This window comes from Anopheles bellator, chromosome 1 (assembly GCF_943735745.2).
Source record: "Anopheles bellator chromosome 1, idAnoBellAS_SP24_06.2, whole genome shotgun sequence".
NCBI classification, from domain to species: domain Eukaryota; kingdom Metazoa; phylum Arthropoda; class Insecta; order Diptera; family Culicidae; genus Anopheles; species Anopheles bellator.
In genome coordinates, this window is record NC_071285.1 from 46,496,124 (window position 1) to 46,562,581 (window position 66,458).

Below are 66,458 nucleotides of genomic sequence, written 5' to 3' on the forward strand. Positions count from 1 at the left end.
AAATGCACCTGCGTCCTCATTAGCATCGTACTTAAAAGGTGCTTAATCTTGCGGTGCGTGTCACAACGGCGGAAGCACTCGATCTCCGCGGGCGAAATGGGACATTTCTTCTGGTCCCCGTGAACACGAGCGGACCAGAGTCGGAATGATCAATCAGTATCGCCTTTCGGTCGGCCCGTGACACTAAATAGGCGGGCAGCACCTGTTTCTAAAACCTGTTTCGGCTTGCGGCCCTCTGACCGACCTTGGAGCACCGGCTCACAATTAGCATGCCGAGCGGCTCGTCAGTCAGATTTGCAGCCTTTGGCTGGAGTTTGAGATTCGTAGTCGTTCGTGGAAAGAAACTGACTGACAAGCGCATGGTATCGATACAATGTATGGGCGATCCACGAGCGAGCATATTGCATGCCGGGCAGATATTACACTTTTCCCCCATCATACGCCTGGAAGGGTACGCGTGCACCGTGACGTACCGTGAGCAACGTTCTGATCAGTCGGCTTCCGGTTCCATGGAGCATGGACCCGTCAAGAGAAGCAAAGTCCGCACGCGCCCAGCCATAGATCACTAATTGATTGTAGCTCACTCGATCGTAGCCTGCCGGGTGAGAAACCACACTCGACGCTAATGGGAAGTGCCTGGAAGGTTACTGGCATGAAGCTCCAGCAGCACCGTGGTTTGTACTATAATTTGCTGCAGAACCACTCAACCAAACACACACCGGAGAACCCTGTCCCTGTGCTGCAGGTGCCTCCAGCACTCCAAGGAACCGCCAATCGCCAATGAGTTATGAACTCTTGCGCTGTCGCCTTCGGGGGTTTGTGAAAAACGCACAAACACCGACCACATTCCTCACACAAGCCCACATGACCATGATTGATGATGATATCTGATCGTTGATCCACCGCGAGATCTGCGGTGAGACACCCGGCCCGGCCGCCGGCCGCCTCGACCTACTCCGTTATGTGAGGATCGGGTTCAGGTTGGTGAACTATCGCACCGGGCGCCGGTAATGTAATCTCCACAACCGCGTAGACCTTCAAACCTAAACCGGACCGATTAGGTGAATCTTCCCGAATACCCGCCCGGGCGGACTTACCTTCAGAATCGCCACCACCAGCTGAAGTGGGCCACCCTGCAGAACGATGGTGCTGATGGTGGTCGCCGTTAATCCTGACGCTTGGGATGGCCCTGCCGACCCGGCCGCCCCGGCCGCCCCGGCCGCCCCGGCCGCCGTTGGTCCGATGGATTGAGCGAAATCTTCGTTCAGCTGGCGCTGCAGCTCGTCCAGCGACGAGAACGTACCACACGAACTTCCCGTCGGTCCCGTCGGCTCCATAGTTCACCTATTCACCTGTGGTTATCTCCAGTAAGTTCTTCGAAGTGGCCCCCAAACGCCACCAAAGCAGCCAGACTTCACTTTCGAGGAGTTCGTTACACAATCTGGACACTCCGCAGGTGCGCGGCCAGCAACACCAGCATCTCTAAGGACCCCTCGCTCTGGTGAAGGTGTTGGGCTACCGAGAACTACGATCTTCACGGAAAAGGAAAATAATTGCGATTATCAACTGTGGAAAGGGGGACACTGGAAGGCCACCTCCCCCCCAGCTAGGTGTGCCCCAACACGCAGGCGCGTCAACGCCTTTTCGGATCACCGGCCGACGACGACGATCGCGCACCACGCACACCGATCCCCGATGACAGGGTGTTGAGTTGAGAAGAACGGAAAAAAGAAAGAGCTAAACCCAGGCTGTAGGCTAATGTATCAACCGCTCAGCAAGCACGCACGCACGTACGCACGCGGTCTCGGGATGAAAAATTAGCTCCTGTTACCGTCGCGCTCCACACGATCCGCACTAACACCAACACACACCGCTTTCGGGGCACGATCGATTATGAAGCACTAAAGGGAACGCTTTGAAGTTGGGCCAACCAAACAGCGAAGCACAGCGACCGACTTTCTGGAGGGGGGAAGATAACACCGATTTTATCACAAATCACCGATCGTCGACGAGATGAATGATCGCTTGCAACTGATCGACTTCGGGCTACAAGAAAACGCCGGCGGAGCAGAGGATGTTCTAAAAATATCGGAACGCGGATTGCGCAAGCCGCTGGAGCGCGCGCATCCAGCTTCACTTCACACCGGCGGGCGCTGCATTGTTGTTGTGGCTGCTTTGTCACTTTCACTCGCACCTATCCCGTATGACTATCTCCTTCGCGTGTGCGTACCTGCTGCTGCGGCTGAGTTTTGGATTGCGTTTTCGATCGTGTGGAGCCGAGAAGATCACTGAACACACTGAAACGAACTCAAGCGAACCACGGGGAACCACGCTGCTGCGACTGAGAGTAACTGACTTTTCGAATCTCTGACTCTCTTGATCGTATACTCTCGCTCTCCTCTTTTCCTTGAGCGGGCGCAAGATGTCGAATCGCGCGATCGCTTCGCACTGCGTGAGAAAGGTTTTGGAGTGAGAAACCGCGATCGTACCGTTTTGTCTATTAACCGATTGAAACGGTTCATTTTTATAATTCTGTAGGAGACCGAAAGTTCTCTTAAAGCGATTCAAAATTTGCACTGTAGACGGTTTTACTTTAAAAGGTTTTAAATTAAATGAAAAATAATGAGCAGACATGGTGAGAAGGGGTGAGATGGTGAGATGAGCCATTTCAAATCCGCTTCGAACCGCTTGAAACGAACAGACTTTTTGAATATCTCCCTCTCTGAATCTGACTTTGGTATTGGTTGAACAAACTCTCTCTCTCTCTCTCTCTTTCTCCCTATCACTCTTCCTCTACCTCTCTCTCTTCTTTGAAGGGGCGCAAGATGTTGCATCGATCGCTACCCGTTGCGTGAGAAAGGGTTTAGAGTGAGCCGGTGCGTCTATTCACCGTTTCAAACGATTGGTTTTTATTTTAACATTTTTTATAGGAACCTGAAAGATTCGTTCAAAAGATTCAAGATTCGCATTGTGGAAGGTTTTACTTTAAAAGGTTTCAAATTACATAAAAATAATGAGGTGAGAAAGGGTTCGATGGTGAGATGAGCAATTGAGCAATGAGTGCTAAGCGTATTGCATACCGCCAGGGGCTTTACGGTGCTGAGGAATTTTACCGACCGTTGGGATTTAAAAACATTTTAAGCAGCGAACAAGGAGTTTAAAAACAGAAAAGCATGCGACATGCGGCAAACTTTTTTTCAAACAACACATTTATTTTCACATTTCAGTCCACACTTCCTTACCTTAACGCCGTCCTTCGGGGTTTCGATTCCCGTGGGGCTCTAAGCATGGCCTTATCTAACTCTAGTAACATAGATCGCGTAATGCGTCAACCTAACAACCTAACAAATCTTTGTGCAATGTGTCGCGGGCGACACATTACGGCAGGCAAGAATGTAACCGAATGGCCTAAACTACCCCCCCGGCGCTGCTTCACAAACAACTCTTCACCGTGTGCTTGGTGATGATGTTCTGGTAGTAATACGTGAGCCCAGAAATGTCCGTCGGACCCTTGACTGGCTCGAACCCGGCGGTAGCGTCGGTTAACCGGGCTTCCGGACCCACCGATTGCCCACCGAGCGCGTCCTCCGCATCCAGCTCCAGCTTAACACTACTTGTACTCACGTTGCCACTATCTTCGCTGGTCGGCGTAACCTGCGTGCTCTTGATCTGCTGGCCCAACTCGATCCCGACCACCGCCGCCGCGGTGAGGTTGTTGTTGCGTATGTCGTTCTCGATCTGCTCCAGCTCCTCCGGTGTCAACGAGAGCGTCAAGTTTTCGCGCCGATTGATCGAGTTGAGCGCCGAACTGGAGGCTGAGCTCGTCTCGAGGGGGCTCGGTTGGCGATGCGAATCCGTCGTCGCCGTTGTCACCGTCGTCGGGACGGTATCGTCCGAGTCGGGGTGCGAATCGACACTGGCCGTCCCGTGGGTTGGCGTGAGGAAGCTGTGTTCCGACTCGTCGAACGACAGGTTGGCGTTCGAAGTCATCACCACACCGGACAGCAGTTTGATCGATGGAAACGCCTCCGGATCGTGATCCTCGGAGGAGTCGTTCTCGAGCGAGCTCTGCTGCTCGATGGACTCCACTCCCCACCAGGGCGACGCTCGGCACTCCGAGGCCGTCTGGTAGGACGAAGACCGTGACTGGGGAGTGCCGATGCACTCGGACGCCGTCACAAACGATCCCTCGTCCGTAGACTTCACACTAGAGCTCCAATCCTGAAAGCAGAAGCGCGGCCGCGAGTTAAGTTCCGTCGGACGAAAACGTGAACATTTGTGAGACACTTACATCGCTCTGGTTGCCACTATCGTTGCGCTTGGCCAGCGTCGGAGTCGGTGGCACCTCGTTGCTCGTCAGCTCTTCCACCTCGTCGTCGAAGCTACCCTGAACATCACTCAGCACACTATCGAGCGACTCGGCGGCTCGGGCCACTTCCGTCAAGCGCGTCGTAATCGCCTCACACGCCATAATATTATCACTTTCTGTAATGATGTTCTCCGGACTAGCCAGCCTGCAACGTGAACAGAAATCACAAGCGGTCAGACGATTAAAACGAAGCAACAGACCGAAAACTAACGAATAATGCTTGTGACCCAGCCGGCACCGAAACGACAACTAAATAACGGCGTCTAAAACATGCCGGCCAAGTCTCTCTCGGCTCTGTTGGCCACTCTGTCGTCGAATTACATAAATTAGCACCATGGAAAAAGGAACACTCGGGGGAAATGGTCAAAATACTAGCCCTGCAATGCTTTGTCCAACAAGACTAAGGCCCCCTCAGTAAGTTGCCAATCTATTTTCTAGTGTTTCAGACGACAAATCGGGAACTATGCGAGGCTCATTAGCTCATCTCCGTGTCCGCGCCGTGGCGGAATGCCCGTCTCGAACTCGAGGTTTATTAATAAATCACGCGCCCGAACAGCCGGGTACTTACGCGTCCACCCGGTCGTCCAACAGGAAGGGTTCCTTCAGTCTTGTCTTCAGCAGCCGGCCCAACCGCACCATCCGGCCCACCTCCACAAGCAGCCGCTCCCGGGTGGCCAGATACTTGCGCAGCCGAACCTTCCGCTTGGCCAACTCCTCGATCTCACCGATCCGCATCACGCAGTCCTTCAGCTCGAACAGCTTCGTGCAGTGCTCCTCGACGCTCCGGTGAAACACGGCCGACACGCGCAGCCGCGTCATCTGCTCCTGGCTGACCGCCTGGAAGCTCTTCCACGTGCCCTGTAGCCCCTGGGTCATGGTAATGTTTTGTTCCGTCTCGAGCTTGCACGATTGGCGCAGGGCGAGCGAAGCGTTCAGCAGCTGGCACCCGTAGTTGTACGTGCCCTTGGCCGTCTCCTGGAAGCACTGGTGTTCGTCCTTCTGCGCCTGGATCTCGTACACGTTCGCGCCGACATGCGTGTGCGACCGGAGCATCACCTTGTACAGATCGTCCATCCACTGGACCGCGGTCCGAGCGTCCGTTTCGTACTTGAAGATGTGCGTAATCTGATCGAGCGTCAGTTTCTGCAGCTCGACGCTCTCGGCGAAGATGCGTGATCGCGACTTGGTCGCATCCAGTATATCCCGCACGTTGCTGATGTCGTCACTATAATCCACGTCGATATCCCGCCCGACTGCATCCTTCACCGGCATCAGCAGCACATCGCTCAGCTTCTCACCCTCCTTAATGATCTCCCTTTCGATCAGTTCTGTAAAGAGGAAAGCCAAACGTCGGATTGTCGAGATTTTCCTTTCCACCGCCGCACAGGGCGCGATCGTACCTAACATAATTTGGTTGTCTTTGAGCTTCTGAAGGTTCGAGCTCGCCAGTGCGTAGTCCTCGACCCGTTCACCCATGATGAGCGACTGGAACACGTCGCTCGTCTTGTCGAAGTACTCCGCCACCAGGCGGAAGAAGCGTACCGAGGTGATCAGCACGTTCCGGCGCCGCTCGAGCCGCTGCGCAAAGCTGCGGCACACAAAGTCCATCCACTCCCGCTGCGACAGCAGGTCCTGGTGGGCCGCTGCCGTGTCCTGCTGGTGGCGCGGCAAATTGTCGATCTTGTAGAGCAGCTCCGCGTAGAACCCGTACGTTTTCCAGCACTGCAGCTCGAGGATCTCGTGCTCGAGCCGCAGTTTGTCCGCCGTGCCCACGTCGTAGCCCACCTTCAGCTGGGCGTTCAGCATCGACTCGGCCGTCGTCAGGATCCAGTTGGTGACGTGTGAGACACCCTCCTCGAGCGTAGCCAACTCCTGCAGCACTTCGACCGTCCGTTCGAGCTCACCTCGGGCTCCGTTCACCGTCGTTTGCTTGCGATCGAGCGCGTTCAGCATGGTTTCGATCTGGCCCTTGGCGTCGGTCAGATCCTGTGATACGGCCGACCGTGCACTGTGCAGGTCCCCCAAATGGGACAACAGCTTCTTGCCTGGGCGGGCGGGGAGAAATGAGATGTATTACTGGCTTTTCCGACTACGGTGCGTGTAAAATTATAACCGGATCAAACGCGTAATCGGTTTAATGACCGGTTTTACCGGCACTCCGACCCCCGGGGCCGGCTTTAATTAATTTATAACCCACAGCCGCCGTTCGGAGCTTGAGGTGTGCAATTATCTAATTTATATATTTATCGGCCACTCTCTAACCTAATCTGGTTGCCGCACATTCAATTACTATACTCCGGGGCGGGCACTTCATCTACATAAAACAGGGTCCATTTGGCGGGGCCGGAGCGGAGTAGCGGATCAGCGTGTGGCGAGTAGGATTTACTGCACCCATTGTTTTAATTGCAGAGATCCGACCGACCAACCGGTGGTCCGGTGGCTCCGGGTTCTTTCCCACCAACGCCTTTCCCGCCATGTGTACGAGTTCCGAGCATAGATGCGATTTAAGCGGTAGCCGTAGCTACATGCTGACTACATTAGCGCACCGCCTTTCTATTCCACCGTGTAAGGTCGGGGCCCCCGCGGGGGGTGGTGTTGGCCACCACTCATAAGCTCCCCGCTCGAACCTAACCCCGTGCCCGTGCTGACCCACATCGCATCGCACGGTTGTGTAAATAAAACTAAATAAAACACTCGCGCGAGAACCCGCCAAAGCCCCAGACTGGACTGTGGCTTTGCTGGAGCTAGAGGCGAAAGCACTAGAAACTGGGTCTCACATTTTGGGGTGTTTCAACCAGGGGGTCGTTATGCAGCCCCACGCGACCGTGCAGGTGACAGCGTTTTAAGTGCTCCGGTGCTCGTTTTAAAACACCCCACCTAGACGTGGCATTAACGCGTGTTGCTCTCGACACCGGTAGTTACCTCATCAGCAGCGAGCGCTTCCAGCGGAAGCGCACCACTCACTCGCGACATCTTCGCGCGTAACGAGCATGGGACATCCCACTCGCGGCGGAAATGATAGATCATCAACGGAAGGGGGCTTTCGCACCGCCACCCGGCCTGAAGTGAGAGGAGAAATTAAGCCCTCATCGACGACACAACAACCGATCGATTGTTCAATTAACCAAACATGGCCCTAGCCCGGCTTTAAGCCGGAACCCATTCTACTGCCGGGGCGGGGAAACAAAACAGGCTGTCGGCTTTCGCTCCGCACTCGATCGGAGGGAACTTAAGCCTACGCCTTCGGAGCCGATCTTCCGTCGTATTGAGAGAGAAATTTATTGAAAAAGTCCCACAGAAAGGCCCTCTGCCTGGCATCTGTCATAACCCGACCACTGGTTGCCTGGCGACTTACCACCGTCCATGACGAGGGAGAGAAATTTTTGCACATCCACGTTCAGCTGCTGGCACGACTTGAGGGCCGCCGACGACTCGCTCGCCCGCACCGTCCGGTTGTCCAGCAAGATGAGATGCAGGTTTTCTAGGTCACCGATCGCTTTATCGTAGGATTTTCGGAATTCTTCGATGCGCTACAGGATCCGTCCGTCCGTCCGTCCGGCGTTTTAACGAAGGGACAACGAAAAGAAACCGAAATGAAACAAGAAAAACACATTAATGAGCCGTCCCGACGAGATTTTGTTTTTGGATCCATCGAACCCGTCACACGCGAGGGTGTTAGAAAGTTCTACGTCCAGCCACCTAACCGGCACCAACTTAACGAGCCGAGGTCCAGTGGCTCTGGCGCGCGAAGCTGGGAAATTTAATCTCCCCAAGAATCTCTCCCAATTAGCATCCGAATGGCTACATTAGCTGATCGGTCCGCCGCCTTTCGTGGGCTTCGGACTTATTCCTTTTCGAAGACCCGAAAGACTAGGGGGGTGAAGTGATGCCAATTCGGGAGTTGCCGGTCAAGGACTTACCTCACGTGACTGGATCCACTGGTCGTGGTTGTAAGCGATGACGCCGCCCAGCTCCTCCGGCAGCTCGCTGGTGTCGAAGTACTTCATCAATCGTGACTTCGAAATGATGGTTGGCTACGAAGAAACGAAAGTAAATTTTAAGTCACGGCCGCTTAGAGAACGATCAATTAAACGAGTGTCTAGATGATCTCGATCAGGTTACTTGTCCAACAAAAAATATTCGGGTTACGCGACCCCGTCCGCACTTCTCCACCGGATCACCGTACTCCGTCCCGACGGACGGACGCGCGCCAAAATTGCACTCTATTACCGCATCTGAAATGATTACGATCGCTAGCTCAAAATGTGGGCTGGCTCACGAATGCTCACCCAATTTGCTCGTATTAGAGTCTGTGCCCGAGTTGCATTACAGATTCGAACATCCAATAATGGCCACCGCCACCGTTGCCAAAAATTACGCAAATTTGCATCGCCAGCATCCAAACGGTGGCCAACTTTCCGTTTCAGTTCCAACGGAGGGGTTAAAGCGCTGCGCCAAACATGGTTCTCTCGATTTTCGCACTCGCGCGTGTTTGCGATTCCGATGCGATTTCGATTTTCCACCGATCGATTGGTTGAAAAGCGAAACGTTTACTGCTTCTCTCGCCGGGCTGGTGATTAGGTGGCAAGTGTCCCAGCCAGTTCCAGGGACCCTGCACCGGGAAAAGCACCACTGTGGGCCCCCCTGGGGACTCGGCGCCTCGGCGGTCCATCGGTTTCTTTTCTCTCCCTATTTTTTTTTCCCCGGTTTCAAGCTGCGCTTTCGCAATTATTCGCTCACCCGGGTCCGGGCAACGGAGAAAGTGCAACAGATTACCGCGAGGTCTCCCTATTGTGTATGTGCTGTTTTGTGGTAAAGAGCACCCCATATGAGCGGTGCTGGCCCCATGTTGCCGGAAACGACTGCCGACCCAAGCGAATGCATATAATGACGGGGCTGTGATGCGAGTGACCCCCCTCTGATTGCGGGAAGCAATGGGGAACGCGGACAATAATGCGAAGGCATTCACCAGAAGACTGTGCGGGGCTTTCTACTGGTGGTTACAGTAATTTATTGGGAACGTTTTTTTACTGTTCAAATTCACGGTTAAATCGAAGCTGTGGCTTCCCGAGTTCGTTGAAATACTTTTCGATGTTGTTAATAAGTAAGTGACTGACTGTAGAATGATTGCATGATGTCTTCATTTCCCATGCCCAACTTCAAGAGGCACGCGCGGTAATAACTGCCAGTTTTTGTGGGGCTCGAAAAGCAGGTTCCATGGGCCCCTTAGCATAAAACCTTCGTAGATTATTATGCGTAAGATCAAAAAAACGCGACGCACGATCCGATCGAGGCAGTGGCCCTGTGACACATACCGCTCGCTTTACCGAGCAATCCCTCGCATGAATAAAAGGGTAATAAAAAATATGGAGCACATGGAGCTTGCACGGGTGCACGCATTAGTTAGCATATCTCCGAGAGACCGGATCATAAACCCACAGCCCCACAGCCCCATAGTCCCATAAACCCGATCCCCGGCGGGATCCAATACGAGACGGGGCGCCGGTTAGTTCCGGAGACGAAACTTTCTTGGGAAACGGTGGCGGGAAGTAGCGAGCGTCACGTACACACGCGGCGGCGGCGACTCCTGACCCCAAACAACCGTGACCGTGGCGAAGGTGATGCGAATTGTCTTCATCCCCGTCCAGCGCCGTCCGTAGGTCCGTAGGTGAGGTCGCGCGCCTCTACGTCGCCCCCTTGCCATAATGAAGGCTAATTAGAGACCCTTACAATCACAGAGCACCACCCCGTTCGTGGGCCGCCCATCGGCCGCCCATTGTACTCCGGTGAGGGAGGTGATTTGAGGGTGGAACTGGAGGGCATCGAAAAGAGTTAGACCGTCATCGCCAGAAATGAGAAGCACACGTCCGTGGCCCCCGGTTTTCCCTCCTCCGTCGGTCCGTGAAGATGTGAAAGGCTCTCGGGACCCTTCAGCAGGTGCAGCCGGGTGCGTTGGGGCTTATCTTCATGCATGACGCACGTGACTCCGGGGGGGGGTGCCCTCTTGTTTACAGCCTGTTCAATCCAGTAGCTAATTAGGTGGTAGCGCTCCCACCGAGCGATAAGCGCGGCCTTCCCTCCCCCTGCCTAACTGTGCACCGATAAACCCCATTTAGCGTCACCTATCGAACGATCTGTCAAAATCTGTAGCCCATTACAGATTACCGGCTCTACGTGTGCAGTGTCCTAGAGTGCAATTACGGACCCAATTGGCATTTGTTGTCAAGACAAACCGAACCGAAGGTTCCAGAAATCGACCGTCCCCATGAATGGACTGCGTGTTCCATAACCTCCACCGCTCGTGTTAGGTCACGAGGGACCAGTTTGGGTACAGGACAACTCATGTTTGTCCCCGGGGGCCCGTGCACCATCCTTCTTATCTGCTCGACAGATCGACAACAACATCGTCTCCCCATTCCCCGGGAAGACAGTTTCCTCTCGGAGTCCCATTATGTCACTGTCCCAGCAAGTTTGCGAACCGGCCGAGACCTTGACCAGCGCACCGGACCAAGCGACCGATAGAAGGGACACACCCCACACCAGAAAGCGGTCCCGTTGCACACAGAGGGTGACAAGCGCAGCGATAACGTATCGCACCGGTTCCTGTGGTGCGATCGATCACCGAAATCACTTTATAATTGCTCGTTCACTTCAAGTGCCAGCCCTACGAAGATAAACGAAGTAACGCGCGCCATCAATCACGCACGTTTCGATTTCGGAACTTGATCTCCCCCGAGTTCGGCCGATCTCGTTCGATCTGGCCTCTCGCAGGGATACGTACCTCGCCTTTGCGGTGTTGCCGGGCACAGTTCTCGACCCGGTTCTTGTCCCAAAACGCGTCCGGCCGTATTACGAGAAACTCGTTCGTATGTTCACCCAGCAGCTGCTGGACGTGCCTGATGTACTGGCGTGCCACACGCCACGAGCACTTCTGGGCGTCGAGAATAACGGCCAGTCCACTGCTGACCGTGTCGGGGCTGAAAACAAGAGCGGACAGCGGATTAGTAGCCTGTCGAGCGATGCAACCGAAACAACGGCAACCTACCTCAAGCTGGCCAGCAGATACTGTACCGTCGTCTCCAGGAAGCCCTTCATCCAGGGCAAACTGTCGTAGAACGGGACCGGTATCACGACCAGCGGATGTCCGTCACGATCCCGGCCACCGGGCAGGTACGCCGTCTGCGTAGTCAACGCATTCAGCACGTCGGCTTCCATCGCGGTGCCACCCCCGGATACTGCAGCACCCCCTTCAATACTAGGACCCTTGGCCCTTCTTGGCCACTTTCACCACACCCAGCACAGCCCTCTGCACAGATGCAAAACAAACGAAACACTGTCACTTTCACGGCACTCACGACGCACTTTCCTCCAACCGATTCCCGAGGCACTTCTTGGGCTGGCTAGCTAGATCCGGCCATCTCCGGCCACGCACACGAAACATGATCGTTCACTCTCTCGACGCCGCATATCTTTGCCGGCATACCGTACAAACATTCCGAACGAGACCCACCTACGCGGCCAGCAATCACAACGCGCAAACTCTCAGCGCTCCACAGACGTTTCCAAGCGATCGCTACGATCGCTGGAGTCCGCGAGCCACACAGCAGAACAGGCAAAAAATGAACTCCGGTATGCCGTTATGTTGAAATCGAGGCCCCGTCGGTTGATGGCGCCTGTAGAGAGCTTGTGACACGGTTGTATATCCCCCTCCCGGACCGTGTTAACTGTTTTCTTATGCCAGTAACTCCAGTCGTGTGCTGTACGGTTCCGCCATCTCTGTTGTGCAGTTGACAATAACACTATTGTTCGTGACTAAAACGAGTGCAAACAAACATGGAGATTGGCAATTGCTTGACACCTTGTATCCTTTTGTCCCACAACACCGGGCACACAACACACGAGCAGGTATTAATTATGTTGACCCTTTTTTTGGGCAAAACCGATTCCAAGCTTCCGGTCTCTCTCTCCGTCCAGTAGAGTCCGCGTGTTCTCCACAAGTTCTCCAACTTGATCGCCACGCGATTTCTTTTCCTTCGCTCAGGATGGCGTCGCGATGCTTTCTTCCTGCTTTTTAGGTCACACAAGACGGGACATTCTGCTGCCGGTCCGTGGAACGTGGTTAACTCTACACTCGAATCAACTGTAAATGAAAACAACAAAAATAAGGTGGGATAAATAGTGAGGTTAACCACACCAAGTATGGCGAGGCTACAGTGGACTTTAATTATACAGGTCGAATGGTAGAATGGTTTTGGGGACGATCCGAAGAGGAAACTTTCACTTTTTGCCAACCCGCTTTGTGGCTGCCGTTCGGCGGCGACGTACCTGTCAAACTTTGTTTTATGAACCTTGGTCGGGATGTCCCGAACGGCTAAGCAAGCCGTGATCAATCTTCACCTTTCGCTGTCTTTTATCATCCAACAGTGCGCGAGTTTATGTCCAAAAGTTAATTCATCTAATAAAAATAGCCCTCGAATCAAGCCAAGACATGCGCCGTTGTACACAGCAAACGGTATGCAAAACACTTGGAAGCAGCGCCCTCCGCAGATCTTCGTTGCCAAAGAAAGTATTTTTAATTTATTCATCAATAAAATACTCGCGTCCGTTCCGCTCGCAAAACGTGTTTCGCCGGATGGGTCACGCCGATGACGTGCCGCTTCCCCGGCCGTCGACGACCAACATAATATTTCCTTCTTATTTCCTACCATTTACTATCCTCCCGCTTATCTGCTTCCCGTACCGCGGAGAGTCTGAACTGCCCGAAGCCACGGACACAGAACCCCGTTCACCGGACATGGCGAGTTCTTTCCCGTACGCGACCGGTTGCCTTTCCCGGGTGCGGGGTCCCGAATGGAAAGGAAAATAAGCTGTTGTGGCCTGCCACGCTCAGCAAATGCACCGGGGCAACGGTCCGCCTCAATCAGCTGCACCTTGCACCGGGCTAAAAGTGTGTCAACGAACACACGGCGTGCATAAATCGGCAGAAAAGCTCCCCCCCCGGAGATCGAAACGCAAACACCCCGACGATGATGACGGACAGCTCCCGTCGTCATCATCATCATCGCCTCTCGGTTCGCGACCGGATGATGAAAATTAATAAATCAATCGAGCCCAAGAGGGCCCAAGCCGGATGGCGAAACCTGGCCCCGACACAGAGCTGGACACAAGGAATGGAATGTCCTGCGCGTGTCCTCAATTCGGACGGGGCTGGGCAACTTTTCCTTGTCACAGCAGGAGTTGTTCTCCGTATATGATTTGTCCGCGCGACAACCCAAAATACCGAGCGCACCCTTCCTCACAACCTCGAGACACCATGACTAGCCCCTTTTTTGGCACACAAAAGCCCCTACATCTTGAAAGTTCATCTGTAGAGGTTCGCGGCCTCGATCTGTGTGCTGCTGCTGCTGCGGCATCCCTTTCCAGCGGTGCCCACTTCAGTATTTCCATAACAAAAAATTCCAATAATGATGCACCCACAAAGCAGACGACGACGAAGAGGGGCCTCCGAATCCTCGGAAGCCACGCTGACATTCCACAACGCTGGGATGGTGTTTGCGCCACCTTCCGAGGCACGGTTCCGAATGTGTGTATGTTCCCACTTTGGATCGCGAGATCCCGCACAAATCACACGACACGAACCTCGGCTGGGAGTGTGGCCTATTGCAATTACCGCGCTGAGTGGCTTCGAAAGGTGGCAAAAGGTCAGTCCTACGGCCGCATCCTACGCGATCGTCGCGGAGCCCCGCTAGACCCGTTAGATTTCTCACACTCGCGCCGATCCCCGGAGCTAGATTCCATCCATTCCGTCATTTACTAAAACATAGCCGCAGCATCGCGGCCGTATGCAAATTAGTGAACTTGAAACGCCCATCGCCCGTAGGACATTGGCCGTGGCTTTCTCGTCAGATCCCCGTAACCTGTCCTCCTGTCCGTGTGCTGGCCGGTCAATCCATTATGAAGCAGGCAGCGGCAGCGTAGGGAGGAGAAATTGTTTGCGTTCAAAATTGACACTATCATAATACGTGATGGCCACACTCTTGGGGTGCTCTGACGCGTCTTGACCGGCGTCTTGGATTGATTGAAGAGTGCTTATGCTTTAACCGTTTAGCATGGAATTCTTTGGGCTTTTATGGGACTCCCAGAGGTAGACTTGGAGTAATGCCCGGAAATAGGCCCTTCCCAGAGCAGTTGAACGTATGAAGTGGATGTATGGAGCAGACCTAGTTCCATTCTACAATTCTCCATGTGGTTCCCTTGGACAAGGATCACGCAGAATATCCAGAGCCGTATCTTGCATATGGCTGCCGTTCTCCAGTGGCTAATGGAAGCTATTTATCCGATCCAAATGAACCGAAGCAGCAACCAAAGTCAAATATTTAACGTTCGTCTCCCCAAACAAAACGGTTCTAATTTGTCGCTCCAACTTTTATCAGCCCCGGAACGGAACAAGATTATACTCTGCCACTCTCTCTCTTTGTTGCTTCGCGCTGGGATGTGAAATGTTTAGCATGTGGACCTCACGGCTCAGCGTCCATCTTCCCAGTCCTCGTTGTTACACAACCGCTTAACTAAACAGAACACAGAGCCCGACTGTTGTCTGGGCTTTCTTTCGGTGGGATTCTCTCGTAGGCCGGGCGTCTTGTTCGGAAAACGATGGCCACAAATAATGGCGGGTTGATTCCCCGACACCAGACGACACGGTTCGGGCGGATGTTTTACCCATCACCGTGGTGGTGGTGATGAAGCATAAAATTTCTCCAACAACCCCACCACAGTTCGATTGTTGACTTATGTCCGCCGTCCGAAGGGGTCTCAGGGAAATCCATTTTATTGGGGATTTCGGGATCGGGAAGTTCCCTTTCAGTTCGGTCATATCAAATGACACCGAATTTGTCACTCGACAGCATCCCTCGGAACCCTCTCTCTCTTCGCCACGGCCCCATGAAGACCCCTTGTAGGGGGTAGTGTACCTCGCGGGAGTCCACGGGGATCGGCCATTATCGAATGAAGCCATCCAACGGAGCACGGACCGCAGCGGGCAATCTAAACCGCTACTCGCTCTCCCCCTCCCCGGGTGTGGTTGCGCTTCCGCTGTCCCAGGTAGGCAGGTCAGGTAGGTGGTCAGTAGAACCGGTAGGAGAGGACTTGTTTTAGGTCTTTTTCGCCGACCACTCCCCATGCGCGGTGGCGGGGCACGATCGCACGTTCGATTCCTGTTTTTGGGCCAAAACGATCACATCATCCAGCGCGGCCGAAGAATGGAGCGCTAAGGAGCGCCGTGGAGAGAACAGGTTAACCGTGCCGCGATGATGTGTTATCGTCATCCACCGTGTACGTAACTGTAAAAACCAGTGTGTGCACAATGCGCGCCCTCTGGCGCAGGCGTACGCCGACGTATTCCGGACGACAGAACCGAACCGAGGCAACTCGAAGATCTGGGGTTGACACTAATTAAAACTTCATTCATTTGGTTCCATGAGAGATAACGCCTTAAGGATAAGGCTAGACCTTGGTCAGCGATCGCTGGGGAGTGGGTTCGCAAAAACGGAAGTCACGCTAACCGCTTGGCTCGCCAAATTAGAGTGCCGGTTCTCAGACACTGAATTATTGGACTGAATTGTTGACGAGCTTAACGCAATACGACCAAAACGGCAGGCAGACGGACCCGGACATGGAGAGGCCAGATAATCGGTGAGAAAATTGAGTGCGATGTCTACCCCGAACAACCTCGGGCCCTTCATAATGCGCGGTGTCTGCCGTCCCCCAAATCAGGAACATCTCCCGTTTTTTGTTGTTTATTTTTCGTCCAGAATGACCCCCTTTAATATGATCACTTCCCATTCCCAGCAGAGCTAGGTAGATTATCATGCGATCACGATCATCACACGTCAGACGGCCAGTTCTTATCGTTCTCTTCCTATCCACTCGGTTTCTCACTCACTCTGACTATCTCTCTCTCTCTTTCTCTGTCTCTGGAGGGCCAGCGATCGGGTTAGAAAGTTGGCGTAGGCTCCTCTGCGGCGAGTCTCTCAGCGTGCGGATCGCTCTCGAGCTTTGATTTGCATGCGCACCAGCGTTGTGAGCTGTCCAGCTGGACTGCGTCCGCGAAAGTCCCCTCGACTCTAACGGTCAATGATCGCGCACGGTCCACGTTAAATTCCCGGCCGATAAGAGTCGCAACCGGTTTATCACATTAGCCACGCCTGCACGTCGACCGGGACACGGTACCTACCTACGGAGCACTCGCACGCGACTTCTATTCCGCGGGACCAAATGTGCAAACTCCTATGGAACTGCCCGTTAACTGGAGCAAGCAAACGTCAGCGATTCTGCGAGCAACCCAACAGGGCCACGCACACGGCATGTCGATCACATGGCTCTGTTTCAGATACGCCACGCGGGCACTCCCTAATTCTTGCACAGACACAGGAATTTGTGTCGGCAAAAAAGGCGATCGCGATCGCAATCCTTCACCGCACAATGACACCTCTCACTGAAGGGAACGCGCCGTGGCACACGCGAAAACACTTAACGAAGGTTGTTTACCACCACGCAAACCGTTCTCCGCCGAGTCGCGTACACTATGGGGCCGTTCCACTTTGACCCACCACCATTCACCCTCACCCGGGACCGATCGATCGCTCGACGACTCGAAAAACGCATCCGCCGTGACGTCTGGCCGTGATCGCGGACTCGACACTTCTGCGGCACGGAGGTTCTCCGGCTCCAGCGCGCGCAATCCTCGTGCCGATCGCAAGCTAACGATCGTGGTGTCTTTGTTTCCCTCACGCGATCGGCACCACAGCTTTCTCTCGTGAGTGCCCAGGTGCGCCAGGTGAGTGCCGGGTCCGTTGCGATCGCCACAAAACGGATGGCGGCGACGGGAACTAGCGATCGGGCCTCCCCGCCCCGACGGCTGCTGCACATGGAGACGTCCCATTTCTCCCGGGCGGCCCGGGGACCTGTTCTGCTTTGCGCGTTCTTCTTCCGCTTGGTCTGCGGCGATCGCCGCGGCACGAACTCGATTCGATGACCCGGTACGGGACACGCCTGGTACTGCTGCTGGGCCCGTGGAAAGCCGCGAGTCGACCTTGGTGGCCTCAAGCAGATGATCGATAAAACCACCACCGGTCACCGGTCGTCACGCTCCTTTTCCATCCGGCGGATATACACCTGCTCAAGGACGTTCCGCTGGCGCTGAGGGGTTGAAATGGACCGGTGCATCCTCAAGACCCCTCGGGTGAGCAGGTGACCACGAATGTTTCAGTACTTCCAATTTAGTGTCCTTAAGCGAATGAGTTGAACAGGGGGTCACAACTCCCAAATCGAGGTAGATCAAAAAGTGTCCTGTTTTGGTGAGCAGATCAAACAGCGAAGGAGAATCCAACGGCAGCAGACCAACGGCCTAAGGATTAACGCCTGCTTCGATCGCAGGGGTTCAAATGTCAAAGATGGCGACCACGACAAAAGATCCTAGTAAGCAGGCTTGTTGTGACAGCCTATTGAACGATGTTTGGAATAGGAGTATCTGGGTAATCCCAAATTCCGAAACTGCGCTTGGCTCCTTGTTCTAGAAATCGACGGATCGCCCAGACATAGGAAAAAGGCGCTGGTTTAAGGTAAGGCACCAGTCAGTCACTTCGGTGGCGTGGGTTCGAATCCCACCGCTGCGACGCGAACTGACGCAGTTTTGCAAATTTTTCCATTATTTGCTCATTATTTGGAAGGCCCACGCGCTGATGTCGTCTTGTCGTCTGTAGCAACCTCAAACTGATTGTACCTCAACGACGTGTTTATCAACAACCCCACTCACCGGTTCTGCACTCCTCTGATAAGCGTACAAGTCGAGGGTGTCCACCGAAACGAGGATACATGCCGCGGCTGATTGTGTGTAATCGGTATCGCGGGATCACCTGCCAGATCGCCCGATACGGCGACCGTGGTGTGGCCAGCACGGGTATATAAGCCCAGCCCGGGGCCCTAGTTCGTCCCAGATTCAGTTGACACCCTGACAGCCAATCACGCGCAGCAATGAAGTTCCTCATCCTTCTGGCCCTGTTCGGCGCTGCCTTCGGGCAGAACCTGCGCACCGAGGTCGACCAGCTACTTCCGTTCCTCAACATGGACCAAGTACGCTCGATCTACCAGCGGTACGTGCAGACCGACGCCCAGGTCGGCGAGATCTGGAGCTTCTTGCAGTCGGCCGAAACCGACGCGGCCTGGCGGGTCCTCATCACCACCCCCGAGCTGCAGGAGATCAGCGCCTGGACGGAGGTGCGGGGCGTCAGCATCCGCGACTACCTGAACAGTATCGCGGCCATGCTGGGCCTCACCCCGATCACCCGCTCGGTCAACGCCAAGTCGCCGGCCTCGCGCTCCTGGAACGCCATGATGGACGAGATCCGCGCCGCCACGGACCTGGACGGTGCCGCGGCACTCGCCGCCACCTTCATCGCCAACCCGTCCAGCGAGTTCGGTGAGCTGTACCGCATGGTGCAGGCTCGCCAGGCCGGCTTCACCCGCCTGATCGCCCACCCGGATGTTACCCGTTTCTCCGCCCAGCTGCGCGCCTTCGGCGTCGACGTCGACCAGATCATCGCCCGCGTCCAGGCCTTCTTCGGCTGGAACTGAGCCGTCGTGCTGGCGCGCGCGCTCCTGCAGCGTACCTTTGCACCTCTGTTATTTGATGTGAAATAAACGTAAAACACTGAAGCACCACTACACGACAAGGGGAAATCACATTCCGGTAGCAGGCATCGGGTCGATGTAAACAAATGCGGTCCTGCGTGCGCCGACGAAGCTCTCCCGATTAGGGTCTGGCCGGGTAAATTTAGCTGCGGCCGTGCTCGGGCCACCTTCGGATCGGATGGCGGCGGCAGCCGATCGGATGGGTTTCGCCTAGAACCGGGGCCAGCCATCAGCCCGGCCCGTGTGGTGTGGCCAGATTCAGTCAGTCTGGGAGCGGCGTTGTCGTCGGAGGTCGCCCTCGATCGTTGCCACGCCCGCGCGTGTGCCTGTGTGCGTGACGGAAAGGAGCGGATAACGGCGAAGCGATGTGCGCGCTCCGCCGGATCGCCGCGATTCCGTGAAAAGTGAAAATTCTTCAACCTCTTAACGACCCGCGTGCGCCACACGGGAGCAAAGGCCACTAGGGAAAACTAGGGACGACCCCTTGTTTTGAAGCGCGCGTTTGACAGTCAGCAGCAGCAGCAGCGACCAGCGGGACATACGTCACTGAGCGAGATCAGTGACGTGCCTTAGTAGTAGTAGTAGTAGGCGCTCGAACGTAGCAACCGCAGCAGCATTCTGTCTGATTGACGTTCGGTGGTCGAGATGGGCAACCAGCCGACGAAACACTCGCCCGGAAGGCCGAAAAAGGCTGTCCATTGGAAATCGGCAGGTAAGGCAGGGTCTGTGTCGCGGTGGGGGGAACACATGTGCACCGCACCCTGACCGACCGACGACCGAAGAACGGGGTTTCAGATTTTTGCCAGTGCACGTCGACGATGGCAAGCGCGTTACGGGACTATTTTTAGTTTCCCATCTGACGACGGCGGCCCGAACCGTTCCGTCGTCTCTACCACCACCACCATCACCATCTCTCTCGGGATGAATGCCGAACATTCATTCATTTGATTTGCTCGCTCTCTCACACTTTTGCGGACAGAACCGCCAGCACCACCAGGGAAACCGACGCTCGTTCCGGGGAGCCCTTCGTCGGCACCGGACATTGTGACGATCCGCTGGACTCGCCCGCAGACTGATGGCGGCTCGGCCATCCTCGGGTACGTGGTGGAGCAGCGACGCACCGGATCACCGCACTGGGTCCGGGCCTGTCCCTCGCTCGTCCAGCAAACGGAACTCTCGCTGAGTGGCCTGGAACCTGGCTGGCGCTACCAATTCCGCGTGATGGCGGACAACATCGTGGGTCGATCGGATGCCAGTGAAGCATCGGATCCGCTCACCGTGACCCTCCAGCGAAACGCCATCTCCGCGCCCCGTTTCCTGCACGAACTGTTCGATGCGACCGCGGTCGAGAACGAGAAGGTTGAGTTCCGGGTGCAAGTCGCCGGGACGCCGGTGCCGCAGATTAGCTGGTTTAAGGATGGGTTCGAGATTTACAGTAGCCGCCGGGCACGGATCGTAACCGAGGCGGACGTCAGCGTGTTGGTCATCCACCAGACGGCACTGACGGACGAGGGGGAGATCAAGTGTGCGGCAACGAACCGGGCTGGGCACAGCGTTACCCGGTGCCAGCTCACGATCGATGCGTACCCGAAGATACGGCTGCCGCGCCAGTACGAGGACGGGTTGATCATCGAGGCGGAGGAAGTGATCCGCCTGAAGGTGGCCCTTGCCGGGCGGCCACCACCGATGGTCGAGTGGAGCCACAACGGGGAGCTGCTGGAGAACGGCCGGCGGCACGAGATCCTGACGACGGACAAGAACTCCACTCTGAAGATCGTGAACAGTGAGCGGGACGATCGGGGAGAGTACCACATCCGGGCGCTCAACAAGCTAGGTGACGACGTGGCGTCGTTCCTGGTGACGGTCACGGCACGCCCGCAGCCCCCGGGCCGGGTGACGATCGCCCTGTCGTACGGCAAAACGGTCACCCTGAGCTGGTCCGCCCCGGACGACGACGGGGGCTGCAAGATCGGGGCCTACATCGTCGAGTACTACCGGGTCGGGTGGGACGTGTGGTTGAAGGCGGCCACCTGCCGCCAGCTAACCACCACGCTGTCCGATCTGATCGAGGGCTCCCAGTACCGGTTCCGGGTGAAGGCCGAAAACCCGTACGGGGTGAGTGAACCGAGCGACGAATCGGACCTCCTGTTCGTGGCCGATCCACGCCGAGGCATTACGGATGCCACGAAAATCGCGTCACCATCCACGCTGCCCCGCAAACGCCGTGACCTATCGCCGGTGGGGGCGAGACCCAAAAAAGCTTTCACTCCGGAACCGTACGGTCGGAACGAGATTATGCTCGAGATGTCGTACGGGACACCGATCGAGCCGACAGTGATGCAGCCCACCGTACCGGAGGTAATCATCACGGAACCGCTGCAGTCCACTGCCGCGCCCCTTGCCGAACCCGAATCCGAATCGGAACTTACGGACAGTGCGGCCACCATGTCGAACCGGGCTTCGCCTCTGCTAGTGTCACCGCTGAAGGCGATGCAAAAGTTCTCCAAAGAACCGAGTCCCCTGTCGGTTCCGTCCGGGTCCGAGCGGGACCCATCACCGGTCGACAGCTCCACAAGCGCTAGCGCCAGCGATCGCGGAAAGTCAACCGGGCCTCCGAGCGAGAAGACCGAACCACGGACGATCCACAACAGCTCCGAGTTCATGTTGGTCCTGTACAACGAGCAAGAAGCGAGAAAAAACACCCGTAAGTAGTCGGTTCGGGGGATGGACCCACGTCATGCGGCCGTATCGGTGAGCCATCTGATGATGAGCACAGCTCCGGAGCTGGATTTGGGTTTGCTACTCAGATATGTATTGCCAAAGCGATCGTGGGGAGACCGATCGATTGCCCCACGAGTACTGTGGGAAAGCGCCACGGGCCAGCGCAACAACGATCGTGCAGCAATCGTGGATTTGAATCCTCATCGTCGCCGTTGATTGATTGGCAACTGTGAAGTGAAGAATCCGCAACCGCGTTTCCATCAGATTCGATCGATCGCTGATCTGACTGTGGAAACACCACTCACTCTAAAGTCGGTTTTAATTTAACAAATTGTTCACGAATTGTACATAAATAATTCATGGCGTCCGCGAATGTCCGACGGCTCGTGCCACAACCTGCCTGGCGACGTAACAAAGCCAGCCGGACCAGTTAAAAGTGTTTGCAACACTCTCGTCGGTCACCATAAATAATTATACCTCCTCTCGTCGGGGCCCCTTTGAAGCGGCCACAAAGCGGGTTGTTGGTAATTTATTAAACCGTGCGTATTGTTTCTCGCACCTGCTGGATTGGTTTCACTGCAAAACAATGCAAGACCCGATTGACGGCCAGCCGTTTCCCATGGCCCCACGAAGGCGACCTTCGGGGAATTAAAATTCCAAATCGGAAAACCGAAACTCTCCCGGCCCGGTCTCCACTCCCGGAACGCGATTGTTTTTGGGGCTTTTTAGGTTGCTGGCCCCAGTGGCCGGTTTAGTTTATTGTTTCGCAATGGTTTGGTGAAGAAAAACCGCCCTTTTTTTAATTGTTGTTGCTGTTGTTTGTGAGAGCTTTGGTTTTTGCTTTTTGCTTACATCACTCGCGCGATCACTCATTACGTACCCAGCGCAAAAAAAAGGCGTCTCGAATTCAAAACAAACTTCAAACCTTGCCACCTTGCAGCGACCGGAAGAACAGCCCCGAAGGGTCCGCCGATTCAGTCCCAGAGGATGGGCTGGAAGTTCCACAAAGATCGCTGCTTTCTGCAGAGACTCCTCACGCGACGTGGTTGCTCTCGAACGCTCGGTTCCGGTAAGGGCTTGCGGTGAATGCGATCCGTAGCACGTCCATTCCATCACAATCGCCCGATCTCGATCGCTTCTAACCCTAGACAGTTTGGCGAATGCACTAACCCCCGGTTCCGCGCACAGAGTGCTCACACGACACGTGTCACACAAGTGTCCGTTCGCTAACCTTTGGTACCCGTTCTTTCATCCTTCATCGTGCCGGTGCCCAGGTAATTCTACCTTCGACTTTGAACTGGACGAACTGGTGGCTCCACCGCCGCCACTGTCGCTGTCCGCGCCGGAACTCAACGTGGAACCACCGCCGGCACCGGCGATGCGTGCCGGCGTAAGCTCCACGGAGCTGCTGTACGAGCGGGCGATGGCCCGGTTCTATCAGGCCGTCGCCTACGAGGAGTCGGAAAATCAACGCAAGGAAGCTGAAGAAGCGGAACAGCAGGCCCTACGTCGGCGCCAAACCGAACAACCCGCGCTGGACGATAAGAACGCCGGCAACACGACGGCAACCGTGAACCGCAGCTTAGCCGACCGGAGAAGCAGCCTACGGAAGAGACTGTCCGGTGACAAGGACTCGATCGTGAAGCAGTCCAGCTTTGAACAGGATCCGGTCGTTCAGCATCAGCCCCAGCAGCAGCAGCAGCAGCTTTCACATTCCACACTCGCCGAAGAACCGATCCCGGAGGAGCTGCCCGCGGAGGATACGGTGGCCCCTGGGGAGAGGCACTCCGACGAAGAGGAGGCTGAATCCGTGTCCTCCTCGATGAGCTCGATGATCGAGGAGCTGAAGCGCCGCGAGCTGGAGCACCAGCAACAGCTGCAGCAGCAGGCCATGAAGCGGCGTGGCTTCATGGACGACGATCAAGTGGACGAGGAACCGTACCACCCGGGGGTGCAGCGGATGCGATCGCCATACCGAAACCCGGACCCGAGCCAGGCGATCGAGGTGCTCACGGTACCGATGCCCCTGCCGGATCCCAACTTTGTGCCCAAACCGATCCTTAAGCGACCCTCGACCGAGGTACTGGCGACGACCCAGAGTTTACCGGCACCGGTGCTCCAGACGCGAACCCTCACACCGGAGCGTCAGGTATCGCCGGCAAAAGCCAGTCCCGTTCGACAAAAATCCCCGACCCCCGAGCCAGTGACTGTGGCACTGCCCCCGAAGGAACCATCTCCGGCCAAGAAGACGATCCCCGTGGTGACACCGCCACTCTCCGAGAAGCAACCGCCGGCGGAAGAGGACATCAAGCGGGCGATCGTTTCCGAAGCGGCCCGCCAGCGTCGGCTCGAGACGCGCCAAAACTCGATCGAGGAGTCACGTGCCGTGGCCGACTTCTACAGCGATATGGTGCAGCAGATCGAGAGCTCCAAGAAACCGCGCAAGCTGCCCCTCTACATGAGCCCGGACGAGGTGCGCAAGCTGAACGAGCGCGAACACTCGCGCCAATCGTCCCGCGCCGGCTCCAAATCACCACTCACCCTCGAGGATGCGTACCCCGGGCGGTTCCGCTCGTCCCGATCACCCTCCCTGACAACCGCCGATGGTCCGTCGGTGATCGTGCACCGTCCGACCCGACCGGCGCGGGAAAGTAAAATCCTTCGCGGGCGCTCGGCTTCCGTCGAAAGCGATATTGTCTCCAAGGTGGCCCCCGCTGGTGCCCGGCCGCCAACGCCAAAGGACGAACCCGTACGACCCAGCCGACCGGTGGAAAAGAAACGCACTCCCGGTCCGCTCGGGAATCGCTCGCGGTCCAACTCGGCCGCTCGGAACGCGGGCCCCGCGGTGCCAGCAGCTCCCGTTCGGACGATCATCAACAAACAACCGACACCGGAACCACAACGGATCACTAGAGTATCGCCGGCCAGCTCGTCGGGCGATCCGGAGCCACCGATTACGGCCAAACCCGTGGAGGAGGGATCCCTCAAGCCAACGGTGTCGTATCTGACGGACGTGGCACTGTTTGCGATCGCCTGCTGGTTGTACCTTTTCAAGAATCCGAAGCTGGCCCTACCGGTCATCTTGCTGATCATGTACCGCCACATCCGCGAGGCGCTGAAGGACAAGATGCCGGCCTGGATGCGGCGTAAGGAGAGCGCGGCGAGCTGAGAGCCGGGCTCCCGTCCGAGAGTTCCTGATAAAGACATTGTTTATTGCGGCAGCAGGAAGAATGCCGACTTCGTGTTCCTCGCACCGTGTTCGCTGTTCCGTTTCGGTCGCAGTTGCTAGTTGTAATGAATGTGCGACTAGTCATCGCTGACGGCGGTGTGCCGGCCGCGCCAACCCGCGTCCGTAGGGCCGATAGTGTCCTGTTTTTAGACCGTTACGCACCACCGTTCGTAGTGTAAGCACCTAGTCCAGTGTGCTTGTGTTTGTGTGTTTATGTGTTGTACGTTTCTACTTTTGTACGATTTTCACCGTGAGACTGCACCAAGAGGCCAACCAGGCGGAAGTCAACGATAAGCGCGAACCCTGCAATTGCAGGAGCACAACACCGGGAGACGGCCGCAGTCTGTGACCCGCGGAGGGACGAAAAAGTGATGGCCTCTTTTTTTAAAAGCGACCACCGATCCGAAGCGAATGATTATTTTTGTTACCTCAAGTTATTGCACCCGGCGCCCGTAGCGAAGTGATGCAAGTGCGGGTTGTTTTTGGTGAGTTCGGCCCGTGTGGCCGGACGCGCGTTTACACCGATATTTGTAACAGCACACGACTCTCACATATTTGTTTAATGCGCGTTTAATGTTAGTTATTTATTTGTATATATCCGCGTTTTCCCTTTCGGAGGCACGAGCACTAACGGAGAAATAAAACGGTAGAAACGGGCACTACTTTGTGTGGTGTCAACCGTCGAGCAAGCGTTTGACACTGTCAAAACCATCTTAAAAGTGAGAGCAAAATAGAAAAAGGACTTTCCCATACCGGGAATCGAACCCGGGCCTTCTGGGTGAAAGCCAGATATCCTAGCCACTAGACCATATGGGATGCTTTGAGAGGGGGACGAATGAATTAAATAAGAGTTGCAGCTTCTCAGATTATCATTTTCGTAAGCCTCACTATCGTCCTTGTGTGCCAACAGAGATTGGTCGCCATCAGAGATGTGTTTGGCCAACAGAGATGTGTGCCAACAGAGATTGGTGAGATCAGAAGGTCGCCATCAGTCGACGGAAGCTTATATTGCGTTTTATTGGGACGAAACGTAACTCCCATATTGTCTAGTGGTTAGGATATCCGGCTCTCACCCGGAAGGCCCGGGTTCGATTCCCGGTATGGGAAAATCTTTTTACCGTTTCTTAACTTTTAACAACAGTTTGTGACAATCAATTTCAGAAAGTTTTCTACTAACAGAAGCGTCAAACTCAAACTGCGGGGACAGACGATGCGTAACGTATGTTTTTGACATTACAGATTAATGCCAAACTGCTGCGCTTCTATCAAAACGTATATGTTTTGGCCGAGGCGTAAACAGTTTGGCATTACAAATTAATTTAACGCTAGTTTTTACGCTTCGTGTGGCCTTTCAGAAGCAATTTGTTTCTTATCATCTTATGGGGGTTAGTTATAGCTGTTTCACATCACAGCCTTTCAGTAGTATCCTTGCCTGCGAAGTTTCTTCTCCATAGCGCCACAAAAGACTGTTGAAAGGTGAAAAAAGAATTTTCCTTTTCCCATACCGGGAATCGAACCCGGGCCTTCCGGGTGAGAGCCGGATATCCTAACCACTAGACAATATGGGAGTTACTTTTTATCCCGCTAAAACGCAATATGGGACCGTTGATGCCGGGGTGCTTCAAAGCAGACGGATCATTTAAGGCGGACACCAATGGAAAGCTATTTCCCAGCCTTAGAGGGCTCGTGGCGCAATAAGTCATTAGGGGATTCCAACCCTTCGACCGGCCGGAAAAAGTGTAACAAAATCGAGTCTCGCGTTTCCCGATATTCGATTCCCCGTGGCCCCTAAATGTAGGCTGCAGCATGCGCGTTGCCAAAGCGTAAGGAAAAGCTTCGCCGTACGGAAGCTTTGGTTCTGTCAAACCGATCCACCTAAAGCCCGCACGAATGTTTTGGTAAAGAAATTACGCTTACCTTTTCAAATAACGGTTTGTGGTTGTTCCCTTTGAAAACAATTCCTAAAATTCGTTTCCCTCGTTGCACTTCATGCAAAGGGCACTTTGATCCTTCATATAAGATTGTGTCATCCTACTGTCAGTGCAAAACATTACACCAATCAATGGAGCATCGTCGAAACGAGAATCTACAGGTAACGTTAATTAAATTTGGTCATTTTTATTGTCGATACAATTCACACCGTGGCTCATAATAACCCCGATCCATCCCGACACCAGCCAGTCGGCGGTCCCTCGTTGGCGTTGGCTTAACTGCTTACAAACATGCTCCTATACGTATTACGATATGTTTAGCTGGTTTAATACATTTGCTGTTCGCGCACCATTCTGTGCATTTCATTAACCTTTAGAATTAGCTTTACACGGAAGGACTTCAGACCGAACGGTTGTGGTGCCCTTTTTTACTCTCTTATCACGTAACGGATCACGGAAATCGTGCAGTGAATCGGAAGCCCCCAGAACACCTAACATTCCTATGTACAATACAGTGTAGAGCCAAAAGTAGCTTCGTATGTTGCACAAAACATAACAAAACTCTCTCCCTCTACGATGTGTCCTTAAAAGCTAGTGAAAAATTGGGTTTGGAGAAAAAAAACAATGAGTCCCTAAACTGTGCCTCTCTCTCTTGGGAGGGGCCGAAGACCGTAGGGACAGCTATCACATTTGCGTTACCCAACCGCTGCTACTCTGGGTGACTTCTGATTAGCATTATTTCACAACCAGCGCCTGCGACGTGTGTGCTTTATGCCGATCCTATCAGAAACCAGGGCAGCACAACCGTGACGGCGATGGCGGCCACACACGTTGCGCACACCACGATCATGTTCGAGAGGGCACCGGCCTGGTCCTGTTTCGCTCGGTTCAGCTCACTGTCCGTGATGAGCAGCTGGTCTTCGTACGGATCCTTGGTGAACTCGAGCACCTCCACGTCGTACCGGAACTTCACCTTCGACGACTCCCGGCGCCAGAACAGGTGGCCCGAGTCCCGTCGGTCCAGGCTCCAGACCGGCTCCGGAGGAGGGATCGCTGTTGGGGGAAGGCGAAAACCGGAAGTGTCAGTATCTTACGCACTCCGTTGGAATATCCGTGTCTGTGTCCGAACGGTTACCTGATATAGTCATGCTGTCCATACGCTGCTTACACACCGATTGCTGCCCGCTATATCCACCTTCTCCTAGGTCCGACTACAGCAGTTCCGCAGTTGTGAAATCGGTGTGTTATCGATTCCGGTGTGACGTCGGTTCCCCAGAGAACCGTTGCCGACCTTTGCACGTAACAGAGCCAATTCCTCCCCCCCAACTCCGTCCAGTAGTGGCTTCGATTCCTCGATACACCGGGTTGAATCGATGGCTCGCTTTATCAGTTCACAAAGCGGGAGGAGTCCAGCGTTGGACGCGCACACAGAGAGAGTGGCTTAAATTGCAATTTCTCGATAATGGCGAGCAAGTGATTTGGAGTGGAGTCGTCGACGACGATGGAGACCCCGCTGCTGGAAGTGCGGCCTGGTTAGGCCTCCGGTCTGTAATGAAAAATCATCAAAACAAACGAAAACACATTAAAAACTGCGCATCGCACAAAGAGCGGCCGGTCGTGTTGTGGGTCAGTTGGCGCTATCGCCAGGACACCCCCCGGGCAAGGGTGGCGATGAAAGACGAAAGACCTTGCCAAATCAACCGCGACGGCCTCTGTGACGCACCCGGCCAGGCAAGAGTTTATCCTCTGTTTTCGCGTACACACAACTTTTTAAAGAATGCCCATCATTGAGGTGATCCACTGTCCGAAACGCGCACCCGAGAATGCGCCGCCACTCGAGTTGTTGTTTTGCTGGCATTGGCCACCAGAAGAAAGATATACTACGCCTTCTACATGGCGACCGTGTGTGTTTACATTACTACCAGCTGTGTGACTGGAATGGCTCTAGTACTAGGGCTCAGACGTGGCGCTCCACGTTGCGAATAAAATGTTTGAAAGCTTACGCCACAGAAGGTACTTATCGGACGGCAGCGTAAATGTGTTTACAGCGAGAGAGGATTAAATACCTCATCCACGTTGATTTATGGCATCTTCGCAGATGCCATGACGCCAAAAGCACCATCACAAATTCCGCGGGCGAAAGTGAATCGATTACGGTTGTTTGAAACAGTTTCGGTAACGGTTCGAATAATGATTCTTAAATACACCCTGGTGCGCCGGTTTCGCGCCACTCTCTCTCTCTCTCGTTGCTTTCGTTGCAGTTGAAGCTGTATGTCGCCATTTGGTCCCGCACAAAAAAAACTGGGTCCCTTTCCATCCGTCCATCAAGATATGAAAGACAGTCGGGGCGGTGCTGATGCTTCCTGTATAACAATGTCTTAATTTAGATGCAAAAACATTACATGGCCCCATGGTCACCACCCTGTTAGCCGGGGGCACGAGAGATAGAGGTTATGGTCGTGAGACGGCGGAAGTTGTTTGCGGGAGAAGTACTGCGTAGTTTGCCTCCAAAACGCGCGGTCTGTTATCCCAAAACCCACTCTGTTCGTTTCGCTTATCAATATCACCCGGTGTAGTGCTATATTTAGTGAACCGGGTGGGGCTGCGTCTGCTTCCACGTCTTGTCTTGGGTTGCCGATCAGTTGGCGCCGCTTTTCCTCATCTTCTCTAGACCAAAACAATATTGTTCGTTTATATAACACGCAGATACTCTGAGGGGAATGCATCGAGCGGTGCAATAGGTAACCATCCCGTATTGTCTAGTGGCTAGGATATCCGGCTCTCACCCGGAAGGCCCGGGTTCGATTCCCGGTACGGGAAAACGCCCTTAGCGTCTTTTTTATGGAACGAAACTCTATGTTATTAACGGAAAAAATTTTTCAAGATATCAACATTTGACAGCATATCTGACAGCAACCACCCATTCACAACGCGGATTTAAGGAGGTGCAGCGTCAAATGCACAATCAAAGCAACCTTTACCCACAGCACTTTAACAAGGCTCAGACACCTGATGGACTGATGGATCCAACTTCCTACCCTCAAGAGGTGTAATAAAAGGAACAAATTGTTTCTCTAGTACTCATTCGGTTGAAACAATTTCCTCCACTAAGTATCGCTCCATCACAAAAGGCGAACGTCAGCAATCTTGACGGCGTTGGAATCTCGACCCGCGCCATCGCTTACTGTGCACCACCACCCCTAGTTCTAATTGTGTCCATCAGAAAGAGCTCGAGGAGCTGCTTGACAAGCTTAGCTTTTAAAGGCAGCAAAGGGGCCGGTAACCCAAATAGAACCAATCAATAAAACAATTTCGCGAACCTCTTCGCTCGCGCAATGTTTGAACTTCCCAGCGGGCCCGATCTCGATATTCGAGTGCGCGCCTTTATGTGCATCGTCACGGAAACGTCACGAACCGTTCAACTTATCAACCCCAGCGCTTTGCTAGACGGCGATAAAACCATCCTCGGGGAAAGTTTTGCTCTAATCACACGGACAGCGCACGGGGTCCTGCCAGCGTGGCAACGGTGCCGTGCCGTGCCGTGTTGTTATTAGGGCAGGTCAGGGTCATGGAAGGCCGAGGAATTTCGACACCCCAAAATTGACATGCGAACCACACCGATTGGTTCGCAAATCACTCCGGCCCCCGGTTCCTAGCTCTCTCCCTCTGGCTGGAGGTCACCGGGTAAAGTCATCGACACGCGCTACACGCGGAACCAGTTCCCGCCAAATGGTAATTGAGTTCAATTTACCAGGCCGCCCGGAACGCCCTCAGGTACCTTTTGTGTTTGCTTAAGACGGACGGACGGTCCTGGATTAAATTTTGCGTAGTGTTGCGTCTGACCCAAAATGAGCGCTCGAAGCGCGGACCGGTTCAAATTACGCCGCAGACGGTGCATCCTCTAGGCAGGGAGTGCATTAAACGTGATTTCGAACACTCGACACAGGCGGAATCCATTAAGGCGGCGCGCCAGTCACATGTCACGGTCCGGACGATCGCAGCGCGCAGCTGTCACGCGTTTTCCAACTAGTCGGGGGGTTGCGATAAGAGTGGTGGAACCCCCGGGCCAAGATGTGCGCTGGAGAAACGCTGCCGTCCGCGCCCGATGATATCAGCGCGATCCGCGTGATCCAACGGCCGGTGATGTTTATTTATGTTGCGATTAGCGAGCAATCGGTTGATAAATAATGCACACGCGTACGCCCTCGCGCGAGGCGTTGCATAAAAAAAAACTGACCACCCGACGAATCACCCAGCCCCGGGGAGGTCTTATCACTTGTAGCGAGAGCCAGAAGGTCACCCGCCACATGCCTGAGGAGGAAGTGGTCCGTAGCGATCTGGTGGGATGGGCCTCGGATCGAGAGTCCATGTTGTGTCAATGGATTCATAACCGCGACTTACTTCACAAAAGCGTGCGATCCGCTGAGTGCTGGTCGACCGGTGATCTGCTCCGCGCGATCCTCCAAATCTCTGTTGATATAACACCGGGAGGACTTTTGCGTGGTATTGGAATTGGGAGCGAGGATTTCATTAGCTGCCCACGGTACCAGCAGCTGTTCCGCCGCGCTATGATACACCGAACGGGGACGGGTTGTTGTGTCGACTTACGTCACGCACCGCGCCACGCTATCGCGCGCCCATAAATTCAATCACACATATACACACTCGGAGCCGTATTGCGTTGTGGGGGGCTCTCTATTTGTTTGGCGCTCTGTATTTTCCTGTACTGTCTGCGCTGGAATTCGTTCGTCACTTTTGTGTCACTCTCTGCGTATGTATCGGCGGACCCCGACGCGACGAAAGTAACGACAGTTTGCGTACTCTATCAAGAAGGCCACTTTCCTCCGCACAACGGGTTCGGGGGGAAAACCGGTTTTTCCGGTGCCGGCCACTTCAATTTATCACGCTGGCGACCTGCAGTTTATGGCGTACTGCAGCGGAACCCACAGGTACTATTTGCATTTGCCAAACACGCACGCACCGCGGGCGGGGCCACTTAACTGCAATTTGGTGCCCCGTTTTTTTTCTCTTCTTCAAACAACGCCCCTCCGGTTACTGCTTTTGTGTGGTGACCACACCACCGCCACTTGAAAAGCCTTGACACGCGCGCGGTTTCTAGCCCAACGCCCAACCCGCCGGTGAGCCACGGTAAAAGCTTCGCAGAAGAAGACACCCGAAACCCTTGACCGCCACTAGCTGACTGAGTTGAGGTCCGCCAAATCGAGTCGAGCGGTCCGCGGGTTGCGCGCGTATTGGCACACAACTACTAGTGCGCGCCCGTGGGGGTTTGCCAATCCTACCCCCAGAGAGGGAGAGACAGAGAGAGAGAATGAGTGGGGCCATAAAGGGGGGGCCACCACTACACACTAGCTGCCCGCGAATCACGCTCTCTCAGCACGGCCACCGGTGGACCGATTTGTACCCCGATCGTGATCGTGACTAACGATCGTGATCGATTGCTGGCTGGTGCATCGGCCCTCGAGGGCAAATAGTAACTGCACCTGCAACACCGTGTATGGCGGGCGAGAGAGGCAACAAAGGGCCTAACGTCAGGGCAAAACCAATAGCAAGAGAGATAGAGAGAGAGTGTGAGCTATACAGGGTCCCGAGAGCCCAGTTTGGGCGAAGGCCAAAGTCTACTAGACTTGTGGCAGTGTGTGACTACTAGATGCATATGGTTACTAGATGCACTCATTAGGCGCTCGCTTGCTCGCGAATATCGAATCGAAAGGTTATGGGCGGAAAGACCGCAATTGCTGCGTAATTTCGGATCTCGATCCAGATAACGCGGAGGATCTCGATCATTTTTACAGTAAATAATGTGATTAGAAAGATGCCTTCAATTTGCGCCCAATCGACGCAGACGGTCAGCTATTTGTTTGGTCGTCTGTTTGCTTTCGCACCCAACCGTTAAATGATGGCCCGCGATCTGGTCTGGAAATCCCTGATTGACCGAGCACGGTCCCTGGACCTGGAAGCAGGTTCTAACCAACCGAAGGGCACACGCCACTCAAGGTACCCCACAAGGTACCGATCCACCACGGAGGGCACGTGAGCCTGTTGCATAATTTCGCATCAAACCGCATCCGAAGTAACACGCAGTCTGTCGCTGCCAAGTCGCAGAACTAGTCCTTCGCACACGTCTTGCGCTACACGTGACCGGGCGCACCTAAGGTGATGACGCCCGTCCCAATGGCGCGTGCCATCGGTACTGCATCTGGAATCGTGCATTCGCGGCATGCAGCCGCCGCATGCACCGGAGACCCGCAGATACGGTTTCATCGGTGCAAGGTGACCACAGACATGGGATTCGACATTCGATCGATTTTGGCACCCCAACAGAAATCACTGCCGTGGAAGAAGTCACGCGTCCTATCAGGCCAGCGTCAGGCCAGGAGACTCAGCAATCATCCGATTGACGTCATTCTCAGACCAGAAGAACTTTCGGTTCGTGTGGCCCGAGTAATGACCTGCGCGAACACATCAAAAAAGATCCTCAGGACCTCAGGGGGGAGGTAAAGGTACGCGAGGCGAGCGTTAACAGTACTGATAGGATCGCGCGTCTTCGAGCGTCCCGCAAGCGTCTATTTATTAGAAAACTTAACTGATTACGGACAGAGAAACCTTATTGCTGTCTCGCTTATCATCTTCGAAACCGCGCTTCTTAAAGCATCGGGGCGCTACACAGTCTGCACAGTGGCACAGTTCCGCTGTTGTGTTCTAGTGGTCCCCGAGGGAGCTGTGCCGGAGTCGCTTGCGGGTTTTTTTGTGGCCCGTTGTCGTCTGTGGTGGTGGAAACGGTGGTACGACCGCCGCACGTCTCCCGGCCGTCTCGAAGATGTTGAACTGGCCCTGGGTGAGGTTGTAGCTGTGTTTGAAGTTTTTGGCCTGCGTCCGCTGGGCCACGGTCACTTCGCCGTCGTCCAGGTGGCGCAGCTGGGGCAGAATACTGATCACGAACAACCGGTAGTCGTTGTGCTCGAGCGTCGAGTTCCCGTTGAAGGAGGACGTGGCGCTCGGGTTACCCATCAGCGATAGGTACTTCAGCGACGGGCAGCATTCCCGGATGCGGTAGATCCAGTTTTGCAGATTGCCGATATCACAGTGGTTCAGCCACAGGAGCTCGAGGTTCGGCAGCGGTGGTAGCGTCCGCTCATCGGGCCGCGGATTCTTGTCCAGGATCAGTGTGTTGAGCTGGCGGAAGTGCGCCAAAAAGGATAGGTCTCTGGGGAAGAGCACAGTGCCACATTAGTGCAAGCCACCAGGCAGAACCCAGACACTTACTTAATTTCATTGTAACTCAGGTCGAGTATTGTCGTAGTGCGGGAAAACTTTTCGGCTACCTTGCGCGGAATCTGGGACAGCCGTTCGTACGCCAGCGATAGCCGTTCACCGTTGAGGTCCATGTCGTCGGAGCTACTGGAATCGCTGCAAGGAGAAAAGTGAAACGAACGAACATCAGCCAACGGAAGACCATCAAACGTTGCACACGCCATCCCGCAACGTCCCGACGTCCTACCTTCCGACACTCCGGATGGACATTGCATCCGATGACCAGTCGTAGCCTAGCCGAAGGTCATCGTCGTCGTCGTCGCCCAGCGTGGAGTAGTTGTCGACGAAAAATCTGAAACCAGGAAAGACTCGATCGTTACAACCACCGAAGACGGAAGCGTGCGCAAGATAGGATCACTCTAGCCCGGCGGCTGATAAGGTGCCGAAATCTAGACGCCACACAGCCATAGTGCGTTGGCCCCACGGACTAATTACACAGCCGCCTCGACGGGCGGACCACGAAAACAATGCCAGGTTAACGACTAATCAAGCGGGCGGCTGGAAGTTTGAACTTTACATCATTGTCTCGCTGGTAGTGCACGGAAATGCAGTTTCTTCTACAGCAACACGGTGATTGTTTGTTGGCGGTCGACCTGCAACTGACTAAGGCCGTGCTCCGTGCGAAGATGTCACCCAGAAAGTGCAAGAGGCGTGTCTTTCGGGAAGATAACGGTCGATCGGAGTGTGGACTCTCTTCAGTTGTACGATTACGGTTTAAGCGTGAGACACTTGGGACCGTAAAGCGTGCTCATGTTCAAGAGGCTCACGTTTTCCAAGAAGAGCGTAGAATAAGATCACACAAGATAGCAGCTTATCGTCATCAGCCCGTCATTAGTCTGTGATGGCTATCAGTCTGTAACGGCTAGCAGTGCTGAAGATGACTTTACTTAAGAAAGGGTTACCGTATGAAGTAGGTCATACACGCGTACTCCTTGCTAAATCCTCCTTGTGCTGCTTGCTAAATTTGGCAACGATCATGGCGGTCACCCTACACTGCGCCATTCTTGAGTATGGTACGATTAGAGTCACAAAAACCTACCATCAGTACCACCACCAGATAGAGTGACAGAGCGATAAGCAACTCTGGAGTCTGGACTGGTAAATTAAAGTGTAGCAGAGAATCAATCTGAGGCGACGTTCAAGACGATCGCGATCGCGCACAGCGCTGCGTTGTTTTGCCCGGACGCTGAATGATTAAAGCCAGAAGCTTCCTGCGCCATTTTATTGTGGCAGAACACAAAATGTCTGCCAGGTACCTCTTTTTCCCAATCCCTTCACCTTTCACCTTACGCGATCACTTACTGCTCGTTGTATCCGATAGCTTGCATTATAAAATTAGCGTCCTGCTGAGTGTGGTTGGTGATGAGTAGTGATGCTTGTTCTCCGTTCACACGATACCTTTCTTTAGTGGTTCTGTCGTACTTTTACGAATTCTAGCGGTAAAAACTTTCCTAAGTAATGAACGCGCTTCAGCTGATGCTGAAAATGGTCAAACACTCAGGCGTACACTAACTTGCGACATTAGGACACACGCTTTCGTTCACGACACACTCTAGTTTTATAGGTTCTAAATCGATCGACCGAACGCGGTTCGCAAGCGTCCGTTCGTTTTGCCGCTGTGGCCCCGTTTAACGTGGGCTCCCTATCGCGTGCTACCGGAACGAGTAGTGACGAGCCAAGTGACGTCGTTGTCTAGATAGGGCATTGCTCATTGCGCGGGACGGGTAAAGTTCCACAGCCAATACAGTGACAACGGCGTACGATAGTGCGTCAGTTAAGTGGTTCCTGGTCAGGCCCGGCGCGATGAAAGCGATGTGATTAACCTTGCGCTCATCCCGCCCCTGTGTGCAGACTAGCCAAATCTGGTTACGCAGACACCAACACAAATCTAAAATAGTCGGCGTCTGTGGTCGGTTGTGTACAAACTTATAGCCATTTTTGTTGTTTGATTTTGAAACATACACATTTGACTATCGATGAAATAAATACATTATTTGTTGGGAAATGGTAAGTTATACCGAAACGATTTAATTGAAACGGTCAATTTAACAAACAAATTAATTATTTAATTTAACGGTCAATTTAAAAGTGACGGAGAAGGTTTTCGGTGAAGTGTTATACAACGACTGAAGTGTTATACAAACGCGGTGTTCTACTGAGCTTGGCGGTTTGACAGCCGGTTTGTTGTGAAGCCGAAAACGGAACGGAATCGAGAATAAAATTAATAATATTGTATATATATATTAATATTATTTATATTTATGGACCAATTTATGAAAGGAACATGCTCCGATATGTGTCCCCGAGCTGAGATAGACTTGTTGGTATAGTATGGCTTGTGAGACTGAACCCTAGTGAGTCCTAGCATTTTGTTTCGATGTGGCCCTGTGGCTGCACCATTTCAATTACAGACGAATTCGTGAACGCATGGTGCACTTTTTCGAAACCGATCCCGATGCGGGTCCACCCGGCGTTCCAGATCGGTACCGAATGGTGAAAGAGTTTACACGATCTGCGGCTGGCATGCGACAACCTAAACCCTCGGAAATCCGGACACCAAGAACCCTGCTGGAAACGGTGCACTATCTGCTCACTTTGTTAGTACAGATCTGCGTGCAAAAGTGCCCCGTTTTATACTTTATTTAATTTTTCAATCCATCCACTCCCACAGTGTGCTCCCGGACAGCCGCCGTCCGTACTGCGAGCGGTATGAGTTCATCTTCGATCGAATGCGTGCCGTACGGCAGGAAATGGTCATACAGAACTTGCCGCCCAGCGAAGCACTGCCTATCCTGGAGCCGATCGTACGTTTCTTGTGCTACAGTGCCTACCGTCTCTGCGAAGCGCCAATCCGGGAGTTCGACCCGAAAATATGCGGCCAGCATTTGCAGGAATGTCTGAAAAAGGTACTCCGTTGCTACGAGGAAATGGACACCGCACTGTTAGCAGACAACAATCGGTACGAAATGGAGCGACTTTATCTGTCGTTCAACATCGGTAGCCGCGAGGCCACTCAGTGGGCCATCGATCGCTACCGTACGGTCAATCCCGCCCTGAGGCTTCACGTAGCCGTCCAGTTGGACTGTCTGCGTGGGAACTACTACGCCGCGATGAAACGGGTGGCACAGTTTGCACCCCTCGAAGCTGCCGTCGCATCTCTGCAGCTCCCAGCGTTCCGTCGAAAGCTGCTCCAACAGTTTTCCGTCGCGTACCAGAGCCGCGTTCAGACCGTGCCACTTGAATGGCTCGAAACGGTGCTTCGGTACGACGGGCGGGAGTGTTCCCTGCTGACCGATGACTGTCGACACTATAACCTTCAGGTAGTGCCACTCCCGGCCATGCAGGAAGTTTCCGATGGCAATGGCGAGCCAGCCAACCGATGCCACGACTGGGCAGTGAAATTCGAGAAGTCTCAGTTTGATGCTCAACGATCCGTGGTGAGTTTCAAGAACAAATGATACGTACTCCTGCTCGACAGAGAGGTATCGGAATGGTTCCTAATCTCGTGCCTTGTTCGTTCCGTTTTAGATTCCACCACGAAAAGTGCTCTCGGTAGACCGCGCATTGGACAGGTACGTGAATATTTCGGATGTTTTACTAAACCGATAAACAAATATGTGTGTTTGGTGTTGCGAGTGTTTTGTGATAAAATAATAAATTAGAGTTTATCGGAACCGCGCGCATATTGGAACCCGTAAAGAAAATTTGAGAAGATACGCATTTATTTTGATTTCAGTAAGCTCTAAAATGTTCCCTAGTTTCATCACACGTGGTTTGTGCTTTTCGTTTACCTAAATATTTGCACCTTTCCGGTCTAGAATCACTTATTTACTCTGCTATAACTTGGTCCCGTGTTACTCTATATTTACACTTTAACACTCAACACTCAGCACCAGCGTGTGAGAGAGAGAGTGCGAGAAACGTCCCGGCACTAGGTCATAGCTCGCACGGCGATCGTCGCCGCCAGCGTCATTACCGTGGCGTGTAACGAAGTCCACTGGCTTCCCACCGTAGATGCCCCATTTCGGGGCTGCTTCCGGTGATTAGTTGGAGTTTTCGCCGACGTGGGGGACGTTTCTTGCGGTGTATCGATCTTGTTTGTGTCCATATCGTCAGTTTCCACCGGCGGCATGTCCAAATCGATCTCCTTGATCAGTTCGTCCGTGTTGTAGAGCACCACACGATCACCGAGCGGTTGCACGGGACGGAAATTGTGCGTCAACGGGTGTCCTTCTTCGTCCTCCAGGGCTCGAAATGCTTGAACCTAGCCGAAAATGGAAACCATAAATTTGTCTCTCGTACGATACGCGTGCACGATTAGCTAGCCACTAATTTTGTCACGTTAAATTGTGGCCGCTAGTAACTAATTCGATTGACATGCACGCTCTAAGTCCAGGGTAGGGCCAATTTCTGCCACTACGATGCCGCCACGCTTACCTGTGCGTGAGATAACAGTATAGGTTCCTTGAAATCGATCCATGTGACCACCTCGCTGCACGGTGGCGTCGTCAGCGAACCGTCGTACGTGTAGTAATGCAGCAGATCCTCCGCGATGAGACTTCGTAGCGACGGTGGCGTCTCGAACCTCGACGACAGATGACTTCCCGTCACGTTGCCCAGCAGCTCGATGAACTCGCCATACATCGGATTGTCTTCCGGTGCGATCTCGTAGAAAAACGCTAGCACGGTCAACCCGTCCGGGTAGTTTAGCGCCGTCCGCGCCGTTTGGTACTCTTGCTTGTAGAACACGATGTGCAGTTCCATGGGAAATCTAGAACGGAAAGAGGACGTGCTGATCAGCGGCCACCACTCCGCCTAATGGCCTCAGCCTGACCCTTACCGATGATTGTCAATCATGTCCTCGCTCCCGAACGTATCGTTATCGCCCCAGTGGAAGTGGAGCTGCGAGTACTCATACACTCCGTGCAGGGGGCCACCGGAAACCGTTGGCGTCACTTCCGAGTTCATCGTGACCACGACTGGAAAGAGAAAGTACTAACATATTTACTATCTGCGTAAGGCAGGATTGATCGGAGCACAAAAGAAGAGCGATTCGTGGTTGCCAAAGTCCGCTCCGGGTTCGTCCCGGGAGGTGCTAATCCGAAACACGTCACGCAGAGCGTGATCTTCGGCCCGCGGCCCCCTAATCGTACCAGTGTCAGGCGTCAAAAGTAAGGCGACACGTGGCCAGTGTGGGATGATCGTAGCAAGCGAGCGAGAAGGAGAGAGGAGGACAGCACAGTTTGTTGAGTCGATTATCGGTTGGTGCCAATCGGGAAACGGTCCAACAATTGACTGGTCCGCGCGATCGTCACAATTGAGCACTTACTTCGTGCCCGGGCGTTCGTTTGGTAATTGAAGTGGGATGTTTGAGTAATGCAATTATAGTGCACCAGGGAATGAGTTTAGCACAACGATTGGCCACTGACGTCTTACTATGCTGCCGTTAATCGGATTTTGATATGCGTTTCCACTTTACCAGCGCACCGATGGCGTGTTGTATCACACGGCGGCTCCAGCAATGAAAAATGGCAAAACCCTTGCGATTAGGCAACCTTGAACAGTGTCGTTCTTTGGCTGTTGCTGCGGTCGAGGTGCCGCTAATTAACCTTCGCCTGGTTAGCCTAGCGCGTCCTGGTTAGCCTAGCGCGGTCTAACACCCCACAAAATTGGAGTTTCTAATTAGTTACAAAAATAAGTAGTAAGCCTCGAACCTATCCACGGTGCGTGTCTACCGATTTTCCAGCACACACCTGCCTTAGCTGGCGTTAGCTCGATTGTGCCAGCCAACAGTGACAACATCGTTCGTTGGTTTACGAAAACAGGCCATGCTAAATGGACAAACCGCGGTGGCTTCGGTTCCTTACCCGTGTGTCCGTTGTTGGTAAGGTTGGTTTCCTTCGGAGCGATGTCGAATCCCTTCATCACCAGCGGCGGTAGGTTGACCTTCTTCACGTCCAGCGAGTTGATGTTGATCGGGCTCTGGTGCTTGCCGGTGCAAGAGTTGTACTGTTCGCCCCAGTGTGATGGTCCTGTAGAAGAGTGGGCGTTATAAAAATGGCTGCTTACATACCAATCCCGTTTCAGTTCCATTCGTCAATCGAAGAGTACTTGATGGGTAATTCAATCATGCGAAAGCTACTTGGTTACGAGCTGTTAGCGCCATCTTTGATTCCGCCAAACTGGAATCGAACCGGATTGACCATTCTAAGTGGACAGTCAATCATTCAAACATTCTCGGTGACAGTTTGATCAGCCATAATTTAAAATTCTAACAAAACTCTTTACATTCTTGTACAAAAATAAAACATCGCAATGGGACGAGCAACTCCCCGTTCGATCGCGCCCTCGCGATGTCCATTCCAATCGATTATTCATAAACACCCTGTGTTCGGTGTGTTCCAACACGCGACCGCGATTGTGCATTTTAATGATGCGACAACACGTCACAACGGGGCCCTGTCCCTTCCTGCTTTCGTCACCAGCGCTGCCGTGCCAAGTGCAATCAACACCGGGCTATCGGTCGGTCCGATTGATCGGCAGATTGTGAAAGTAGTGCAATGTTGCTGGCGGTGCCCGCCTATCAATTGGCGTGTTGAGTCCTACCCGTGATGTGATCACTTCACGTGCGGCCTTGAGCCCTTCCCGATGGGCTTGATACAAAACACCGCAGTGGGAGGTTTAATAACAGAAAAGCCGACACTAATGAAACCTGGACCCTCTGGAACTCTGCCGCCACCCAATACACACGCGACCGAGAACAGTTTGTCATCATCATCCTCTACTGGGGCTGCAATGCAATAGATTTTAATGAAATAATTGCTTCGGTTTGCAGTCGAATATGCGGTGGAAAATGGCGCATTCTTCACACATTTGTACTTGCAGTGCGTGATAGAATGTGGACAGAACGTAGAATAGCCATCAGCACTGGTCGAATGGATGAGACTCACGCCTTCGCCAACTTACCCTTTGCGCCATCGTATCCAAAATCTTGTGCATGGCCGTAGTGTACTGTGGACGAGCAAGATAAAGAGAAACGATTAAAAACGATTTTAAACATTTTACAATGTTGCAAAATTCGCAAAGAGTTCCCGTCATAGTTTAGTGGTCAATTTTTGCCAACATATTTAATGGCCGTCGCTAGAGAGCCCCCGCCGGTCGCATCAATCTTCGCCAACCTCCCGGGGCCGGTTTGGACGATGTGATGTAGCTGCAGCAGCTACGCCTGGTCACACCTATTTTCCCAACAAAGGATTTATGTTTCTTGTGCGGTCATGGCCCTTTACCGACCGTGCGGCTACCGTGGGCAGCAGAATCAGCGGCCAAGGCATCCACAATCCCTCGTTTAAAAACCGTGACGAGGAAATGCGGTTGTGCGCTGTGGCCACGTCCACCAACTCACAAGAGCATTGTCTTTTTGTCGTCCAAAAGGAAACGATGTCGTGTTGCTCTTCGCACCAGGGCCCCTGGCCCGCAGCAGAGACTGCTCAGCCGCCGTCATCGCGCAGTGCAGCTGCAGTGCGCGCGTTGCAGTTGCACGTCTCGAGTCGGAAATGCTGGTCACAATCACACCGCAGGCCATTCTGCTTGCCACCGAAAATGTCGGTGGCCCTTTGAGTCACTGGCGTCGGTGGCGCATGCTTGCGCTGCGTGAAATGTCGTGTTCGTCACAGCGCGCACGTTCCCGGCCACACGTTGCTGGTTTCGGTTGGTTGGCTGGCTGGTGGCGATTAGAAAAGCCAATTTGATCTCTTGATTTGTCCCCGCCGGTGCCAAAGCACCACCGTGCGTCGTGGCGGCTATTTGTGGTTTCAATTTTCGGTTGGCCCCTGTTCACAGTGGTCACAATCCAGATTGTACCGTGAAAGTCGAAAGGCCAGATCTTACGATCTTCACGCTTGAAAGAGCGCTTTACGATGATTAAAATAATGTTTCTGGATGGGACGGATGCGGCCTCTCTTGTGAGCTACGCCACGCGTGATCTTCATTCTTCGCGCACAATGAGGTTTCATCTCGCGTTTTATAACCCCCCGCGGGGTATGTGCGGGCTTCCGGCGGAATGATTCCAATTTCCTATCCATGATCCGCACCGGCCATTGAGCTTCGGGCGGGGCTCGCTCGGTGTTGTTGATTTAATTGAGAGCAATCAGAAGAGTCGCTGTCCCACTTCTCGCGCTCGAGTTCCGCCCGCTTGTTATAAGGAAATTCGATACCTCGTCCTTTGCCTCGTCGTTATGCCTGACCTTCGGTACTCCGGAAATATATGGCTCTATTAACATTAATTAATTCTATAATCCATCTCCCCTGACACAGCCCACAACTGATCGCCACATTCGCGACCCAATCGGTAAGGGTGATGCCCGAGGGCGACCGCACAAGTCCAAGTTCAAACCCTAACAAGCGGGGCGGGCCAAAAGTGCATCATGTGTCGCTCGTCCCCTCTGCTCTTGACAAGTGTCAATTCCCATCGGTCCAATCTAATTCGCAACCATTTATGTCGCGCTCACTGTTGCTCGGGGTGTCTTGGAACCTCTGGAATGGAAGCGGGTGAAAGCAAATGACATAAAGTCAGAGCTGAACGCGCCAGCACACTCACTTCTCGGTTGGGCATGCGACAATTGCTTCTAATGAGACGAATTTATTAGCGCAATTGATACACTCTTTCTCTCGGAAGTATCGCGCGAAGACTATTAGTTTCCAGTCGATCATCGTGTTGCGCGGGGCTCATTTACGCACAGTTTTAATGGCAACCGCAAGAATAAGCGCAAGAGACTCGCGCTGCCTTCGGCGGCTTTGTTCTCGCCGTACGATCGAGAGTTCCGAGGAAGTGAAGCGCCAGATGACGAATCGGTTTCGGGGAGGAGGCCGGACGTGCTTAGAATGCACTCGCCGAGAAGGCACGGAGAGCACCGTTTTTCTTACACCATCTCCCATTAGGAAATCGGGTCGATTTATCATCATCATCTGTCATCGTCACCGGGAGCTCTTTGGGCCCTTGACCGGGCGTTTTGAACATACTTTGCACGTCAATCTACCATTCGGGCTGTGACGCTATCTGCGACGTGAGGAAGTGCAAAACGCTTGACACCCCACAATGGAGCGTTATCAATTCATCTTCCGCTGCTGCTGGCTTGGCATCGGCCGTGGTTTAGGCGCGGACCCGCCGCTAGGAAGTTACGTTGTTCCACGGTTGTTCAACCATGTGCCATCCGGCCATCGGGGTGTTGTGTGTTTTGAATTAATTGCACGATCGTCTAGAGAAAAGCGAAGCGAAGAAAAGGGAAACGAACCTCACACAGACGCATTCGACATCGGTAATCTTTAAAATTGTATATTGAATCGAAGGCTTAGGAAGAAGTCACCGTCGTTGTTGTCGTTTATTGTTTGTCTAACGTATTCACAACTGTTCATCGCCATTAGAATATGTTTAACGGTTTGGCAAGCAGCGTTTTGATTGCGATAATGATCTTGCACAGTGCGGTAAATAAATTCTACGACTCGTTCGATTAACTCTGGTCCCATCAAATCGACAACAGCTCCATATTTCGCTTTTCGATTTCGATCACAATTCTGTGTTATATGCCGCAGACAGAGCACCCGGTATATTGGCGAAAAAGATCGATCAATCAAATGAATCAATCACCCGATTCGAATCGCGGAACTTATTTGCCGCACTTCGTACGCATAACTGTTGCTAAAAATTGCACTTTTTTCGTTTGTATCCCGTTTATTATTTTTTGTTTGTTGTAACTCAAATTTAAGTTCTCAAAAAAAACCTTCATGTAGCTTCCCAAAGCCGTTCACATCGGCCACGGTTTGTTCTGGTAGAACAATTGAGCCATTGGTCGCTGGTTTGTCCAACTGTTTTTTTATTCAGTGGACAGCAGTAATTGCATCCGAATGGCGTGCCTGGAAAGGAAAAGCGTGCTTCAATTATGAATCAAAAGCTCTACCGTCGGCTAGCCGTAACACGCCATAAAGAACGAGCCACTTTCGTGAAGGAAACTGGAAAATGTCGTTTCCATCCAACCGAATGCGACAATGGACGGGACGGGACGCTTCCCGGCTGATCGCCGAGAGCCCTCTGACAGTTACATTAAAATGATTTAATGAGGAAAAACGCCACTTAACCTTGGCCGATCACCGGGGCGGGGTTTCAAGTTCAATGTCAACGTGTGACGTGTACCGGTTGTTTCGTGCGCCACCCGCCGATGCCGCCACCCGGTTTTACATAAGTTTGTCGACAGAAGACACGGACGGCGATATCCGGAAACTTTCGATTTACCGGCGGTCTAAAGTAGAAATGAATGATGATGATCGTTTGGTGCTGGGGATTTACCCGCACCCGGTTGCGGAGATTGAAACATTAATGGAACGAGACGCTAATGTTCGGCAGCGAATTCGCCTCATCATTTAACTGTCAGCCACCCTCGTCGGAGTAGGACAGGAAGATTGCGCCGAAAGCTTCTCCTGCCGAAACCGGCTGGGCGCACTTTGGGAAGCTCTTCCCGTACCGGAATCCACCGGTAGAAACCGATATCGACCTGCTGTGTGCTGGACGGTTCCTACTCACGTGATGTTTTGGTATGTTTTTGCCACCCTTCTGTTTTTTTTTTCGGGGCGTTATCCTGTTATTTATCTTCCCCTGGGAACCGCGAAGAAGCGCCAAACGTCTTTCCGGCAACCTTCGCCACGCCATGACTTTGAGTTTAATTTCTACCGCAATCAATCGATTTAGGGTAAGATCTCGGGTGCGGTGTTGCTCTCGAATAAATATTGGCGAACGTTTTGCGTTTTTGCTGAAAGCAAACAGCGTGAGTCTACTTCCAGGAAGAGGGGGTTTCAAGTGGCCACTACAAAGCCTCTCTGACACCCTGATTTCATCAGCGCTCGCTAGTCACCACTCCTTGCTGGCGGCGTCACCAAACGTGATCGGCTCGGTTGTAGAGTGGTGCTCCAGAGTGCACTCTCCTCCTAGACCAGTCGCGTCGCACAGTTCTCGAATCAATTTAGTTCCATCCGCCACATGAATATGCATCAGCGGGCTGGCTGGGTGAGGGGCATCGTATGTGTATCGGCAGGAAATGGACGCGTAATGATTTGTGTGTGGGAAGCTGCTGATGATCACGGTGTGCGACGGGGCACACAATCTGCAATCGGACGTCCCGTTTTCGCGATTATTCGCCAACTCCGGCGTAGGGTTCCCGGCGTAGTGCAGTCATTAAGAGCAACGGGTGGTGTGAACTGGTGCAGCTCTTATCGGAGGGCCTGCTGATTATCCACAATAATTCACCGACCTGAAGTGGATCCTGTTGGTGCGCCCTACGATAACTCGGAGTTTCCCCGTTTCGGTTGATCATTTCTTTTTCCGAAACAAGAGCGGATGAGTCAATGTGTGAATTTTCGAGCTGGGCCTGGGTTCTTATGCGCGCTGGTTAACGTTTCCAACTATTAGCCACGGTCCATGCTAGCAACCGTGCATGCATGCAACTATTAGCCACGGTCCATGCACGGTCCATGCTTAGCCACGGTGAATGATTCAAACCGCCGGTCAGGGATTTTTGTAGACTCAATCAATAAACTATGTGTACCAATAGTCGATCAGAGTGACTAACCATGGGAAACTCAACCACATGCGGAACTTACGGTTTGGGATCATTAATTTTATTGTAAAATATCTTGTTCGTTTTCCTATTTCAACACAACGGCGTTTAAATATATTTTAATTTTTGTTTTCAAATTTAATGCGAAAATTTAACGGGTAAAGGTTTGAAAATGTTTTGCAAAATCTTTCCTTCTTTGGAGTCGTTTGAATCCTAGCAACCTTTGCAGCTTTGTAGTTAAGGAAGCCTACACTGCTAGTACACTGCGCATAGCAACCCCGGCCCAGAAGCGCCCAGAATGGAATTTTTTGCACCTTAATACTCGTCACATAATAGTTTTCATTTATTTTCGTATCAATTTTACCTTTCTTGCGAGGGGGGGAAAGACAACACACCCGCTCACGATCGATCAGCTGGCCGCGCACTATTTTTATGCTCGTTCGCCCTCCCATTTTGAGGTCCCATTCACAGAGTGGCCAGTTTTTTTTTATGAGTTTTTCGTGTACTTTTGGTCATACGGGTTTGCGCCATTTGCAAAACTGTTAGTGGCCAAAAAGTAAACAGCAGCGCAGGGCTTGGTAACTGCGGCGGCCTATTTGCTGTTGCTCTTGGCCTTGGCACTAACCCCTGCCTATCCTTAGTTTCCCCAAAGGCTGCTTCTGAAGTGTACCGAAGCCGGGGTATGCGGTTCGGGTATTTCGGGCCGAGAATCGGATTATCGGGCGAGTAACCGGTGAAGCTGCAGTCACCTATTAATAGGACCCCGCCGCCGCCGTAAGCCCGTAAATAATTAACACACGGCGCGTCCTCGTCAGCCAGCAATCAACGACACCGCGTGTCGGTGACAGTTTTTGGGGTGACCCGACCAACCAGCCACTTGCTAAAGTGTTGCAGGAGACGAGACGAATCCGTCATCTGATCCGACCGTAGCCGAACGCCGGGGTTATGTAAAAGCGCGCAAATGCTGCGACCGCGACGTGTCCTCTCTCTCTCTCTCTCTCGATCTGCTCGCTGCAAAATCGATGTCTTCCAAAGATGATGCCATAGAGCATAGCGGCACCGCGCCGCAGGGACCCCGCCAACTAACTTCAATTGGATCAAATTTTTTCGCAAGGCTAAATCCGGACACCGCCGCACTCCGCGTGTGTTGTGTGGTGCCGGACGTGAAGATTTCACGGGTAGCCCCCGATCGGGACCGACGGATGCAGCGGGTTACACGAGCGGGATTTGCGGATTGGCGAAGGTTAGGTCCTCCGGACGGTCGGACCTCCAAATGGCACGCCCCACACGCAAGGTAATGTGATCCTAAGCCCGCCGAACTCTAGGGCCGCCTCGTGATCTTCTTGAAATCTGCGACTCGCGTCTATTTGTTTTGCAAACCGCGGTGACACTTTTTGTGTGTCCGGGCGGTCCAGGCGGGGTGGTGGGGGGGATTCTATCAATTCTATCTACACAATAGGAACACTCGACAAAAAAAAGATGACAGACCATTGGTCGGCCGGGGCGGTGTTAAATTGGAAAATTACCTGATATTATCAAAATTGATGCGATTAGCATAACACCACCGCCCACCCCACGGTCGGTGGCCGAGGTCGTCCGAGGGTTGCTGCGGCGGTGGCCACTGCTACTACTGCTGCTTCGGCTCCTGCCGAGACTGCGTCTGGGAGGCGATGGCGACATTCTTTCACTATTGTCAATAATTCGCACGTTTCGCGTACTAATCGAGTAGCGCTTGATCCTCGCGCCGTTTATACGATCGAGTTGAGAGGTTGACAAATGTTTGCAGAATGGTTTGGGCCCCTTTGGGTATTGTGCAATTTTGCAGTTCACTTATTTATTATTTCTTCCTCGCTGGCTCGGCCTGCAATGCTGCGCGCCTCACACCGCGACTGAAGCTCTGTAATAAAACAACCGGTCAACACTCGCGCACGCGGCCGTCCCGATAATCACACAGCACGTGGGCAAGACAGTAATCGAAAGTTTCTATTCGCGCACCCCGGAGCACCACCGGATTCGCCGCCGCCAAGCGACAAATCCTGCTTGCGGCGCGCCGAGAAACCTAAATCAATCAATAAAATCAATTTTCCTCGCACACACATGCTTGCGAATTGTGGAGAAAATTGTGGCTTCCACACAGTGCACAAAATGCAATTCTTCCATCACCCGCGCGAAGGGATGAAACAATCGCACGCACGCACGGCCAAGGCACCTTTCACTCTCGAGCACTTTTTCGACACCTCACACTAACTAGTTCGCACCGATTGGGCTGATTTCCGCCTCTTCGAAGTGTGGCCAAAATTTTCGCTCCGATTGGCTTCGTTGGCGGTAGTTTGGAAATTTATGTTGGCCAATTATGTATGCTTTGCGCACAGGTTATGTGGGCCTAATGGGTTCTGAATCCACCCACCGGTTCGATTTCCGCCTTTTCTGGCACACCCCGAGGCTGATCGAGTGATCGTTTCGGGTAGAGGGGTTCCACGGTTCCGGCTCTTATACAACGCCCGGTTCTGTGAAGGGTGCCCTCTCGGAACGATGTTCAGCCAAGAACTGAGCCGTCCTGATGGCCGGAGGGGCACTGATAAATGGTCGCTTACGTTCCCAGCACACTCTGCGTTTGTGCGTGCGCGTGTGTCGTGCTGTGTGTCACACGTGCGGGCGCTTCTTCAGGATCACCCACTGACCGGCAGATGGGAATTTTCCCTAGACCAAATCCAACGCGGGACCAACCAAGCACGATGACGATGAAGACGATGACCGTCTCCTGCGACGATCGGTGACCGAATGACCGACAGACAGCCCGCCGGCGGACAGACAGACAGGCAATGGTCGGGCGGCCGCGGTGACCACCACACGCCGTACCGTAATGATCCGAGCGCTTCTTTCCGAGTACACGCCTCACGCGAACCAGTCACTGCCCAGTTATCCTCCCTCTCGGTGCTGCGGTCTGGTACCGTTCCTATCTGCAGGCGAGGCACGGAAGAATTGCGATCGGCTCAGAGTGTGTTACAATGGCCACCAAGTTACCTGGTGGCCAACCCCGTGGAGTGGAAAAATTCCGGAAGGGACACAACGGCATGACTTTCAGCACTTATCAGCGGTGCCTACCTACCTGAGGACCTTGCTGAGGAAGATAGCCGGCTGAGGAAGATAGCCGGAGCGCTCCTGGTTCGGGATGACGAATCTTTTCCTGAGGCCCCCGAAAACCGAAGTCACGGTCGAATGTGCTAATTTACTTGTTGATCGTTCGAATCGACACATTCGGGTGGTGATCCATAGCTACGCATAATCTCTGCCCACATTGCCAATCATCGATCGATTTTGATCCACTACTGAGTTCATCAGCATAACACCATATCGTTATCGCGTGGCCTATCCCGTGATGTTTAAGTGACAATCAAAGTCCAATTCACGGATCGTTAATCAAAAATTCGTCCAACGGCCACGGTGATGTCTCTATATGAAGGCACGCGCTCCGTTTGCTGGCCCGTTGACAACAGCGTAGTCCGAATGAAAGAGTTGTTCGCCGAGAAACACCTCGGCACCGCTCTACGGTGGATTTGGCTCGGCTGTGCGACCGTGTAAGACCCAACAGCTGTTGCGATCCGTTCGTTTTGTTTTCGTTGCGTCTCTTTCGCTCGCACGAGCCCGATGACCAACGTCATCGGTGCCAAGTGCATCCGCGGCCCACCCAGGTCCTGGTGTAGTTGAGCGTCACCCGCGATGATCCTTTTCCGGTCCCCTTCCCCGGTCCGTTGGTGTAAAGCGATTAACCACACATTAGCAACGTCACACAGGTGACCGCTTTCTGATCTAGGAATGCGATTAAAAATGCATCCGACGCCGCCTCGCGATGTTTGTGTTCCCTTTATTTCATCATCCTGTGCCGGGCAGCAGTACGACACGAAGGGACACCGTGTGTTTGATGCTTTGTGGTTGGGAAGCGAATAGATTTCCACACGCAAATACAGCCGGGAAAGCTTGGCTAACCACACATGAATAATAAACGGGACCGGGGATTTTTACGCCCGACTTGCACCAGATCAATAGCACGCGGCTCGGTAAATACCGTTTAATTGCATTAAATGATTGATTTTAATTGGACAAAAACGGTGCCCGAGATCGGAAATGGTCGTGCCGGGGTTGGCTTTCATTGGCTTTCTGGAATGCTGGTGGCAAGCTTTCACTCTAGAGCCCGCCCGCGAGCGGGATCGGCGGGACCGGGAACTTCCTCACTTCTAATGGGTCCATTTCCACACGATCTTGACCCCGGTCGGCTGTTTGAATTGGTTTTTTGCTCTCCTCCGGCGGGGGGGGGCGCCTTTAAAAATACCGATCGGTCACACCGGCGGTCGCCTACGAAAGCGCGATGTGATCGCGATTTTCTTTATGTTTTTCCCCGCCCTTCTTTTGTTTTTTCACGTTTCACAATTGCGCGATACATTGTGTTGCATTGCAAGTGAAAAAAAGGATGAAGAAAAAACGACACATTCGATTTTTCTTTCCCCTTTAAATGTCGGAGCAAACGGAAACTTTCGCGCAAGAAAATCGGTACGCCGCGTGCAAGCTTCCACTCGAGTTGTGTGCGATCGGAGTACGGTTGCGTGCAAGAAGCGGTTTGAAATTTGAATTGCTCACTATCCGACGGGGAATGTGGAGGTGTTTACTTGGGGTCAACCAATTTTTCGGGAGCAATAAACGGCAGATTGGAATCAATGGAGGCCGCAAGGATCATTCTATTTTCTTTCCAGTTTGTGACCGCAACTCACGACAATTGGCAGTTGGTGAGAACGCGAGGATGAGGACAGTGAGAATGAGACACATGAATGAGTGAGCTACGCTTTCTCGACACCAAACAATGTTTTTTGTGCAAACAGCAACCCCGTTCGTTGATTATTATTAAAAGCTGTATAAACTTTATCCCTAATTAATTTCCAGCCGATAGGTTTGTTCTTATTATTACCTGTTGCAGTGTTGCTGTACTCCATACAAAATTTGCGAGCAGGATCGAGGTTTTTCTAATGAATTTCCGAATCACTGCGACCTGCAAATCATTAATTGGCTATTCCGGAAAAAAACGTTTAGAAATGGAAAACACAAACAATGATTTATTTGACACATATGGCTTTTATTTCCCGGCACTCCACATCGTGATTATGTTCCGTTCTTTGAAGTTCCACCGATATCCCCCTTACATTTGCCTGTCGTGCCGTTTGTGTCTCACTCCTTGCTCTGCACGCTACAATCGAAGTCCGAATCGAAATCGGTTCGGAAGTCGTCAAAACTAATGGCAATCCTGCCACTAGGAGTCCAGCTCTGTCCCTTCAAGTCCCTTCGAGAGGGAGAAGGATGCTTGCTCCTGTTTCGACATTACGTAAGATTTCTCGGTATTCTGTGGTCCGATGGCACCTCATGCGGACTTGATTCGCATCACATGTGTCATTTGGTCGCTGCACGTCTCAAGCCAGGTCAGGTGAAAATTGTGGTAAATTGTGCAATCCGACCAGATGCAGCAAATATTTTCTCATCAATAGCTGATTAGGGGGGCCCTGTCCCTCGAAGGTTATGCCCGCTATTCATTAAGACATTCCTCGTAACAGTAACGTTCGTTGAACAAACTTGAGCTATGCGTTCATTCAGCAAGCTCACCGAATTTCGTTCAAAATCTTTTCAACTACAGCACGCGTGTGCATCGAAATTGAATTGCATCGGTGAAAAACTTTCACGGGTCCATAATCGCCATCGGTGTCCTCGGCAGGCAGCAGCCGTCGAATCCAATCGGAACCAGATTTCAAGTACAGTCTTTCCCGTTGCGCTTCCTAAATCGAGTTATTGACGTCCGACGCGCTAACGACAAATCCGAAACCCGTCAAACGAACCAGCCAGCCAGGATGTTTCGCTTTACAATTTTAAGACGGAAAAGTCACGGTCACACCACGGAACCGGCCGGTAAGTGAGTGCGAACGGCGTAAAGAGCTAGTTGCTTGTAACGCGATTTGTGAGGTCCTCCGTCCTCCGGGAAGTCGAAAATCGAAGCCCAAGTTCACCTACTCTCTCACTTTTTCTTACTTTTTCCCCAAGCCGGAAAAGTTGACTATCCGGATACACCGGGAAAAAATCCTTGTGATTCAGAAAAAAAAGTTTTTTCAGTTTTCAATGGCTCTGGCATTTTCTTTCCGATTCATTTTCCCGTATACATCCGAGCACCACATTCTGGTTTTGCGTTTATTTCACTTTCTCTATTGCGTTTTGCACCCGGACCGGGTTGGAGCACCAAGTGTCTCTGCACTTCCTTTACATTACCGGCATGGCGTGGGGTACGACGTTGGTACGACACATTCCATCGGCAACAAATGGTGCGGGTCCGCATCTTCCCGCCTTTGTGCAGCCCCCATTTTGCTTCCGAAAGTTGAATTAATTAGTGGAAGCCAAAGGGACCCAAAAAGGGCCACCAAAAACTGCGGCCGAAAGTGAGTGGACCTCACTTCGAGAGATGAATTAATATCGTTACATTTGCTGTTACCCACTTCCACCCCTACTCTCCAATGCATCGTCCTGTCGGGGTCGGCCGGTTTTGTTTCAATTTAAACCCCTTCTTTCATCGCCAGTTTGTTCCGCTTCAGTGGTTTTCCAAGGAAAAGTGTTTACTCCGTTTTCTCGGTATCGCCCCGCTTTTGGACCAAAATAACCACGATGGATGGTGGTAAATGGAAACAAAAACGAACTTTTCGATGAGCCAAAAATGAATGAGATTTTTCGAGTTCACGGCAGCAGCTCCTTAAGACCTTGAGTTTCCGTTGCAGATTTGATATAATCTTTCGGTCGATCAGATAAAAGTTGCCACCCAATGCACTCTGTCATCCGTTTGTTAATCTTCTTTCCGACCGACTTCGGTCCGAAAGACGGCCGAGAACCGTCCACCGAAAGTGGTCAATCAGTTGAGACGTTGCACAAATTATATTGTTGTCACAGTGTTCCACTAATTTCGCTTGCGTCGCTCGTTACCTGAACGGGATGTGCGGTCGGTCGGGGCGATTTTCCGTTTTCCACGATCCACCCGAACTGATTCGGTGGTACGTGGAAGGAAAGGGCTCTTGAACGCCCGACAGGCTTAAAGCCTTCGTGCTAGCCCTTCTGAGCTCGTGTGAGGTTCCGCCGGAGAGCAACACATGCGGCGATGGCCATTGTTTGGCCCCCAGCAAGAAGGTATGCCGCCCGGAGGGCCTTCCTCTTAAAGTTTGACGATTTATCTGCTTTTCGCTGCCGGCGATAGTTAGTCATTTTCTTTATTCTGGCGAGAACTTGGCTACTATAAAAATAAATTGACAATCGATGGCACAATGTGCACGGGACCGAAAAGGAGTCCATTGGGAGAGAAAGAGAAAGAACGCTCGGGTTTTCCCTCTCTCTCTCTTGCTCATTCGCTGTTTCTCTTTCTACTGCACAGTCTCACTTGTTTACTATACGCGAAACGATAGCAGCCCGTCAAAGGGCATCCCGTGAAGATCGCAGCTTCACCGGCTGTTGTTATCACCAGCTTCTCCTTTTCCGTCTCTCTCTCTCACGCTCGCGCCATTTTCCGAGGGAAACCCTCCGAACTCGCTGTTGCTTGGCTTGGCCGATAGATATTCGCTAACGGTTGGCCAAATTCATTCAGTTCCCCGTCAGCGTTCGGCGCGCAAGGATCCTCGGCTCGGCAAGGATCTCGGGCCACGTTGCTGGACGATGTTTGTGCGAAGTGTCTGACGGTTAAAGACGCGTTTGAATCAGTGCGCCCAGAATCCCCGTCAGCACCAAGAACGCGACTGGATTTTTTTCTGTCCAGGCTACTGTCAATAAATGTCAATTAGTGGTGTGCGGAACTAGTCAGAAAAAAAATGACAGCTCTTCAGTGTTCGCACCCTAGTAGGCGCCGCAGTTCAGTGTCAGGATTGTCATTTGCATAATTGCAAACGTTTGCAAAGAGCGCTGCGGTTGCCTAGATTCGATAAGTCGGGTCCCGCCGGATCCGGTGGTTTGAGGTCAAGTTCTGGCACACTCTGGTGGCAAAGGATCAAAGGAGCGCAAGTGTGAACCCTTTATTTACCACACTGGGTAAACGACCCCGACCTCCTCGATTGGCTTTGCACACCCTTCCGGGAACATCTAAGGTACGTGCAATGTGTGTATCTCGAAAAGGTGTTAACGAAATGGTGTGTTCAGTATACAAAGTTTGTGGCTACACGTGGACTACCAGTTCCTCCCCGAAAAAACACGAATTCGATGGGGTGGGGTCCCTTTTTGTGTTCAGTGTCTTGGCGTCTGTCTTATCCCCAATCCTCGCAGCAACCTGACTGGAAGTAAATCTGAGTAGAAGAGCTTGTCGCGAAGTATACACGTCGCGCCTTCGCCGGTCGGGATTTGTTTAAACAATGCCTGAAAGGCCCACACGTCCTAGACAACGAACTCCTTCGCTGCGTGGCCGGACGGTCCGAACTTTTGTCCGTTGCCCTTTGGCACGAAGTAAAGTCGACGTTGTCGCACCCTGGGTGTGACGTTATTGACAGATATTGGAGCGTTACTAGAAGAACTCTTCTTTAGCCCAGCTTCTTCGATGTCCACCCCGCCACGCTTGCTGGTCTGCCACTCAATAATGGAACTTTGCGGGTTTCCGATCCTCTTATCCGCTCTTCGTAGTAAAGAATCCGCACAAGGATTGTGCCAGCACACGCACTTACAATGTTATGGAACTCTCGAGCATTCGGTGCGTGAACGGTTGCCGAGAAAATCCCGAAAAACTGCCGGAGGGCCGGTTGGGAAAAATGTAGCCAAGGCACACTACTAGCGTCGTCCGCTTCCCATTGTTCCAGCGAACTATGCAATGGACCGGAACAAGGAACCGGAACACAAAGTTAGAAATTAACAAGTTGTTGATGGATACCACCCCAGGCCAGGTTGCACGCCAGGACCGCTCGGCGATTATAAGCCGGATAAGTAAGTAGGTAATCATTCGATGGCTCTTGGCGTTTCGGCTCAATGAACGCAGTGAAGCTTTTTCGCTGTGATTTATGAAAATGCGGAACCGAGCGGGAGCCCGTGTTGCGTATTATAGGATTAGGCTCTATTTTTTCGGAATGTACAAGCTTCAACCTGGACCAGGCTGAAGCTACGATTGTTTGTTGTTGTTGGTTGTTCCAAGTGCCGGCGTGTGATGCAGCAACGATTTGCGACCGGTCACCGTGGGCTGGACTTAACAGTAAGCCATACATAACTTGATGAATCCAGGGTACCGTTCGAACCACTTGTAGCCTGACCCCTGATGTCTGCATAAACTTTTTTCGTAAAAAATAAATTCTTTTGAATGATTTTAAAATTTAAAACTGTTTGAAAAAATTGTTTCGCCAAGAAACCAAGCATATACTGTTTCAATGGACCTAAATGTGTCAAATTGGCCCTCATGGTGCATTTATTGATTTGGATTGGGTTTGGGTTAAAAAATAGTCCTCTCTAACTGATAGCAAACACGTAGATGTAGCTAATAAATGAAGAAAAACTATGATTAATGGTATACAGTAAAATCATGTGAAAAAACAGGATATTGTATGACCGATCACTGGCTCATAACATATCCTGTATTCGCTTTCAACACTTTAATAAATTCCAAAGATAAGCTTGTGGGTCATTTGTTTTACCTAACAGACCACTGCTACCGCATGGACGGTAAATAACAATTCGCTCAATATGATCCATTCTCCTTCGACTGCCTTGGGTAATTCAATGCGCGGGAGTTTATTTATCCTGTCGTTTGGTATGGTGAACCCTCGCTTCACCGTTTCCAAAGGAACACATACACCGCGCATTGTACAGGAACATATTTTCACTCAACCGAGCGTCAGTCGTTATCTCCAATCTGGAATGATGTGCATAACCCACCGCGAACCAATTTGAAATCAAAACGTGCGGCTGACAGTTTCCGCGAAAGTTCTTCGCTCCCCGGAGGCTGAGGTGGCTGGCTGCTGTCCTGATAATTTTCCGATAATATTCCCCGCATTGTCACACGAGCATGGGTTCTGTTCGGGGTTATTTCACGCCGTGAAAAGGGTATCCTGTCGAAGGATGTTGTTTTTAATTGGCCAATTTAACAAAGTACACAATCGGGTCCCACGATTTCCCGGTATGGGCACGATTCGATTCCAAATAATGTGTCCAGTTACCACCGGAGACGCCAATATCCGCCATCGTATTCCTAGGGCGCGGGACCCATTGGTTTAGTGCTCGCCGTGCGCACATCAAAGCAAACATTTGCTGCAATCGCTCCATTTTCACTCTTTTTCACAGCGTACCAGGGCGATTGGGTCTCCAGGTCTTTTTCATCTGTCCCTCGTGTTTCAGCATAAAAGACCACTTCCGTTCTTTTATCGAGCGAAATGTTTTGCTTCCAGTGGCGCACGTGGCCAGTGAAGCCTGCTTGAAGCCATGATGCTGCGGATCGACAGGATCCGGCGCTATTTTGTGTGAAACATCTTCCCCATCTGTCCACGGTCCGCAGAACTTGACTGTGATGACTGACAACAAAAGACACCATTTTATATTCGCTCCCGTTTGGCCTGTTTACCTTCCGCTCTAGAGTGATGTCCTTGGCTGTAATTTGCTCAAATGCAAACATGCCACAATGATTTGCGTTTGATGCATACCGTTCCGTTCTGTGCATGGCAATTTACTCCTATTGTGCGCCCGGCATTGACATTGACGCATTGACGGTTTGACTTTTGCCAGCGTAGAAGGATCTTTTATGTGAAACCGTTCAGACCGACCCAACACACTTTAAGTTTAAGTACTAGCGGGCTCCTCTTTACGAACCTTGATGCTGAGTGCCCTCATCGCTCCTCTTAATCTCATAATCCTCATCATCCTTATTACAACTTCCCGACCGGACCATTGTGTGGGTTTCGGTGTTCGCTGCTCTCACCACTTCTGAAACTCCTGAAGTTTGAGGATTAATTCCTGTCAATTTAATAAATGCGCGCTGCGCTTAATGCGCCACTAATTGTCGTGTGTCGGGATCTTCCGCGTTTCCGGCATCAAATTGTTCGTTCGTGTTTTTTGTAGTCTCCAAATTGGAAAAGTTCTTCCTTTTGCCGACTGTCTCTTGGGTCCCACGGAACGTAAGTCGGTGAGCTGCGTTACTGTATGGTGGAACATTCCACCAAACCATTGGAAAAGCTACCCATTGGACGGTAGGTCCTTAGTGGGTTAAAACACATTTTCGCATCCAACTTCACCGAACTTTAGATCGATGTTGACGAAGAATACCTTTGAAGAAATGCATTAATGAAACTCTGGTGATGTTCAGCGTGAACAACGACGACGGTCAAACATTCGGGCATTCACGGGCAACGTTGCACTTCAACTTACACATTTGATGTGGTAGTTCGCCCATTCGGTTCGTCCATTGGTTTCACCGTACATTGTGTGCCATAAGTGTCTCGTTACACGGTAAAGTGCTTCCAATTTTCATTCATGCACCGGATCATGCGAGGAAGAATATTCAATTTCGGATTGAACTTTTGTTTGGTCCGAGGATTGCAATTAATTCAAATTTTCACTGGTGCTGCTTTTTGCGGTAAAACCGCCAGCTATGTTTGTGCGATACTCCAAACATCAAAGCACACTTTGCCCTTTTCGTGTTCATAATATTTGACAGTTGGGTTTTAGGTTAACAGTGGGGTGTAAATTTGGTCACCCAACCAGCACCATCACTGGTCAGTTTGGTCCAATGTTCCGGATCGGTGAATTGGTGGCAGCCTTGTTGGTGCTGGTGTCGGTCAAGGTGCCTCTATACGATGTGCAACGATTTCTGGGCCACCCATGGCAACTGGTGACGCACCTGTGCTGGGATCTCTGTATCCTGCAGGCTGTCGTGGTGAATCTGTGCGGCCAGAATCGTACCGTACCGGGAAGCGTCCTCAGCAGTCTGTGGATTTATTGTGACAAAGTAAGCCCCACGGTCATCCTGGTTCTGGTGGTGGATTGCTGCTTCCTGTTGGCATTCATCGCTGGTTGGCTGTGGGAACTCTCCGTGAAGGTCCTATCCGGGACACTGCAGGAGGTCCCGGGGCCGAATGAAGAAAGTGCGCCATTCAGTACTCACTACCTGTTTACTTCTCTGGACAACAATTAAACAATCCGCTCAAATTTGAAGCACCCCGTTAGTTTCGACGAATTATCGACGCGTAAGTTGGGGGGCCAGTGATAATAGCGATTGTCTTACTAACATTTTCAAAAAATTACAGTACAAAACTGAGGAAGGGAAGCCGGTGCTGTACAATGTTGCCATCGCTATTCCTGAACCCAATCCCCCATGGCGAGCCCCAGAAAAGAAATGCCAATTCCACCGGTAACTTTGTAATTGAATAGTTTGAGATTAGTTTTACAAAATTTGATTTTCCACTGTGCATTCATTCTCCGCCTCGTTGGGATCATCATAATAAGCAGTCCATGCACAACAAGCATCAATCGGCAGATCCGGATGTAGATCCGTGCGCTTTCGTCCCGCGTCCCGTGAGAACCTTTAAAAATGGTAAGCGGACGGTAGAGTTGGCAAAAAAAATCGGATGCACCATAGCCGATCCGTCCGATTCGGCAGCTCGACGAGCGCAAAAAGACCGACAAAATGCAGCATCGTGAGGTGGAGCAGAAACAGGGGAGAAAGCTCATTTTTACAACCAGGGGGGCGTTATTCATCCTTCGGTTTCCTTCCCGTAATCGGCTCTGTTCCGGGAGCTCCCTTATGATACGACCTCGGGTATTCATCGAGATACGGCATCCGGACTACCGTATCGCATCGCCGCCCGCGGGCAGAAGATGAGTTTTTCAATCGCGAGCGCGGGTACGGTACATTGCATCGACAATGCAAAATAGACCCGTACCCTTGACGATGCTCTGTCGCTGCCGCCACACGAGTTGGTTAACCGTGGAGCGAGAGCAATGACGTAGGATGTTAACCATGGTGCTGTGGTGGAAGGAACCATAATCCCGTCCCATCCGAAGTTGCTTTGGAAACCCAACTCGAGATTGATCCAACCGGAATCCTGAATATCTTCAAACAATACCAGCGACCACAATGGTGCAGTGCCCTAGTACCGAATGTTAGATCCCTTCGAAATCCTAATTCAGATTTAGGCGCAAAAGTAGAGCTGTTTGGTTCTTAAGTACGAAAATTTATTCCTTCAATCGCCTTATCCGATGTCCTCGGTGGGCTACACTCATGGGGTAGATCGAAATGGCCACCGTTTCGAGTGGTGTCACTTTCTCCCCCAACATTACCGCCGCTTCGGGTTGATCTTGAAATCTGTACGCGAAAGCCCCTGCGACTAGGCCCCGCGCTCCGTTCTCACACCTCCAGCTCACACTCCAGCTGGCCGGCGTCGAGTGCCAAACTGGGCGGTACACGTGGATCGCACAGCGTTCCCTCGGTAGCCTTCCGCACCTCGGCCATCAGCACCCGGAAGTTGGTCTGCGTGTAGTCGAGCTTGTCGTACAGGAACACCGGCAGCTTGTTGCTCATGACCCACAGCGCCTGTTGGGGCTCCCGGTCCAGCTTCAGGTCGTTCGGGAACGTCAACTTCTGGGCGTTCTTTTCTACCACACCCAGATTGTTGCGGTTGTAGGGCTTGCCGAGATCCCAGCACCCGACACCGGCCTGCTGGACGAGCGTGAAGAACTGTACGCCATTCTTCGCCACCCCCGACGTGGACGACTGTCCGAGACGTCCCCGCGTCCCGACGGGCTGGAACGCCTTGGCGAACCCGAAACCCTCCCAGATGGTTTCGTTCTGCAGCACCGAGGTCGGCACCTGGAACTCCATGAAGCTGGACATCGGGTGGAACAGCAGCATCCGGTCACCGGAGCGATGCAACGGGGCCAGCGACATCCCAAACACCCCGTCCGACCACTGGAAGTTCAGGTCCTGGTAGTTGTAATCGCTGGCAACCGGGTTCGGGTTGTACAGGTAGTTGGTCGTGCGCCAGCTCTTGAACTTGCGCATATCGAAAACGGTCACACCGTAACGCCACACGTCAGCCACGTACGCGAACGCATCCTCGCACTGGCCTTCGCGCACGTCCACCACGATGTTGGTGTGCAACGAGTCCTCCTTCACCTGTTCCGCCGGCAGCACGTACGTGAACAGGAGCTCGTCATTGTGCAGATCGAACGCCATGATCTTCGGTGGGCAGACCTGCTGCAGATTGGTCAGGGTATCTGTGACACCCGCATCCAGCACCCACAACCGATCGCACTCGTCCACCTGGATCCGGTAGACGGACATCATCTTCGAGCAGTCGGGATTGCGGGGCGACGTGTGGTAGCTCCAGTCCGGGTACGGCGTCAGCGGCAGGCTGCGGTCCTGAGCCGGCAGCGGCAGATAGGAGAGGGTCGCCGGCACTCCCGGGTTCCAGCGGGGTGTCGTCACAAACAGTCGATCCCGGAACCGGTCCACACCGAGCGGCAGATTGTTCTCCGGAATAAACTCCCTGCGGAAGGGGCCACGGGATTTCGGGAATTAGGACAAGGATTACGTGAGGCTGTACGCGCCGCGCCATTAATGCTTACCGCGTGCGGATGGCATTGTTCCGGAGCTGCTGGCTCGGATACTGGAAGTCGATCACCTTCCAGTGGTAGACCGTGTCGAACACGTTCTTGCCCACATCTTCCAAAAAGTCGTTCGCAGTTCGTTTCGCGCCCCCCTCCAGTGCGATCAGCGGGGCCACGTAGGGTGCCGCCAGGCGCTCCTGTTCCCGCTCCCGCTCGCGTTCCCGCTGTGCCGGGGTCTGCGAACCGGCGCCACCATTTTGGGCCCCCGAGTTGCGGGTGAACGTACCGTGCTGACGGTTCTTGAACGGTGAGTAACTACCGGCCGGTCCGATAACTGTAACCGCCAGCAGCAAGACCGCCACCGCGAGTAGTCGCAAACTCCCGTACGCCATCGTCCGTTGTGACACGCTCTTTAGCACCGCTCCTGAAGTATCTGTAACGAAACGCGAAGAAAGTTAGGTTATGAAGTTAAGACACGGATCAATTGTCACGTTCTGCAAAGTTGTAAAAAGCCACCAGATTCTTCTACGGGTCCACACGAGTTTCGGGGCATTAAAATGCCATCGGCAACAGCTGCAACTTTAAGTTTCATTTTGGGCGCGGCCGTTCTAAACTGTTTTCGACTTCTGATCCGAGCTCGATGGATGATTATTAATTGGTAAATTGCGAAGACACGTCCGATGGGGCGGCCGTCCCACGGCCACGGCAGAGCAGCTGTCATACCCAAAAATATATCTCCGGTTAACGACCAGACCCAGCTTCGCTGCCGAAAGGTATCAATGGCCTAGGTATTGGCGGCGGGCCGCTTGGGCTTTGCGGTTTCCCGGAAGCGACGGAAGAGCGCCAATATCCTGTGTGCGTGTCGTGCTGCGGTCGATCTTGATGCTTGGGGAAACAAAAAAGACCAAACAGAGGTTGACTCCACTCGTGGGCGGACCCTGAATTTTCAAAATTACATCATTTTTCATGCAGGATATCGCGGCAATCGACCGGCGGGTTGTGCGTCTACGTGTACCGGAATCGCTTTTTCACACGTTTGGGCTCTCAACTAGTGTGCCGAGGACAAACATTCGGCCGACGGGCCCACACTGGTTTGTTAGACAGAACGTTAGGCAAGAGTGATGCCTGAAGGAATCGGACCCTGGGTCGAAGATTAGGAAAATCACTTCGAAGCCGGACCTGACCGCGGGCCTTTGGGTTCCATTTTTAAGCTAAAATTCTTTCCTCACACATGCCGTCGGATGCTGTTTGCTTACATTCTACGGTTTTATTGGCCCCTACTCGAATGCTCGTGGCTTTCTCGATTGCTAGTACCGTGTTGTGGAGTGAAACGGAAATTCGGGCCACGGTAGTGCCGCATTTAGAGTTTCATTTTGCAACAAACTAACAGCGCGATAGGGGGTAACTAGTCAGCCCCAAGCGCCGGCTCCCGATTCAATCCCAGAAGCACGCAAGCCAACCAATCCCCTTGATCATGTTTTGGTTTGCCTTTCCCAAAATCCAGGAATCCAAACCAGAAGCTTATTTGCGGACCCATCTCACTTGCCCGTTCCCCAGGGCGCCCAGTGTATGTGCATTGTAATGAGGGATGATGTACTTGGAAAAGCGTTGTGAAAAGCCACCCGGATTAAAACTGAACCGAGGCACATTCCATCATCCGAGAGACGAGCTGATTTATGATCCGGGAACAGTGCCCGGAAAAGTGACTTCTGCCGCTATGGTTTCGTTAGAAGTGGCTCTCTCACCGTTGGCGCATGGATAGCGTGTGAAGCAACACCTGTAAGTGAATGCAAATGATTTGGATGCGCGCCATACAGCCGCTCCTGCGGCAGTTACGAATGTGTCTCGTGATGTCCAACGTCATTACGTACGGAAACGCAGGAGTTACTCCGTTAGGAGTAAATTAAACATTACGCCACACCAGGTGGCCGTCTACCAACTTGGCGATAATTATACACCTCAGTTCACTCCGTACTTCTGTAGCCACTGGGGGGGGGCTACTTTCCAGAAAATGGAGTGCCTCTTGCTCCTTGATTAGCGTAATTTTCCGACACCAGAGCCCTCCGTAGTTTCTTGAGCGGACACGGCAACCGCGGAAAACAGACCTCTGCAGCTTTGGCTCTGATTCGCCCTGTGGCGTCCTATAGTTTTTCGCCTAAAACGGAAACGTTGCATCAACATTCTTTTGCGGGTTCCGGGAAAATCAGCCTCCGCCGCCCTTTCCGCGCGCTGTTTATGGTAATGAGCCTGGGCTACGTTTTACAATTCCGTTCCCCTGGGGAAGTACAGTTTTCCGTTGCAAGTGGGTTTTGTTGAGTTTTCAGTTGCCGCGGTTTGCAGACAAAGCTTTCGAGAGCGAGGCCGCGGTTTCTGAAAAGGCAACACAGTAGCACTGTAGTTATTTTGATCCTGAAGAAGTTTTTTTTAATTACCACCGTATTAACAGCGGTAACAGCGCACTACCGCGATCTGTCTTTGTGGGACAGATATTTAAAGTTTCGACCTAGAAAGAACTTCGAACATAGCGGACACCACGCTGAGCCTGTCGAATGGGCGACCTAGGCGACCTTGCAAAGCACACCGGTTAAGGCCAATCGTCCCCCCCCCGGGCTAAGGTCTGTCAAGTTTCAACTTTAACGGCCGTCGTCTACTCGATCGTGTTTTCGATCCGGCATCGCTCCTCCTAATGGGGACCCCTTTCTCGTATCGCTTTACAACCTCGCGCGCATTGGTTACTAGATTCCAATTCCAATGCCAACGCAGAATTCGCTCGGCAGCCTCAATTTCACAAACTCACCACTCACCTGGGCGCTGTGCGTTTCGCAAAGTTAATCGTAAGTGGTGACCGGCGCAACCCGAAAAGCATTGCACATAGGTTTTAGTGCGCGGCTCACAACACCTCCTGCTGCTGGCGCTATCAAATGGCGTGCCAAAAAGCTCTCGAAAACTGTGGAAACCTCTTTACGCCCGGCTGGTGACATACGGAGTGGTATGGTGTGTAATTTTAAAAAGACTCGTCTTTCGGTCCACTGCTGTTTGTGCTTCGAGTCCTCGCTTCATTCTCGCTCCTCGCTGCACACGTAATTCACCGCAACAGGACACGTGTGCCGGGTTGCACTTTTCTCGCAACGTCGCGCCTGCCGTCTTCCGAAATGGGCGTCCTCGCCACCGACCATTGTTCACCACCACCAGTGCCGTCGTTCGCCGTGTTCCGCATTACAAACAACAATGCCCTTAACACTGACAGCTGGTACTGTGGCGGTACCGCTCCGCGAGAAAGAAACGCGCACAAATTGGACTGAAAGTAATGCGAAAAGGCGCGCATTCATCAAGGCATGCCATGGGTGCACTCGGTGTGCCAGTGCGGTGACAGCTGTCTGTTAATCCTTTTCCGGCATTTTTATCGGGCCACCGGTGTACTTCGTTTGCTTTCTCCGTTTTGTTGTCTCTCCTCTCGACGCCATGTTAATGTGTCTTTCGTCGATTAACGCACCAAACGGAGCGTGTGGTGTTCCTTCCCGTACACTCCTGGTTTGTAGTGGTGGTCGCGCTGCAGTAGACACTCTCCGCGCACATTATGTCACTTTCCTTCCACACTAGACAACGAGAGACGAGCCACAGCCGGAGTCGGAAAACAGGTTCGCTGATTTTGTGGTGCCATCCACCGGACGGACGCACACACACAGGAATCATCCGGGCATCTCTGTTCCTGTTTGTCTACTTGCCTGGCTCCCGTATATCAACACGTTACTTTCGCTCGACGCAACTTGAGGCGATCCTGGGGGCTCCGAAGTTCGCTTCCGAAAGTTCTCGAAAACAAATCCTTCCCTCCCCGACAGATTAGAACATCCAAGGAGCCGCGGTGGAACGGGCAATAGTTGGGCAAACAAAAATAAGTGAACTCCTCAGCAACACTCAGCCCTTTAAGCAACTTGCCTGCACGCGTTCTGCTGTCCTCACTCTGCTGCTGTGGTCCACTAGACACACGCTGCGACGCGCGGTGACCGACCGTATCCGAAGCGCACCTCAAACTCGAATGCGTTGCAGCTCGGATCGGGCGTTCGGTTTTAAAAGCTCGCCTACACGATCTGCAGAAACCGACACGACCTGAAAAGCAAGAGTAGAGCCCCCGCCACACCACGAATCGGTTTGCGGGTGTGTGACGCCATCGCTGGCACTCGCAGGCGCTAAGCCTTTCGGGCCACGCACCTTGCTGTCTGGGCCCGGGGGGGGGCCCCGGCTATACGCACCTTCGCTTTCCGAGCTCTACAGTGCCGGTCGCTGGAGTAGGGGCATTCGCTTTAAAAATTCAAGATGTCAGATTTTCGTGCAAAGTTTTAGTCAGCTTCTGCTTGTGCAATATTTAAACTTACTATTTTGCCTATTACCTAGGGTAGCCTAGGGCTGTCACTGTCCGGCACACTAATTACTCCGCCTGTCAGAAACGCTTAAATTCTGCTTTTCGTAAGCCTGGCCCCCGGAGGGGGGGATAACTGTTGCCGCACTATCCTCCGGACGATGTCAAAAGGTTGCGGGTAGACGAAATGGTGGTTCTCGGTCAGCGGCCGTTAAGAAATGGGTGGTGGCCCCGCGGGTAACCTCTCGGTGCTCGGGCGATTGCTTTAATAAGATAATTGACGATTGGCGATTTGTGGGGACAGTTTTTGGAGATAACTCCACCACTAGAGGGGGCACCCGCCAAGGGGCCAGTTGGCCGTAATCAATCACGACGGCCTCTGGTAGTTCTAGTCCTGGAGCTCAACCAACGCATTCTGAACCGCGCAGACTGGCGTCGTTGTTTTCCGCAACAGCGACGAACGAGTTCGCCAGCCGGAACGAAGGTTACGTCGGCTAAGGCCGACCAACGGAACCGGAGCCAAGGTGGCAACGTGTAAGGAAAGATAAATGGTTCAAAAAACTAGAACTAGAATCACACCTGGACGAAAGCTAGGCGAAACCGCTAATGTGACCGACAGCACTACACTTTACTGTAAACCGCACGATAATCGTTCGTTCGAAAGTGGCACATCTTTCTAACGCACCATTACCCACTTAAAGTAGTCTAATTGAATGGCGGGCAGTTTTTTAAAGCTAGGGCTAAGGGTTACTTACAAGCCCACACAGGACCAAAAGCGGCTGCCAGCGGCGTACTCCATTGTTCCAATGTGTGCAATGAAAGCGAGCCCGTTGTAACATCTTTTGTTGCCAAAACCTTAAGACGTGGTCATTCCGAGCGTAATAAGCGAGCTCTCAGCTCCCGGTGGCTTATCACCGTGGTACGCGCGCTCTGTAATGGTGGCCCAGTACCTGCTAATGATGGCCTCAGCTCATCTGCGATGCCGCTGCTTGAATTGGGTGGCCGAGCGGAAATAAAAGACAGAAGCTAGGGGACGAGCCGAAGCCAGAAGCCGCATAATGAGCCGGACAGTGTCGCTGCACATAATCTTCCAATCTGCTCGCTTCCGGCTTCCGTTGGTGAAAGGTGGTCCGATTTGCATAACTCTAGTGCTGGGGTAAACTTTTTACTACAGTAAGATACGGGAAAGCCGGATGCCAGAACGTAGTCCGCCACCCGACATTCGATCACCTTTTGTTGCGAAACTATATGCAAATGAAAGCCACAGTTCATGATTCGTCCCTCCGTCACGAAACACCGTGGAATTTATTGGGTTGTCAAACACAACACTGGAATGTATGGCAATGAAACGAACTAGACTAGGTGCGGGGGCAAAGAATGATGAAATTGGAAAGAATATGCTAGAATACGCTTGTTTCACCGACTAAATATTCATGCTCCAAAGCCGGTGTAGATTGCATAACCGAGAGCCGCCACTGGACCGTTGCACGCCGATTCCTTGTTGTTTTCTGATTCTTGCCGGTGATCCGGTGTCTGTTTACCCCGGGGGTTCTTCCAGAGGGAAGTGTCATCGTTTTCACCGTTCCTCTAATCTATTCAACTGTGTCCGTGCCGTTCGCGAGTTGCCGGTTTCGATGGCAGGCGCAGTCTTTCTCTC

The 66,458-nt window shown here is 52.6% G+C and overlaps 9 protein-coding genes and 4 non-coding genes across 22 annotated transcripts in view; 5 read left to right on the forward strand and 8 right to left on the reverse strand.

Annotated features, from left to right (window-relative positions):
* The window catches only part of LOC131215730 (titin-like), a 130,227-nt gene extending 128,890 nt beyond the window's left edge, over nucleotides 1–1,337 (reverse strand). Inside the window, exon 1 of the mRNA XM_058210122.1 lies at nucleotides 1,098–1,337. Within this exon, the coding sequence (XP_058066105.1) occupies nucleotides 1,098–1,337 (240 nt within the window). The remainder of the gene's footprint in view (nucleotides 1–1,097) is intronic.
* Nucleotides 1,338–3,432: 2,095 nt separating this feature from the next.
* Nucleotides 3,433–11,584, reverse strand: LOC131211688 (SEC14 domain and spectrin repeat-containing protein 1-B). The gene is made up of 8 exons (XM_058205303.1): nucleotides 11,415–11,584; nucleotides 11,151–11,346; nucleotides 8,290–8,403; nucleotides 7,725–7,899; nucleotides 5,770–6,414; nucleotides 4,938–5,697; nucleotides 4,292–4,514; nucleotides 3,433–4,221 (listed from the first exon to the last, which is right to left on the reverse strand). Exons 1-8 carry the CDS (start codon nucleotides 11,582–11,584, stop codon nucleotides 3,433–3,435), a joined length of 3,072 nt encoding a protein of 1,023 aa, XP_058061286.1.
* Nucleotides 11,585–18,400: 6,816 nt separating this feature from the next.
* Nucleotides 18,401–19,000, forward strand: LOC131205240 (protein G12-like). The gene has a single exon (XM_058197255.1). The coding sequence runs from the start codon at nucleotides 18,401–18,403 to the stop codon at nucleotides 18,998–19,000; it is 600 nt and encodes a 199-aa protein (XP_058053238.1).
* A 520-nt stretch (nucleotides 19,001–19,520) lies between these two features.
* Nucleotides 19,521–25,651, forward strand: LOC131205247 (titin). Of its 2 annotated transcripts, XM_058197268.1 has the most exons (4): nucleotides 19,521–19,769; nucleotides 20,037–21,761; nucleotides 22,719–22,847; nucleotides 23,053–25,651. In XM_058197268.1, exons 1-4 carry the CDS (start codon nucleotides 19,703–19,705, stop codon nucleotides 24,945–24,947), a joined length of 3,816 nt encoding a protein of 1,271 aa, XP_058053251.1. In that variant the 5' UTR covers nucleotides 19,521–19,702; the 3' UTR covers nucleotides 24,948–25,651. The 2 variants fall into 2 exon arrangements, with proteins under 2 accessions (XP_058053251.1, XP_058053259.1); XM_058197276.1 differs by lacking the exon at nucleotides 22,719–22,847.
* A 100-nt stretch (nucleotides 25,652–25,751) lies between these two features.
* Nucleotides 25,752–25,823, reverse strand: Trnae-uuc (transfer RNA glutamic acid (anticodon UUC)). The gene has a single exon. It is a non-coding gene; the product is annotated as a tRNA-Glu (tRNA).
* A 219-nt stretch (nucleotides 25,824–26,042) lies between these two features.
* Nucleotides 26,043–26,114, forward strand: Trnae-cuc (transfer RNA glutamic acid (anticodon CUC)). The gene has a single exon. It is a non-coding gene; the product is annotated as a tRNA-Glu (tRNA).
* A 389-nt stretch (nucleotides 26,115–26,503) lies between these two features.
* On the reverse strand, nucleotides 26,504–26,575 carry Trnae-cuc (transfer RNA glutamic acid (anticodon CUC)). Its single transcript has one exon. It is a non-coding gene; the product is annotated as a tRNA-Glu (tRNA).
* A 540-nt stretch (nucleotides 26,576–27,115) lies between these two features.
* On the reverse strand, nucleotides 27,116–32,115 carry LOC131214875 (uncharacterized). Its single transcript, XM_058209206.1, has 3 exons — nucleotides 31,340–32,115; nucleotides 28,074–28,484; nucleotides 27,116–27,991 (listed from the first exon to the last, which is right to left on the reverse strand). Exons 2-3 carry the CDS (start codon nucleotides 28,093–28,095, stop codon nucleotides 27,708–27,710), a joined length of 306 nt encoding a protein of 101 aa, XP_058065189.1. The 5' UTR covers nucleotides 28,096–28,484; nucleotides 31,340–32,115; the 3' UTR covers nucleotides 27,116–27,707.
* Nucleotides 29,687–29,758, forward strand: Trnae-cuc (transfer RNA glutamic acid (anticodon CUC)). Its single transcript has one exon. It is a non-coding gene; the product is annotated as a tRNA-Glu (tRNA).
* A 1,366-nt stretch (nucleotides 32,116–33,481) lies between the features above and the next one.
* Nucleotides 33,482–36,012, reverse strand: LOC131214870 (leucine-rich melanocyte differentiation-associated protein-like). 2 transcript variants are annotated; one of them, XM_058209199.1, is made up of 4 exons: nucleotides 35,573–36,012; nucleotides 34,458–34,562; nucleotides 34,223–34,366; nucleotides 33,482–34,163 (listed from the first exon to the last, which is right to left on the reverse strand). In XM_058209199.1, exons 1-4 carry the CDS (start codon nucleotides 35,596–35,598, stop codon nucleotides 33,659–33,661), a joined length of 780 nt encoding a protein of 259 aa, XP_058065182.1. In that variant the 5' UTR covers nucleotides 35,599–36,012; the 3' UTR covers nucleotides 33,482–33,658. The 2 variants fall into 2 exon arrangements, with proteins under 2 accessions (XP_058065182.1, XP_058065183.1); XM_058209200.1 differs by lacking the exon at nucleotides 35,573–36,012 and adding an exon at nucleotides 34,788–34,858.
* A 450-nt stretch (nucleotides 36,013–36,462) lies between these two features.
* Nucleotides 36,463–37,908, forward strand: LOC131216784 (SAC3 domain-containing protein 1-like). Of its 3 annotated transcripts, none has more exons than XM_058211361.1 (4): nucleotides 36,463–36,590; nucleotides 36,636–36,867; nucleotides 36,942–37,707; nucleotides 37,799–37,908. In XM_058211361.1, exons 2-4 carry the CDS (start codon nucleotides 36,698–36,700, stop codon nucleotides 37,877–37,879), a joined length of 1,017 nt encoding a protein of 338 aa, XP_058067344.1. In that variant the 5' UTR covers nucleotides 36,463–36,590; nucleotides 36,636–36,697; the 3' UTR covers nucleotides 37,880–37,908. The 3 variants fall into 3 exon arrangements, with proteins under 3 accessions (XP_058067344.1, XP_058067343.1, XP_058067342.1); XM_058211360.1 differs by having other exon boundaries at nucleotides 36,464–36,594; nucleotides 36,682–36,867; XM_058211359.1 differs by having other exon boundaries at nucleotides 36,512–36,590; nucleotides 36,682–36,867.
* An 84-nt stretch (nucleotides 37,909–37,992) lies between these two features.
* LOC131214906 (carbonic anhydrase 7) lies at nucleotides 37,993–48,720 on the reverse strand. 6 transcript variants are annotated; one of them, XM_058209264.1, is made up of 7 exons: nucleotides 48,601–48,720; nucleotides 47,400–47,770; nucleotides 41,237–41,281; nucleotides 40,138–40,302; nucleotides 39,111–39,249; nucleotides 38,708–39,041; nucleotides 37,993–38,534 (listed from the first exon to the last, which is right to left on the reverse strand). In XM_058209264.1, exons 2-7 carry the CDS (start codon nucleotides 47,551–47,553, stop codon nucleotides 38,202–38,204), a joined length of 1,170 nt encoding a protein of 389 aa, XP_058065247.1. In that variant the 5' UTR covers nucleotides 47,554–47,770; nucleotides 48,601–48,720; the 3' UTR covers nucleotides 37,993–38,201. The 6 variants fall into 6 exon arrangements, with proteins under 6 accessions (XP_058065247.1, XP_058065239.1, XP_058065271.1 ...); XM_058209256.1 differs by having other exon boundaries at nucleotides 48,468–48,667; XM_058209288.1 differs by having other exon boundaries at nucleotides 48,555–48,638.
* A 10,349-nt stretch (nucleotides 48,721–59,069) lies between these two features.
* On the reverse strand, nucleotides 59,070–60,866 carry LOC131209892 (protein yellow-like). Its single transcript, XM_058203049.1, has 2 exons — nucleotides 60,463–60,866; nucleotides 59,070–60,383 (listed from the first exon to the last, which is right to left on the reverse strand). The coding sequence occupies exons 1-2, from the start codon at nucleotides 60,834–60,836 to the stop codon at nucleotides 59,243–59,245; spliced, it is 1,515 nt and encodes a 504-aa protein (XP_058059032.1). The 5' UTR covers nucleotides 60,837–60,866; the 3' UTR covers nucleotides 59,070–59,242.
* Between the last annotated feature and the right edge of the window lie 5,592 nt (nucleotides 60,867–66,458).

What these genes read in the sequence shown, in the direction of transcription:
- LOC131211688 (XM_058205303.1), bottom strand. Translation starts at nt 11,584, where the DNA reads ATGGAAGCCGACGTGCTGAATGCGTTGACTACGCAGACGGCGTACCTG. An exon ending in TATCTGCTGGCCAGCTTGAG is followed by an intron (nt 11,347 to 11,414) that starts GTAGGTTGCCGT and finishes TCTTGTTTTCAG; the next exon opens with CCCCGACACGGTCAGCAGTG. An exon ending in TTGGACGACCGGGTGGACGC is followed by an intron (nt 4,515 to 4,937) that starts GTAAGTACCCGG and finishes TTCACGTTGCAG; the next exon opens with GCTGGCTAGTCCGGAGAACA.
- LOC131205240 (XM_058197255.1), top strand. Translation starts at nt 18,401, where the DNA reads ATGAAGTTCCTCATCCTTCTGGCCCTGTTCGGCGCTGCCTTCGGGCAG.
- LOC131205247 (XM_058197268.1), top strand. Translation starts at nt 19,703, where the DNA reads ATGGGCAACCAGCCGACGAAACACTCGCCCGGAAGGCCGAAAAAGGCT. An exon ending in TGTCCATTGGAAATCGGCAG is followed by an intron (nt 19,770 to 20,036) that starts GTAAGGCAGGGT and finishes TTTTGCGGACAG; the next exon opens with AACCGCCAGCACCACCAGGG. An exon ending in AGAAGCGAGAAAAAACACCC is followed by an intron (nt 21,762 to 22,718) that starts GTAAGTAGTCGG and finishes GCCACCTTGCAG; the next exon opens with CGACCGGAAGAACAGCCCCG.
- LOC131214875 (XM_058209206.1), bottom strand. Translation starts at nt 28,095, where the DNA reads ATGGACAGCATGACTATATCAG. An exon ending in GGACAGCATGACTATATCAG is followed by an intron (nt 27,992 to 28,073) that starts GTAACCGTTCGG and finishes TTCCCCCAACAG; the next exon opens with CGATCCCTCCTCCGGAGCCG.
- LOC131214870 (XM_058209199.1), bottom strand. Translation starts at nt 35,598, where the DNA reads ATGCAAGCTATCGGATACAACGAGCA. An exon ending in TCCATCCGGAGTGTCGGAAG is followed by an intron (nt 34,367 to 34,457) that starts GTAGGACGTCGG and finishes TTCTCCTTGCAG; the next exon opens with CGATTCCAGTAGCTCCGACG. An exon ending in CTGAGTTACAATGAAATTAA is followed by an intron (nt 34,164 to 34,222) that starts GTAAGTGTCTGG and finishes GCTCTTCCCCAG; the next exon opens with AGACCTATCCTTTTTGGCGC.
- LOC131216784 (XM_058211359.1), top strand. Translation starts at nt 36,532, where the DNA reads ATGGACCAATTTATGAAAGGAACATGCTCCGATATGTGTCCCCGAGCT. An exon ending in GTGCACTATCTGCTCACTTT is followed by an intron (nt 36,868 to 36,941) that starts GTTAGTACAGAT and finishes CCACTCCCACAG; the next exon opens with TGTGCTCCCGGACAGCCGCC. An exon ending in TTGATGCTCAACGATCCGTG is followed by an intron (nt 37,708 to 37,798) that starts GTGAGTTTCAAG and finishes GTTCCGTTTTAG; the next exon opens with ATTCCACCACGAAAAGTGCT.
- LOC131214906 (XM_058209264.1), bottom strand. Translation starts at nt 47,553, where the DNA reads ATGTCGCCATCGCCTCCCAGACGCAGTCTCGGCAGGAGCCGAAGCAGC. An exon ending in ATCAATTTTGATAATATCAG is followed by an intron (nt 41,282 to 47,399) that starts GTAATTTTCCAA and finishes GCTCGTCCACAG; the next exon opens with TACACTACGGCCATGCACAA. An exon ending in GACATGATTGACAATCATCG is followed by an intron (nt 39,042 to 39,110) that starts GTAAGGGTCAGG and finishes TTTCCGTTCTAG; the next exon opens with ATTTCCCATGGAACTGCACA.
- LOC131209892 (XM_058203049.1), bottom strand. Translation starts at nt 60,836, where the DNA reads ATGGCGTACGGGAGTTTGCGACTACTCGCGGTGGCGGTCTTGCTGCTG. An exon ending in AACAATGCCATCCGCACGCG is followed by an intron (nt 60,384 to 60,462) that starts GTAAGCATTAAT and finishes CCCCTTCCGCAG; the next exon opens with GGAGTTTATTCCGGAGAACA.